The sequence below is a fragment of the Lepidothrix coronata genome, unplaced genomic scaffold, assembly GCF_001604755.1.
Source record: "Lepidothrix coronata isolate B3197 unplaced genomic scaffold, Lepidothrix_coronata-1.0 Scaffold71, whole genome shotgun sequence".
NCBI classification, from domain to species: Eukaryota; Metazoa; Chordata; class Aves; order Passeriformes; family Pipridae; genus Lepidothrix; species Lepidothrix coronata.
The window spans coordinates 2,539,091-2,609,716 of NW_016690251.1; the positions used below are offsets into that span (position 1 = coordinate 2,539,091).

At 45.1% G+C, this 70,626-nt stretch overlaps 3 protein-coding genes and 1 long non-coding RNA gene across 11 annotated transcripts in view; 2 read left to right on the forward strand and 2 right to left on the reverse strand.

Annotated features, from left to right (window-relative positions):
* SLC1A4 (solute carrier family 1 member 4) overlaps positions 1 to 24,756 on the forward strand; it is a 35,744-nt gene extending 10,988 nt beyond the window's left edge. Inside the window, exons 2-8 of the mRNA XM_017818762.1 lie at positions 478 to 520; positions 1,647 to 1,709; positions 6,629 to 6,795; positions 9,575 to 9,808; positions 10,964 to 11,158; positions 12,577 to 12,711; positions 15,262 to 24,756. Coding sequence (XP_017674251.1) covers positions 478 to 520; positions 1,647 to 1,709; positions 6,629 to 6,795; positions 9,575 to 9,808; positions 10,964 to 11,158; positions 12,577 to 12,711; positions 15,262 to 15,496 — 1,072 coding nt within the window. The 3' untranslated portion in view covers positions 15,497 to 24,756. The remainder of the gene's footprint in view (positions 1 to 477; positions 521 to 1,646; positions 1,710 to 6,628; positions 6,796 to 9,574; positions 9,809 to 10,963; positions 11,159 to 12,576; positions 12,712 to 15,261) is intronic.
* Positions 24,757 to 29,973: 5,217 nt separating this feature from the next.
* On the forward strand, positions 29,974 to 38,884 carry CEP68 (centrosomal protein 68). 8 transcript variants are annotated; one of them, XM_017818835.1, is made up of 9 exons: positions 30,328 to 30,862; positions 32,200 to 32,253; positions 33,134 to 33,559; positions 34,073 to 35,518; positions 36,528 to 36,650; positions 36,843 to 36,939; positions 37,777 to 37,932; positions 38,321 to 38,378; positions 38,517 to 38,884. In XM_017818835.1, exons 1-8 carry the CDS (start codon positions 30,860 to 30,862, stop codon positions 38,368 to 38,370), a joined length of 2,355 nt encoding a protein of 784 aa, XP_017674324.1. In that variant the 5' UTR covers positions 30,328 to 30,859; the 3' UTR covers positions 38,371 to 38,378; positions 38,517 to 38,884. The 8 variants fall into 8 exon arrangements, with proteins under 8 accessions (XP_017674329.1, XP_017674331.1, XP_017674324.1 ...); XM_017818841.1 differs by lacking the exon at positions 30,328 to 30,862 and adding an exon at positions 31,597 to 32,119; XM_017818840.1 differs by lacking the exons at positions 30,328 to 30,862; positions 32,200 to 32,253 and adding an exon at positions 29,974 to 30,045.
* A 1,043-nt stretch (positions 38,885 to 39,927) lies between these two features.
* On the reverse strand, positions 39,928 to 53,526 carry RAB1A (RAB1A, member RAS oncogene family). Its single transcript, XM_017818844.1, is given in 9 exon segments — positions 39,928 to 41,773; positions 42,046 to 42,177; positions 43,158 to 43,253; positions 44,598 to 44,693; positions 46,858 to 46,930; positions 53,135 to 53,199; positions 53,201 to 53,236; positions 53,238 to 53,471; positions 53,473 to 53,526. Coding segments are annotated over 9 exon segments (984 nt in total). The 3' UTR covers positions 39,928 to 41,575.
* An 11,717-nt stretch (positions 53,527 to 65,243) lies between these two features.
* The window catches only part of LOC108499295, a 14,584-nt gene continuing 9,201 nt past the window's right edge, over positions 65,244 to 70,626 (reverse strand). Inside the window, exon 2 of the long non-coding RNA XR_001875501.1 lies at positions 65,244 to 66,864. This is a non-coding gene — a long non-coding RNA (uncharacterized LOC108499295). The remainder of the gene's footprint in view (positions 66,865 to 70,626) is intronic.

The window sequence follows — 70,626 nt, forward strand, 5'->3', positions numbered from 1 at the left end:
TGTTAAGGGAAGCTGACCTTGTTGTGTTGAAGGGTTAAGCCATTCTCTTAAGTGGATTTTGCTGATGAGATTGTCCTTCATGTTGATGCTGTGAGCACAGTGTAATCACATGAGTAATGTTAAAAATCTGCCTGACACTGGAGGCCCTAAGCTGTTGCTGCAGCTGGCGTGGCCGAGCCAGTTTCTGTAGCCACTGGCTGATGGGTATCTGATTGCCTCTGGTGGCCCTACCCAAATGGTGAGGTTGGCAGACAAGCAGGGACATTTTTATGTGAGCCAAAGAAGATGGCACTGACACCTCTGGAGACGTAGGAAGATACTCCATGCTGCCAGAGTATCTTCTGTACTACACACCTCACTAGTGCCCATATGCTTGCCTTTGCAAAAGGAATTCTGTTTCTGAGAGCAAAACACCTTGGTGCATTCATTTTAGAATTTCTACAAGAAATACTTACTTTTCTTGTTTGTCTTTTACAGAAACCTGTTTCCTGCAAATCTTGTTGCTGCAGCTTTCCGAACGGTAAGATCTATATGGACTTTGGACATGAGCTATGGTGCACAGGCAGAGAAAGTTACTGCTCTTTTTTTGCAAGAGGGCTAAAAATATGGCGTAGAAAATACCAAAAGTTAATTTACTTATATAACTGGAATTTTTAAAAGCACATGATGTAATCAGACTTAGAACTTCCATGACAAATAGTTTGGTTTTGAAAAATACTTGTCAAACAAAAGCATATTCAAAGCCTGTCTTTTGTACCTTCACCAGAAATATTCTTTAAACTTTAAACTTTGGGTGCTGTGTTGGGCAGCAGTGGCAACTCTGCTTTGTGCCAGGCTGGTTACCACTTTGCAAGAGCTAGCTGGCAAACCCTTGGGTACACAGTTTAGAGCTGGGCTCGGAACTGACAAGGCTAAAGACTTTTAGGCTCCCGTGTGTGTAAGCATTACCTGTTACCTGACGCTTTTATTCAGTATTTTCCATTTTATTTCTTGCTGGATTAATTACTCAGCCTGGCTTCTCTTCCAACAGAGACTGTGTGTGGTAGGATGATAACTGGCACCAGAACACAGTGTGGTTTAAACTGACGGACAGGAGCTGTAGGGCTCCAAAAAGATTTTGATTTAGTTCTCATTGTTCTAATTTTAGATGTCAGAATAGATAGTGTTGAGAATATTGCTATGGGGCAGAGTGATTCTTCATGATACAGGAGTGGAATAATAGCTTTTGCCTTCATGGCGTTCTGTTGGTTTGCTTTCATATCAAAACATTTTGATATGAAAGTTCCATTTTGAGTGAATATATAATACAGTACAAGTCAGTATTCCATGAATAAAAGCAGAAGCAGTACAAAAATAACACCAAGAGAAGGATATTCTGTAATGCCTCAAGTGTTCTGTGTGTTCAGGGATGAAATAAAGCAGTCCTCTTTTCCTCTATGCTGCTGTTGTCATAGGGAATTGCCTTTTCTTTCCCTCTTTTTATAATTAAAGAAAACAAGCCCAAAGAAGTGCCCTACTTTGGAGGTGTCTAGCTTATTTATCAAAGTAAACTGTTGCCCTAGATTTTAGATATTTTACTGACAATTTTAATGCCTGTCTCACTATTTTTTGGGTTTGTTTGGTTATGTTTTTTTTCTTACCTGCAGTATGCGACAGATTATAAGATGCTGCTCAGAAACACTACCTCTGGAAATGTCACGTTGGAAAAGGTAAGGTCACTTCTTAGGTTTTTAAACAAGCCCTTGTCAGCTGTAATATTTGACTACTTCAAAGTTTTTAATCCTTTCCAGCAGTCATTGGAAAGAAACAGGTACTTTTCTTTGCCTGGAACTGAGACACACAAGACAGATCAGTTACCCACAGCCACACAAAAAATCTATGATGGGGGAGGAGAGTTGAGCTCAACTGGTCTGACCCACAACACATTATTTTTTTAGGCCGTGCTTTCTTGGACCTGATCTCACTTGATCCAAATTTTGTTTAGTCACTACCTCATGTTTTTAAATAACTTTTTGTAGACTTGGAATTAAGTAGCAATCCAGCTGGCTGAGTATGTCCCTTAAACCTTTATCTTCATTAAGAGTTTGGAGAGAATGGACTTTTTTCCACTACCCAAAGCTCTTTAAAAAAAGCAGAAAAGAATTTGGTTGAGAATTTTTTTTTGGTTGCCATGCTGCTGAAATTTTGTTTGAAGCTGTAACACGTGGGCCGAAGGTGTAAAAATTACAGACAGAACATTTCAAATAGGCTGTTATTGGAATGGTGTCAAAAAAGAAACTAATTTGTAGGTGTAGATGAGGTAGAGAGTGTTATCTTCCATATGTAGCTTGTAGGACTTCAGAGATGCACTGTATCCCATTGAGTGGCATCTCTCCTGCATCGTGGGTCTATCAAACATGTTTATTATTGGCCAGAGACAACATGTTGCAGGTCCAGCAATAATTACAGGCAGCATGCTGTGAAACAGAGCCAGTGCCCCAGCCTGCAAGGTGTCGCCTTGCTCCAAATGAAGTACCTCATGTGCTTTCATTGGATTTTGGGGAGACAGGTCTGAGAAATTACCTTCAAGGTTATTTTCTCTTCCTCAGGCTCATTCTGACTATCTGAGCTCAGTATCAGATGTTGGGTTGCCATATTTTTAATATGATTTGAATGCCCCTAGGGCAAGAGACTTTTAATGTTTGCATTTGTCATGGCAGGGCTCAGCTGGGGCTCACCCACTAGTTTGTAAAATCATCAAGGAAAAAGCGGTTTATGATCATCCAGAGGGACTCTGGAGCATATCCCCGGGTGCAGGAAGTACTGGCTTCATTACTGTCTCCTCCCCACACATGGTGTGTGAGCAGGTGATGCAGAACAGAGTGTTTACAAGCTCTGCTTTCAGCTGATGGGCTGAACTTTCACCAGCCCTGGAGACAGGGTGACAGGTGACTTGGCTGACGCATGAACTGAGCAGGGGAAAAGTTATCCCGGACACCGCAGGGCGAGAAGGCAGCTCCATCCACCCGGGCTCTGCCCGTGCCCGTTGGGTTGCATTAGCCCAGATCCACACTCGACCCGTCTGACACGGATGCACAGCATCGACTGCGGAATCCCAAAAGAGCATGTTCTCCTTTCGTGCCATCGTGTCCTTGGGCAGCTGCCCCTGCAGCTTCATGCTGCTAAAAAACAAGTTCAGTATGAAAGGCTGTAGCAATGTGCACTTAGCTCTGTGTGTTTGTTATAGAGTTTTTCTACATTTAAGCAGAAGCAAATGAAAGGGCAATAAGACTCTTCTATTGATCTTCAGTGTCAAGTTTGATAGGGGCTCCTTAGCAACCAAGCATGGATTAAGGCTAAACATATCCATTGAACATAGTCTTGGCTGTCAAGTATCTTTTTAATGTTTGTTTGAAGCCATCACTCTTCCTTAAGAGAGAGGAATGCATCTCTTGGCAGTTTAAATTTTGAGACTATTTTTCATTTCTCTTCTTTCTTTTTCCTGTTATCAGTCTCCTCTTTGATGTAATATCAGGAAAAATATTCTGAATTTGTCACTGGTGCCTGTTTTTGCCAACAGTTATGATGTAAAGGTTATTTCTGCTATTGCTTTTCCAAAACCTTTCTTCAGTTGTTGGAGCAAAACCAGACCTGAGCTTCTTTAATTCCAGAAGACGCCCTACTGTCTCTAGGGATGAATGGACCAAATAAAAAGAAAGCATCATCTCAGTTTTGTTAGCTCAGTTTCAGTACTGATCTGACCATAGTATTTGTGGATAGATGAGGATCAAGTTTGGAAAGGAAGAGTATGATTTTTGGAAATCATAGTGATAGAAGTTTGGTTCCAGGGAAGCAAAATGATATTCCTATCTGATTTTTTTTCTTTCATCAGCAGAATATTTGATTGAAGAGAAGAAATGTTTTCCGTCAACTTTCAGTATGCACAGTGTAGACCAAAATTTTCCATTGATTATATTTATTTCCCCCGCTGGTTAATAGGCCTTGTCTTCTCTTGCTGATGAAATGAATAGTGGATATGTAGATGTTTGCTCAGCCACGTCCTTTTTGTTGTTTCACATGCTCATCTCGTGTTTACCCAGCTTTTATGGCTACATCCTCTATGCTGCTTTGGCAGCAAGGCTTCCTGGGGCATGGACTATCTCAGTTCCCCATCTGTAGCACAGAGAGGCTTGGGGGAACTCAGTTCCTCTTCTGGCAGCAGTAAAAATACACAAACCAGTGGTTGCTCTTCTTCCTCACATCACATGGCTGCATTTTCTTTTCAGCCATCTACTACTGGGGCAGTTCAATGTCAGCAGTTGTTTCCTTGATAAGCATTTTGTTTCAAGAGCTAAAAAACAATAAGATCTTCAGAGAGATTCAAGGACCAGAAGAGCTCCATGAATCTTCCTACCAGAATGCAGAATTCCAGGCAAACAATAACGTGTCCCATACTTTGTCCAGGAACAAAGTCCTCATTAAAGCTGTTTTTGTTTGGTGTTCACAATGCTGCTTGGTTTGGCAGCCCCTTTGGGGTGATGCACTTTTCTGTTGGAGTACAAAAAGGCTGTTCAGCATCTGCCAGTATTAGAGGCTGGGATTGAGAGGATCTTCCGCTGAAGATTTACTGCTGGACTTGTTCCATATTGTGCTGCAGGGAGGTGAAATTCCCTGAATGCTGCAGATCGTCCCCTTGATTTGCAGGCAGAAATTTCTTGCAATAAGTTACTGCTCCATGCAAGTGATGCATCTTCTGCCTACAACTGCAGTGATGGGAGATGATGATTGATGTTGTATGTTTAAAAAAAATTGGCTCAGGAGAGAGAAACAGAGAGCAAGACCTGAAAGTGGAAAAGTTTCTGAGAAGCCTAAATGGTAGTGGATTCCTGGGCTTCAGGCTCACACCACTGCATTTCATGAGATGAGAAGCAGATCCCTGGTAGAAGGAGTTTAAAGGGTGGAGATCCTTTGCAAGACATCAGTATTATGTAGTATAGTTAAATTCTTCCCCAGTAACATCCAGATCTCTTTCAGTAGCTTGAAACACTGAATTTCTGTACCATAGCAAAGTCTTATATCATTTTTTTTTTTTCAGAATGAGAACCAAACCAAAAGAATATTCAATGTTTTTAGGATAGTTTTATTTGTGGAAAAAGTTTGTGGCCATTATGGTAAAATTCCATTCCAAGCTGAACTTTTCATATTAGCCTTGTATCAAATGAACCCAGTAGAAGATGTTATATTATAAAATAACATCCCATGTACACAGACAGTTTATCCCCTTAATAAGAGGGTGTCATTTTTTTGGTCTTTTCTAACCACTGAAGAGTTTACGGCTCTCAGATACCCAAAACAGAATATAGCCAAAACTATCCAGACAGAAAAGTGTTACTGTGTGTGAAGCAAAGGGCACCTTTCTTCAGACATCCCTGGAGATGCACTGTGCCTCATGCTTTGTATCTGTCCATGTTTTCAGTTTTTTCAGTTGGAAATCAAATAAATAATGGCAGCTTAGCCTGGAGCAAGCAACTACCATAAAAAATTGCAGATCCCATATCTAAGTATTTTGTATTAGCAAATAAAAATGTCAGCACCTTCACTGTTTGTAAACACTTTTGTTAAGAGCAGTTTAGCCTTCCTGCTTTTGTGTATCATTTATGTTTTACCCCCTTCCCTGCAGTGCTTTGTTTCCACCTGCCATTGAGAGACAGTCCAGTTCAGTGGTATACTTCCAGCAAAAACATCATCTCAAGCAGGCTGATTTTATCAGATTTACAAGAACAGTATCCCAAAATCTGTAGTCAATATTCATTTCAAGCTTTTAGCTCAGAATATGTTTTTCTTTCCTAGTGTTGAGCTAGTGTCCACTTAAACCCGCCAAAAGGCCAAACCTTGTACACAAACCTCATCTGTTATAGAAGTTCTTCCAAATAAAACAACAATTTGACATGTTGAGCCTGTACTGCCAAGTTGGGGAGGGAAAAAAAAGCAGTTTGTCAAAACAATTATATTTTTATGTAGCCACAAGAGCACTCATTCAGTTCATATGATACTACATTGCCAAACAGGCTCCAGCTCTCTTTGAGAAACAAACCATGAAGGACTAGCAGAGCAGAGTAGTTTTTGTCAATAGGTGGATCCTGCTTTTATCCTCTTGCCATGCAGTGACATGATTTCTGAGAGGGGGAACAGGTATCTCTTCTGTTCTCTCTATATCTCCCAGAGCTGACATGGACAGGTTAATGAGTAGGTTGTCACAGTATGTTGCCTTTCTCTGCCCTTTTCCCCGTTTCTTCTCTATAACGTTGGTTGTTTTCTCATGGGTTTCATTGTTGCACTAAAGTCCTGAGTAAACTGGGGATTTTCCTGCTCAGGTCCCTGACAACACACATATCATATTGAAGGGCACGGGAGGGGGTAGTAGCAGGCACTTTCCTTCTCCAGTGAATCCATGCCAGCTCATGGCTAGAGAGTTTTGTATCTGAACTGCATCCAGATCGTTTGATCAAACAGAATAGGTTCTTCTTTCCAAAACAGGTTCTGCTTGTTGACTTCAGATCAATTGGGCAGCAACAAAATGAGGTGACCGTTTTGTTACGTTCTGTGCTGATCTCACATCTAACAAGCCTTCTCTTTTTTTTCTCTGTAGATTCCTGTCGGTACTGAGATTGAAGGGATGAACATCCTGGGACTGGTGCTGTTTGCTCTGGTTTTGGGAGTGGCCCTGAAAAAGCTTGGCCAGGAGGGGGAAGATCTGATTCGCTTCTTTAATTCATTCAATGAGGCGACCATGGTCCTGGTTTCCTGGATTATGTGGTAAGTGTGTGACTGCAGATGCACCTTTCAGTACAATATTATGTTCTGGAAACTTACCATTTATCTGTCTATCTGGCTTTTTCCTACCAGATCCCTCATCACAGCAAAAGTGATTGTCGTGGTATCACTCTATGGGGTCTTTTCTTCTTGCTCATGCCCTGTAATTAGACAATCACTCATAGCTTAAGGTATCAGTCAGAAAAACTTTAGACATTTGTTTATAATGCCTCTGCAGGACTCCTTTTTGATTAATTAGTAGAATTAATTAGCTTTCTATTTCCTGAAGTTGATTGTTTACTTTTTCTCTGGCCTATTAATGAGCAAGTCCATTATTTCACTTAACTTCTCTGGAGTCTAGACATGTTTATGGGCTGAATGTTGCTCTGACCCATCTCACAAAGCTCTTGGCACCAAAAAAGGTCTGTATGTTAGGAATTGGACCTCAGTGAACTTTCTCCCTAGGCAAGAAACCAGCGTTGAAGGAGGCAGGCACCTCTAGAGAGTGGTTCAGGCCCCCTAAGCCAGGGTAGGAGCAGCCTCCTGACAGGGCTTTCTGTCAGATAGGATAAATCTTGGCCTCAGAACAGTGTCATAGCTGTCCTTGTGCAGCTGGATGGATCTAGGCCTCTCCTGTGAAACCAGCAGTGATAATACCTCACATGCAAAGTTAAACATATTCATAAGGATAGCAAATATATTAACACTTCTCACTCCCTTTCCAAAGCTGTTGAGAAAGCTATAAATGTACCTTAGCAGAGGTGGGTTTTTTCCCCTTCATTCTGCATTTGTTGTTCCTACTGTTTTCCTCCCTCTAAGAAGTAGAAAGGTTTTAACAAAACACCTGATTTTACACAGGCAGATCTCTGTGTTAGTTGCTGTCATAAGGGATTGAAAAATTCAGTCTCCAAGCAGCTTAAGTTTTTGGCTCTTGAGTGTAATTCCTTGGACACAATACCGATAAGAGGCAGTTCTTGTATTCAGCTCATTACAGTGCCAGCACTTCAAGCCAATCAGTTGGTATGTAATCCTTTACTTTGTGGATTATGGGGACCACTGCTGACTCTTAGCACTGCAGTTCACTGTAGTCCTTACTTGTTCTCTTTACTTCCTTAAGGCTCTTCAGTTGTCCTGGTATTTATTCAGAATCTGTCAAGCTGCATGTCCTTCCCAAAGGATACCTTGGAATGGGTGAAATCATACTATCAAGAGAAAAAGCACCTTGAGTTTGTACCTAGTCCTGTTCAGCAGGACCGTTTAGCAGCACTTTGGTTTCAACTTTCAGTTCCTTCCTCTCCAGCCTCCCTCTTCCAGGGGAGGAATCCAGTCTCAGCTCTGAATCCAGTATTCATGTTTGCGGAGCTTGTGCAGGACCAGGCTCAGCTGGATCTGGCTAATCAGGGTGCTCAGAAACACAGTTCAAAGGCAGTAGGTGGCACAATGGCAGAGGCTAAGTGGGGAATGTTCAGCAGGCCCCCCTAGAGATTTGGCCAAGGGAGAGGATGCTCACATGGATCTGGGACATCTGCATGGAACAGAGGAGCTGCAGAACCACTGAGGGAGAGGCAGGCTAGGAAGAAGTGGGTGATCTGGCAACCTTAAGGCTTGCCCATCTTTCCAAACCTTTGCATGCTTAACCAAACCTTCTGAAGTTTGTCCTTACTCAACAAATCAGCTTCTCTGAACATGAGCATTGGATTCTTCATTCCTGAGATGTACAGGCAAATCTTTTGTAGTCACATGTGTGCGTGGGGCAGGGTTTTGGGGAACTGGGTGATCTTGTAGTATTTCTAAATCTTAGAAGCAGAAAAAGATGAAGTGTGGACAGCATCAGCAGAGGTACTCAGCCACAAACATCCCAGTAGAACTTGGGGAGGAACTGACCCTGGGCCTGAAGTGATTCACGCAGTCCATTTAGAGCTGTTGTGCTCTTGGTGAAAAGGCAGTTCTGTCTTTCCAGGGCAGTTCCCAGCTGCACTACTGGGACCAGAGGTGTGGCTGTGGCCTGCAGGTGGCCCTTCCCCTGGAGTAGCTCCAAGTGCTCTTGATGAAGAAAACCTTAAACAAATGCTGACGTGGCATGTTTCTGGATAGGAGGCATGGATATGTGTGTGTGCCTGGCTGTTGGCTTGAAGGAAACTCTTCAGGCTTAATCATTTAACTTAGTCCTTTGTAGGCAAATAGCAGAGCTAATTGCTATCTTTGGCACGTGCATCACCAGCCTTTAGCTGAGCTCTCTGGTATGTGCATAGCTTTTTCTTTCCTACACTGAGTATCTTGGCATCCAGTATGTCTGTGATTTTAATGACCTAACTTCATACTTGTGCTGGTAGTTTCTGCATGTGTAAGACCCAACTCTTCCACCCCTTTCTCTGCTCCAGTGACATGATACCGCTCCTTTTTCTTTCTTTCCATCTACCATCCCTTCAGCTTTAGGTCTTTGCTTGCCTTCCACCCTAAAACTCCACACTGGTGTCTTGTCCTGGTAGCTTCTGACAGCATTTCTGCTTCCTGCTCAGCTTCCCTTTGGCACTCTCCTACCTGTATCTTTGAGGGCATAAGTGAACAGAGCTTCTTCAATTTAACTGCTTGCCGTCCACCAAGCAAAAGTGTTAGAGAAGCCTTCCCAATTTGCTTACCCTGAGTGCGTGGTGAATAAGGAACTACCCCTCAGTAGGAGCAGCAAGTTCTTTACAAGAACGTTATCTCTAGGATGAAAAAGGGCATATTTTCCGGGGCTTTTTGTTTGTACTTAATGACGGGCAATATTTCATTTACACAGGTATGTACCTATTGGCATTATGTTCCTCGTTGGGAGCAAGATTGTGGAAATGGAAGATATTGTGCTTCTGGTGACCAGTCTGGGAAAATACATCTTCGCCTCTATTCTGGGCCACTTCATCCATGGAGGAATCATTCTGCCGCTTATTTATTTTGCAGCCACACGTCAAAATCCCTATCGTTTTCTCTTAGGACTTATCACACCCCTTGCCACTGCTTTTGCCACTTGCTCCAGGTGGGTTTATGTGCTTCTTTTGGGATTATAGCCTGGTTATATATGACACCGTAACCTGATAATATCCAGTTTCAGTTTTAGGTGTGAATATTATTCCTGAGATTGCAAAAAAGAGACTTCAGAGAGTAGAGAGTCTCACTGCTGTCAGCAGCCTGCCACACATCACATACTGATAATTAGCTGTTGAAAACAATTCTTCAAAATACTGTGACTGTAGCATGATGCTGAGATGGAAATATTTGGGGAAACTAAAAGGTGAAAGTAATGGCCTTAAAAAGATTCTGCCAGCTGTCCTTTTAATTTTAAGTAAAGTGAGGATCAGTAGTGAGGGACTTTGTCATGAGAAGTTTACTTCTCTAAGTTCAGAAGGACCTGGAACAAGTTTAGACTAATTTTGCAGGAGCAAAGCAGACTCGATTGCTAGTTCAAAGGGATTTAACATTACTGATTTCAAAGATCTGGCCTGATCAGCTTTTATTTGTCATAACCAAACTATTGAGCATGTCATTTACACTTTTCTCAAGAACAAACACCTGATCAAATAACATAACTATATAAAATCATTTCAGATCATCTCCAAAAGTAGATGCATGTCTGTCACAGAAGCTGAACTACTGTTCATAAACCTTCCTATATAGTAGGAGAGGATTTATGAATAAAACAATTTAATTTATAATGCAAGAAGTAAATCCAACAGTGATATTTTCTTTTTAATTTATTTTTCTGTTCATTTGAGAAGGCACTAGTACAATCTGTTGTGTTTATATTGTCATAGAATTATAGGATGGTTTGGGTTGAAGGGACCTTAAATCATCTCCTTACAGCCTCTCCTGCCATACTGGCACCTGCTGGTGTATTTTTGTGGTTTTGAGACTTGTAATGCTTCATACTATATTAAGTCATATTCTTGCTTCTGGGAGATTAGAGTCCTTACCAGCTATTTCTGGATGGAAGCAGATTATTAAATACCTGTGCTCAAGACTCAACAAAGAGAGTGAGTCCCTCATTGCCATTATGACAGAGAGGGACTCTAAAATGGCATTGTTGTCTTGACATCCTGTCTGCAGCATGTTAGCAACATGAAAGCCACGAGGCAGTGACTGGCCATTCAGTGCACCTTGATGTGTTTGATTTCTCCCTGTTCTCTGTTTCCAGCTCAGCCACTCTCCCATCCATGATCAAGTGTGTTGAGGAGAACAATGGGGTCGACAAGAGGATCAGCAGGTTTATCCTTCCTATTGGGGCCACTGTAAACATGGATGGAGCTGCTATTTTTCAGTGCATGGCAACTGTGTTTATTGCTCAGCTGAACAACATCGACCTCAACCCTGGGCAAATCTTCACCATTCTGTAAGTTGCTTCGCTATTGCAACCACATCCTTCTGGTCCCCAGACACACTCAAGCCTGTGGTCCCTCTGTTAATAACTAGCAGTTTGCATTCCACATCTCTGACCTAAAGCTTGCAAACTGCCATGAAACATAATTATAGGGTGATTAAAGGATGGAGTCTTTAAACCTTTACAGGATTTTCCAGAGGCTCGATTTAATAAAAGGTAGAACCTGGGAGGGGTAATTGAATTCTGAAACAGACTTTGAGTGGTTTAAAGCTGTTTCTCACATGAAATTCCTCTCCTTCCTTAAGCATCTCACTCCTCCGTCATCCAGTCACCATTAGGCTGGGTAATTGAGGCATGCTGTTCTACCCAGAAAGCAAACCCTGATTCCCTCTCTGGATCCTCCTGCCAGCTCCTCAGTTCCTTATGCATCTATTTCATACCAAAGACTCTGCTCCTGCTTACCTCTGCCCTTCCTACCATGACATCAATGGCTTTCCTGATCAAACCTGTTGTTGTTGCCCTCCTAATTGCTTTGCTCCATTATCCTCTCCACCACCTCAGTCCTACCTCCTTCTCTAGAACTCTCTCCCCTCCATGCCTGGAATATCCTCCCACATCCTGTATCCCATAAGGTGTTATTATCTTCATTTCCTGCCTCAAAATGCCTTCAGTGAGGATCCTAGAAGGAGTCCTGGCCCCTCACCATGCTGAGCTGTCATAGCTGCATCCAACAGATGCCTCCTAGGGCTGGTTCTTGGAATTTTTTTACCTCCCTGAACTGGTATTATTTCCTTCCTTATTACACTTCCCAGTACATTGTTCGTCTATTTAAGACAGGGCTGGGGCATTATTACTTTTTTGGAGTTGGCCAAATTAGCCTTTCAGGTATTCTTAGTGAATCAGGTGTTAACACAGGCCAGAGGATGATGCAGTGAATAGCCCAAGGAAAGCTCAGTTGCACACAAAAAGGTGTTTTCCAGCTTCTGATTTAGGAGCTGTGTTGGAGTGCAAACGAGACACAGATAAGGGACCGTGCCCTGCATGGCAGTGTTTACTTTTATACATTTGAGGTCAGGAGATGTAAAGTACTCAGCATGTTGGAACTGATACAGGACTCGGGAATGGCTACATTAGTAAGGCAGCAGGGTATAGTTGTACTGGTTGATTGTTTTTTATTCTGAAAAGGCAATTAAGGTGTTAAACCCAGAGCCATTGCCTTGGTAACTGCTGTGGATCCTGCTGAGAGTTCTGCTCTGTACCCATTCCTTTGCATTAGCAGGCAGGAAAGGGTTTGCCTGGGAAGCAAACGATCTGTGCGTCCCATGCTGTAGAGTTTGTTTACAATTCCCATAGCATGGAAACATGTGATGCAAGTGCAGCAGAGGAGAGCTAGGAGCTCCTGCTAACCAGGCATGGGAATTGATTTGCAGCGTGACAGCCACTGCCTCCAGCGTGGGAGCAGCCGGGGTCCCTGCCGGAGGAGTCCTCACCATCGCCATCATCCTGGAGGCCATCGGGCTGCCCACCAACGACCTCTCCTTGATATTGGCCGTGGACTGGATTGTGTAAGTACTTCAGGCCACATGTATCTGCTGTTGCATGACATAGAAACATAGAATCGTTAAAGATGGAAAAGATCTTTAAGATTCTTTAAGTCCAGCCATCAGTGTAGCACCACCACCATGTCCTCAAGTGCCATATCCACACGTTTTTTGAACACTTCCTGGGATGGCGACTCCACCATGGGCAGTCTATTCCAGTGCTTTACAACCCTTTCCATGAAAAAATAATATCTAATCTAAACCTCCCCTGGTGCAACTTGAGACCATTTCCTTTATCACTTGTTACCCTGTGAGAAGAGACTGACGTCCACCTCACTGTGGCCTCCTTGTAGCATGTTCAGCTGGAAACAAGGACCACAGTAGTCAAAGTACAAAATATAACCCTATATGAAATAAAACCAGCATAAAATAAGACCCTACAAGATATGTCTGCCTACAGGACAGGTAGCTCTTGACAGGTAATGGAAAAGGTGGTCCCTTCTCAATTAGAGCAGTTAGAATGCTAAAATCCCTGTTCAGCTTTTTTATTCAGCCTTTATTGAAACTTATTTCTTCTTGGCTTCAGTTCCCTTTAGAGAGATTCTTGAAAGTTTGTTCAGAAGGAACATTGCTGGAAGTTAGTTGGACAGTAGAAGAGAAGGGGAGGAGAAAGGAAGTTGAGTCTGAATAGTGATGGAAAGTTTCCTTGGTGACATGTGGGAAGCAGTCTCCATCAGAAGCTCTTGTCTTGTTTTTTTATAGTTCAAGACTGGTCAAAGCAACAACACAAGTGTCGCAGAGAAGTACTATCCATTGGCAGGGAGAGTTTGTGGCACTCATCGCAGCTGTGGGCAGTGTTGTGACTGGAACATGCTGCTGAGAGCCACAAGTTTACTAGACAGTGTTGTCATCTTTTCTTTCCAAGACCCATTCCCCTCCTTGAAACATGAGGGATTACCTCCATGCACAGCTCTGTTTGGAGAAGCTTATCTCACCACTTAGCACAGTTACGTCCTTTTTAAGGCCTAAATTTACCTTCTGCACCACCTAAATTAGATAAGGAGAGCTTAGAAAATTTGTTTTGCTTTAAGTTTTGGGGACGCAGTCACAAGTGCATGATAACTGTAAATGCCACATGCAATTGATTTCTTGTAGCTTGGATGAACCCTGTGGAAAAGGGTGTCTCCACTTTTCCTCAAACAAGCCTGGCTGGCTGCACTTCTTCAAGTACTGGAGAATCAAACTGGAAGGACTTCTCTGAGCACTCATGAATTACAGCATGCTTAGAGTTTAAATGCTAGTGGAGCAAGCATGATCTGATAATTTAAAAGCATAATCTGCTTTCAAGCCCTCTGGTTGAAGTTGGGTAGTGGTCTGAAATGACTGGTCAGTATGGGTCAAGTGATCTGAATCCCACAGAGGTATTTTTGTTCCAGTTGGTGGGTTATTGGGCAGTTCCTGGTTTAGACTGCCCATAATCCCTCTGCACTGCTTTTTGGAAACACCATCCTCTCTGTATAGATGGTGTGCTCCCACAGCAGATATGGAAATTAGGATGCCTGAGGACCCTCTTGAATTCCAGAGGCTGGAGAAGGTCTGGAGCATAATCCTATTCCTACAGCTTCATTTTGTACTGTAACCTCTTGGGGATCAACCACCTCCAAAGGACACGAGAGAAAGGCAAAGCAGTGGCTAGCCATTTGTATCCTGGCTTCCTAAGGAAGTACAGTGCTATCTGTGTGTTCCACACCTGTACTTTCAAGTGCTTGGAGGCAAGAGTGAAAATCTTGCCCTTCTTTTCACTCTGGGCTGCCCTCAGCCTGTGTTGTGGTGGCTGCCTTTGTTTCAAAATATGTAGTAGCATCCCTCTGTGGTCAACACTGTTCTAGTCAAGGAACTCAGTCTTGTAACAGAAGGGGGAAGGAGGGAGGGAGGAGCCCTGTGTCTTGTTTTGATGCCAACTGTTTAATAACCAGAGAGGACCACAATTACAAGTTGAACCTATGTTAACTTAGGCTGCAGAATGAAACACAAATCTCAAAAGACACATGAAGAAATTTTTCTTCTTTATGACCCATAAACGTCCTCTATTACATCCTGGCACACTAGTTCTGTGCTTTTGGAAGGACCCCGTAAGTAGGTGTTTGGATTAAGGTGCAAGTGGCTGTGGTTAAAAAAGAGAGCTGGGTGCTCTGAGTCACTTTCTGGATAGGCCCAAAATCAGTTCCTGCTCTGAACTTGCATTTGAAAAATGCTGGCCTGGAGAAAGAGAGGAGGAAGGAGATGGGCTGGGGAAAGCAGGATGCCTGAGAAAGAGTAGTACCTTTGCTGCAACCCACTGAGAGACCAGAACTAGTAATTTTGGCTGACCTTAAACCAGCTCTGGTGCACATTTTTAGTTCTGAAAGAGTGATGGTACTTCTGTGGAGAACACCTGTGATAACACTACATCTCCCTTGTCCAGCTCCACTGATGTTAGTGGATCAGCAGGGGTGAATCAACTCCCCTTATTGTGTTGTAACTCTCTTAAACTAAAAGCCTGCTGCTTTGGTTTTTGTTTCTGATCTTAACCAGGGACCGAACCACCACAGTTGTGAATGTGGAAGGGGATGCCCTAGGAGCAGGCATCCTTAATTACCTGAATGAAAAAGACAAGAAAGACAGAGAGCAGGAGCTAAAGGAAGTCACCGTAGAAGCAATTGCCAACAACAAGTCTGAAACGGAAACGTCACCTTTGGTAACCCACAAAAACCGAGTCTCCAACACAAGCAGTACAGCAGACCCTGAATCCAAGGAATCAGTATTGTGAACTCGAGGCTGTTCGTCAAGACCTGTCCTAGAGGTGGCCCCAGGGACTTGTCAGCACACCGGGACATTTGCAGTGTGACCAGGGGCTGGATGGCTCTTGGAAGCGCTCAGTTCCTGTCTGTTTTGAAAATATGCTGGCCTGGGGAAGGGGAGGGAAGGTGGGGTGGGCAGGGAAGGGATGCTGAGAAGGAACACTCGCTTTATACTAGTATTTTGCTAGTTCACATGTGTGTATATGTGTTGTACGTGCACACACATGTACACATGTATGTGAAAACTGCCACTGAGACTTCTGGTTTAACAAGACTTCTGCTAGCAAAGGCTTATACAGGTTGGAGAGGGGGAGGTAGACAAACCCAGTATGTGCTTATTGTAGGGAAAAATTAGAAAGCTTATTTTGCTGCTGTTTGAATGGAGAAGCAGTCTAGAAACTCCAGAGTGGGTGAAAATGTTGCTTAAATTTGTTTTCTGGCCTTACCAACCATTACAGTCATGATATGAAGCAACATTTTTTTCCCACTCCCCTTCCTCTCCTCTTCTCCGATCCCTTAAAAATGTCAAATATGTCTTTATAACTAGCTTTTTTCTTTTTTTTTTTCATATCTGAATTAATAGCTTATAGGGACTTGTTCCATTTCCCCACTGCAGTGCAGCTCATAGCAGCTTTCTGGCCTTTTGGTGAGTAACTCCCAAACTTTGGGACCAAACATAGGAGATCTTCATGCAGATCAAGGATTGGTTTTCTACTTTCCTCTAACCAAGTGTTAAGGAAAAAAATCCAGAGGAAACACAAATTTTGTTAAAGTAATCCCTCAGGGGCTGAAAGAAATGTAGAGTCTGTTCCAGCATAAATATGTCTGAAAGAGGGTTGCCTGTGACAACATCAGTAAATTCAGAAGTCAGCTCTCTTCATAAAAACACAGATGGTCCTCTGCTAGCACACCACGTCCTGCTCATGTTTATTTAACGGGTCAGTCCAAACAAATTAAGTCATATCCCTCTTCCAGCAAAATTGAGCAGGGAAGGAAAAAATTTGAACACACATCATGTGGGAACTGATGACAGGCAAGTCTGAGTCTTGGCCTGAAAGGAGAAGAGATGAGTTTATAACCTCAAGTAGTTCAGTGATCTCTGTGTGCTGGGGCAGCTGCCTACCTGTTCCTGCTTGGAGTTTGGTCCTGCTATAAATGTTCTTCTGGCAGCAGTTTACATTTAGTAATTCTGGGCGGTGCTGGGCCAGGGTAGTGCTTAGTGGCAGATGGCAACCTTTGCTGGGGGCTGTGCCAAATGCTTCTGGATTCCCACTCCACCTTTTTTCCTGTACAATGTTCTTCCTGAATTTGCACCCCAAACCTGAACAAAGTCTGGCAAACTCATTGCAAATATCCTGTTGATTTACCTTGGCATTTTGGATGCCAATAGTTAGCCTGGGCTTGTGGATATTTTCCCTTGGCTACTTTAATAAGAGGTTGCATATGGTCAGTCTCCATACTGTTAATTCAGCAGTATATATTTACACTTAGCTTTGGTATAAAGTAATGCTAAGTCTCCCTTTTTCTTTCTCCTCTCTTGCTTCAGGGGAAGCTATCCTGGAAAGATATCAGCACTAGGAAGAGGCAACTCCAATTTCATAGCAGGAGCTGCCTTCCTTTGCAAAGCATCCTCCCTGGTAAAGGGACACAATGAGTTTTGCAGGATGAGATGTGGCCACCCCTGAGGGGAAGCGCAGTGAGTGCACCATGCCTGGCTGGTTAATCTTGTGCAGCAGAGTTATACAGACAATCCAAGTAGGAAAGGATTAGTCAGCCCGCTGAGAAACTGCAGGTGGAGTCTCTTTTTAACCAGTTTATTTATAACCATGTCCACAAAATTTGGTCAGTCCTTGGCTCGTCTTCAAAATGGAAGGAGATAAACACAATTCTGTAGGGACATCCTTTGCCCAGCCGATCAAACCCCACTGGAACTTTGCATTTCCTCCTATTAGAATCATTCCAACTACTTTCATCTCAGGAAACCAAAAGCACAGTTTTAAGTCTGAGTATCTCTTTGAAAAATCTAAATGCACTGGAACCCCAAATACTTTGATTTTAAAGCAGTATGTGGATGTCTCAAGGAAGCTGAAAATCGTGACTGTTCCCTGTGGGCTGGGTTCTGTAATTGCATTTTATCCCCCAGTAGACATTTAGCTCCTCTGCTCTTGTGAGACTCTCTGGAGTACTGTGTACAGTTCTGGTGCCCCCAGCATAGGAAGGACATGGAACTGTTGGAGCAAGTCCAGAGGAGGGCCACAAAATCCAGAGGAGCACCTCCCCTACGAAGAGAGGCTGAAAAAGTTGGGGCTGTTCAGCCTGGAGAAGGGAAGGTTGTGTGGAGACCTCAGAGCGACCTTCCAGTATGTGAAGAGGACCTACTGGGAAGCCAGAGAGGGACTCTTTGTCAGGAGCTGTAGTGACAGGACAAGGAGTAATGGGTACAAACTGAAAGAGGGGAAATTTAGGTTAGATACTAGAAAGAAATTTTTTACTGCGAGGGTGGTGAGACACTGGAACAGGCTGTGGATGCCCCAGTCTGTGTTCAAAGCCAGGATGGACAAGACCTCGAGCAACCTGGTCTAGTGGGAGGATCCCAGGAAATGGTAGATTAAAGCAAATACCCCAGAGTCTTAGTATTTTCCAAGAGCAATGCAGCAGCTCAAAGTCTTTGCTGAACATCTCTCCCAGTCCCTACTAGTGGATTGCCATGTTTGCTTCGATGGGAATGTCTAGTTCCATGTAAAGCTTGTTAGAGCAGTCAGATTTAAGGAGGTCAAATCATTCTCATAGCAGGAATTTGATGAAGGAAATCTGACACTCCTTCTCCTGCAAACAGGTGCTATAGGATTTATATGAACCATGAATATTCAGCTCTTAACCTGCCAGAAATCTGTAGTCTTAGAAAAGCCCTACTTTAGACTTACAAATTTGCCAGTTCTTTCGTTGTTTGTGCACAAGAAGAGGGATCCATGGAAGCAGGAATGCTGGGTAACTACCGCTTGTCAGAACATCTTTTTTTGGTATTTTTTGTATCATTTGTGTCAGAATTTACATTTCTTATTTTTCTGTGATGTTCTCATTCCTCACGATAGCCATGATGCATCTTCTAGGATTCTCTACCTGGATTTTTTTTCTTACGGTACAAGTGTGAAAGATCCAATATTAAACTCTCTCAGACTGTAAAAAATGGTAACACATTCCATCGACTGCCATTGAAACAATGTGAATCCTGATGGAAAGCCTGATGAGATAAAAGACTTGCCATTTGCTTCAAGTGGTCAAGGTCTTCAGGTAAGGGCACTGGGAGAAAAATCAAAGGGCTGTTGAGGGATGTGCATTTTAGATTCTGTTCTTGACCTGCCATGCAAGGTCTCCATGCAGCCTCTTTCCAGGAGGCTGTGAGCTGGGAAGGTGCTCAGCGGCCATGCAGGTAGTACCTGCTCTGTTCTCACCCAGGCACTCCACAAATCTGGTGCCAGTGTGGTACTAAACTCCAGCGTCTCCTGGCTGGACATATATTTCTGTTCTCCTGACGTGACTGTAAATTGGAAACCTTTAGTCAGTTGCTTTTTCTTTCAAGAGGAAATAAATTTCATGTAGAAAACACAATTTTTCTATTTGATTTTAGTTTTTTGGTTTGGGTTTTGGTTTTTGGTTTTTTTTACGGAAGGTACAAATTCTCTTCTTAGAAAAGGAGGCTGCAAACACCTCATGTCCTATCCTCTAGTACAGGAACTGCTTTTTGAGAGAGAGACGGAAATCACATGGTGTGGTTCTTGGGGTGTCCTGCACAGGGCCAGGAATTGTACTTGATAATCCCGATGGGTCCCTTCCAACTCAGCATATTCTATGATTCTATTAAGTATTGAAGAGAAGATTCTGCAAGCCTCTGGCATATGCAATCCCACTTTGTCTCTGATGCCATTTATTCTTCCACTTTTGCATTCTCTTTTTTCAGTGAAGTTTCTTTGACTGTTTTGAACCATCTTTTATTTCTTCTCCAGGATTTGACTTTTCACTCTGTGCTTCATCCATCACTGCCTGATCTCGTCCCATTTCCTGGAATACCCTATGTTCTTTTTATGTTTCAGTGGCTCAGGAATAAATGGGAGAGTGAACAGAGTTTTGAGGGCTCCAGTTTGCATTCTGCCTTGCTCCTGTCCGTAGCTCAGCAGAGGTTTGTGAGCCTTCGTAATTTAGAGTTGCTCTGAGGCTGCAGAGCAATATCCATCTCTCAGACTGAGAAAGGTGCTTGTTCTGTGCTGCAAGATGTGGCTACAGATGCCTGAAAAGTTGTAGGGAGCAATGGAGGGTGCCAGCACTTGGCTGCCATTGGGATATTTTCAGTAAAGACCCATTATTCCTCGGAACTGAGCTTTTACTGAGTCTTGGTGTTGGTAATTGCACTACAAAATTCAGTAATTGCAATGGACTTTAAACACTTCTGGGGATGTCTCTTGCAATCAGGATGGCTTTTGTGTTGAGAACAGACCAGGGCCAATCCCAGGGCTTCGCCTGCAGGGATGTGACGAACGGGACTGTGTTCTGTGGACATAACAGAGATGTGGAGCCAGCCAAAGTACCAAATCTGTTGGTGAAACAATCTCTGCTTTGTCTTTTCTGGGCAGCCCTGTTACTGTCTGAAGAGGCTGAGCTGGAGGTGGCAAGAGTTTGGGGGGACGCTATGAGGGACAGGAGGGTTTCTTGTGTGCTTGCTCTGTTCCTAAACTCTCCCCTGGGCCTTTGCTGTGGCTGGTGCCAGAGATGAACGTGACCCAGTGTCACCATTCTTAGACTCATTCTTCTGTGGTTCCTCCTTATTTACAGCAAGAATAATGAAAACTTGAGGTGTTTAGCAGTTCCTCTTTCAGCCAAGCCAGAGGCCCTGGCATCTCTGTGACTGACCACCCTACCATATGTTGTAGGCTGTGTCCTCGAGAGCTTGCAAAAGGGACAACACCACCACCTCTTTCTGCAAAGATTTGCAGTATTGGTCAACAGTCTGGGCTAAATCCTCACTGTGGTTCTCTGCTAACACAGCGAGTTTCTGCAGCCACTGGAAAGCCACTGGAAATCATCATTTTTAATCCTGACCTCCCCACAGGCAGTGAGCAGTGAGCCTCAGGTATGAAGTCAAAAGACCAAAAGACAAACTCTCACCAAAGGAAAATTGTCACATCTTCATTGATTTTAGCAGGGCCTTGGCAGTTCATAATCACTCACAGACCTGCCTGTATTGACTGATCCTGATGAACAGCACAGAATGAGCAGGTCACATAAATTCTATACCTGTGCCTCCTTTTCTGTGAATTAGCTTTACAGGTGTACCTGTATCTCACAGGCAGTAGTGTGGAAGATAGTGAGTTGCAGTGTTTGGAAAGCACTCCTAAGACACAGAGCACTAAATCTCAAATAATGATGAACTTTCAAAAATCTGAAAGGAATCAAATAATGAAAGTATGCAGAGTTGCAGTGTGCTAGAGGATAAATGACTGTGATGGAAAGGAGATCTGTGTATGCATTTGCTGGGCTAACTCAGGGGAAGTGGGGAGCTGATGTCAGTGTGAGCTGCAGTTCAAAAAGTGGATGTGACTTAGTCAAGGACAACACAGTGTCCTGTTCTATCTGCCTCCTTCCATCTCCTCCTGACGTGCCATGAAAGCTTAGGCTCAGGTAAATTAACAGACATCACCATGGATTCAACATCTAAATTGGGAGTCTTGACAGCTTAGTTTCTGTCTTGTTTCAGTGAAAGAAAGCTTTTCAACTAAAAGAACAGGTTGTCTTGTCAATATGGGTGACAAAGGTGGAGAAAAAGAAGGAAGAGCTTGGGGGTTGCAGGGGGACCATCAGAGAAGACAGGGTAAGCAGGAGGATAAAGAAGTTAAGACCTGAAGGAAGCGTGTTTCTCTTGGCATTTTGATATAGATAGCAGCAAAAAGACTGCGGGCATTTGCCTGCCATGTAGGAGAGAATGCAAATCCCTGCCTGCTGCCTGGCCAGGATTTGCAGGGAGAGGCATGAGTGCTGATGTTTCTGAAATGCCTCGTCACTGAGCAACAGGGAAGCATGCAGTGAGCCAGCGTGGAGCTCTGATAAGCTGCTACTGGCTGCTAGCCATGACCAGAGGAATAGCAGCACAGTTCTGGATCAGGGATTGACCCACATTCCTCTTTGCAGGATAGCTGGGACAAATGCTCCTCAGAGAAATGCCTGGTGACCATTATTCTCCGAGGACAAAGACAAACTTGTTATCTGTGTGAGCATATTGATGAAAGCCATGTTCACTTGCTGTTTCAGCTTCTGGCAGGAGGGAAAAGGGTTTGACAAATGATCTGAAACTTTTTCCAGACATTGGGCAACACATAAAGACAGTTGCTTCTGAATATTTTAACTCTGACAATAAGTGATCAAGAGCCTTATTTGGCTCCTGTAGCTCTTCGTTGTCACATCTGAGCACTGTCTTGGGAAGTTAATGTTAACATGGAATTCATTCTCTGCATGGGCTCTTTACAGGCATTTATGACCAGCAGGCACCAGTTCACAGCTGCACAAGTGAATGCATGCAGAAAAAGGTGAAAGAATGCTCATCTTGAGTCACGTGAAGAGTCACCAAGCAGGCTAGGAGCAGATCCCGAATCCTGAAGCCAGCTTCATTGTTAGCTAATAACTATCATCTCCCTAAAAAAGTAACATCTGGGGTTTTATATATATTTTTGATTTAGTATGGAGTTTTGAAGAGAAAAGGAAAAAGAAAACCTCTTTCATTCAAGAATTGACAGTATGGTTACTTACCAAATTCTATCTCAGTGTCAGCAGATATATCATTCTTAACAACTATGAAATCTCATTTGGATTTAACCTGATCTCAGTGGCAGCAGGAGGTGAGGACTGTGGACATTTCAGCAGGCCAGCTCATCTTATATAAAGTCCTGATCAAGAACATTCATACTTGTCTCTCAAGGCCACAGATGCTGTTTGCAAGGCAGGCAGGGCAACCAGCAAGAACCAGCATGAGGAAATTAATTTTGAGCCAACTCTGTTGTAATGCAAAGTTAACAGTGTGGTTTTAAGCCACAGAGACCAAGAAATTCGGTATTAGATGTTCCTTAGGATAGCTTTCACTTGCTCCTTCTGGTAACAGCGCTGAGAAAGTAATACCCTTCTTTGACAAGCGTGTATTTAGTAATTGGAACTAAACTGCATGTGGCATGTCAGTGCAACTTCATTGCAGTTACACACTGCAGAAAGAAATTTCTAAGGGAAATCTTCTCTCAAGGAAACTGTTTACACATGCCTGAATCCCCCTGGATTACATTCCCACAGAAAGAATTGTGCTTAACCATAAAAAGTACAGCAAATATTAAGTGGTTTGGATGGGAGCTTTGTTAAGAACCAGAAGGAATGCCACAAAAAGGACAGGCCAGGAACTTTGCTGATGTACACTGATGTAATTTCCTGAGCTTTCAGTGGCTTGTGGACTTCTGATGGAGATGGTACTTCCTTAGCAGCATAGGGGTTTGGGTTTGGTCTGGGCCTTTTAAGATGATCATATTTGGTAAAGCAGCAGTAAAGGAATGTTTTTAAAACTTGTTGGATATAATTAGAGGCATTTTACATGCTCACGGTTTTCTTATGATGTGGTACCTCCAAAAAGAAAAAAAGTGTTTTCTAGATGGTTGGTGTTGATGCAAAAGGAAAACTTCCTCAACTTTTGTTCAGTTTGCTTTCTCTGTATTCCTCCTGCAGAGTCTTTTGTGCTGCTTGGAGTCTGCCCAGATCCCAGCAGGCTCCTAGAGTACATAGATCAAACTGAAAGATATTCTGGTCCCATGTGAGGACAAAGACTGTTTCACATCATTTTATGAGAGGGCAAAGATGTAGTTTCAGCTTCAGAGGAGCATCTGGACTGAACAAACCCCTACTTCATTAAGGCAATACATTGATGACATTTTACACTTAATAAGTCAAATAATTGTGACCAAGGTAGCCCAGCCCTGACTGCCTCCCTGCTCTGCCCCACAACAGATGCTCTGTTGACATCTCTTGCCTGAAGACCAGTGTGGAGGTGATATGTTTGCCATCCATGAGTATTCCATTCTTTCTCTGTTACTTTCCTGGCTGCACTTATGTCAGGTCATCCACAAAGCATGTGCTGTAGGGGATGGAGACCACGTGTAGCGCTACAAATAGCTGAGTGTACCTCTGCTCATGGGGGATGAGCTGCTGCTTCTGAACTGCTGCTTGGTTATAGCAAACTGAGACTGACTCACTCACGTTTGGTGAGGGTGAAGATTTTGATTAGGTTTTGATTAATCCCTCTAGATTCAAGGATAGCAGGACCACCCCTGCCTACGTGGAGTCCCCTTCTGCAGCAGAGGTATGCAATCTGCCTTATTATCCTTAAAGGTGCCTTGTCCTGGTTCCCTTCAGGACAAATTCCAAGTTGCTGTTTGGCTTTCAAATATAACTATGCACCAAAGCTGAAAGACTCCATTATCCCTGGAGACAGGAGGGAGAACATGATGTCCTGGTGTGAGACGAGGAGAGTGGGTTTCTTTTCTTTATCCTGTAAGCTCTCTGACAGCAATCCTGAGGTGTGTATGTGTGTGTGTGCTTTTATTTCTACAAGAACACAAGTTCTCTAATTAGGAGGGAGGATTCTTGTATTTTTATATGCTAAACCATTTGATTAATTACTTTAGTAAAAAGACAGAGGAACTCTGAAATCCACTGCCATCTGCTCCAGTACAGTCCAGTATCACTGATACAAACGTATCTGCCTTCGGGTTAAAACCTAGTGCTTAAGAGCAACCACTCCATTGAGGAAGTGCTTGTGCCATGTGGGTGTGTTGATCCTTGTCAACATCTGTAACTGTTCCTCTTTTAAAGCTGTGGGTTTCATCTGTGTGACTCTGTATCAGCCTTCTGTTACCAAGAACAGACGTATGTGCACATATGCAAAGACCATATTGCTGTGTCTGGGGGTGTGTGACGCTGGGGCAGATATTAAAGATGTTTATTATGTAGTTTATACTTTTTGGAGTAAAACCCCCCTGCCTGCCTGGGGAGCAAACAGTCCCGTGGCTCAGGCTGGGATGGTTTGTTGTATTAGGAGGGTGATGCAATGGGATACTGTCTCTCTTTTTTCCGTTCTCTCATGGAAATGTATATTTGTTCTCTCTTTGTGTAGCTTCTCAATCTGAAATAAAAATCGCCCCAAACGGAATTCATGTTTCCATCTTTGTTTGGAGAAGACCTGGCCTTTTAGTTTGGATCAGCCTTGCACAGGCAGCAGGACATCCTGCTGGACCAGGCTCTGTCGCCGAAGCAAAGACTCCTTTGGAAATGCCCCTGAATGAGAATTGTGCAACTCGGTATTTGGTTCCATTTCCCAGACCATGCCCTTTGTTGGAATGCTGGTGTCACTGATTGTCACCATTTAACCCTTTCCCAGCCATTGTTAGTGCTTGCTAGGCATTATTTTGGATAAATAGATAAAGTTTCCTATGATATTTCAACAAAAAGATAAAAATTGGAATATTTTCTAATTGAAGTTTAATGATTTTATTCTGTTTTTCTTCACCTACAAATCTGGCCACCTGCTTTCCAATTTCTTAATTTCATTTCTTTTTTTTTTTTTTTTTTTTTTAAGAGGAAGAGAGTTCTTGGAAAATGCTCCACACTTCTTCCTTCTAAGGATTTCTAGGCAGGCAACACTCATTCCTCTAGTTCACATAAAGAAAAGCGTTTAAAAGTAAATTTATTAGAAAAGTCGCTGCTATTGTTGTAACTTAATATTTGCAGAAGAAATCCAATTATGGCCAAGGAGCAGATTAGTCCTTTTCTTAAATCCTCATTTTCTTTGATTAAGATAGATATAATTATAGGAAAGTGCTTTGTGAGTTAGTTAAATGGAAGACAATACAAATTTGTTCTGCTGCTAAATGAATGGTTTGAGTTGAACAGGTTGTGTGGTACAGCTGCACTGACTGGTCACCTTTAAAATATGTACATCTTTTGAAAGTCAGATCTCTGCTATGTCCCCATTATAAGCATTAAAGGGAGTATCACTGAATCCTTGTAGGAGATCTTACAGAAGGGAAATATGGCATTTATTTATGTTTTAAGCTGATTTTACCTGCCTGCACTTGTTCCCTCAGAGATTTCATTCACACAAGCAACAGGACGTGGTTGTTCAGCCTTGGCCACGATCACTTGTGTGCAACACAGACCACAAGGGATGATGGCTGTCACCAAACCTCCCAGTTTTGGGACAGTTCTTTAATAATCTTAAAGTTTATAGTTGTTTATAGTTGTTTATAGTTGTTTATAGTTGTTTTCTGATGGTCCTCTGCTGCCTGACTGCCAGGAGGGGGAATGGGAGATGTGAAATGCTGCCATCCTCTTGTTGTCAGAGAGGAGGCTCTCCCTCAAATGAGTTGTGTGTGCTGTGGTCTTAGCAGTGGCTCAAATTTTTAGTCTCAAATTTTTCGGTGGGAATGATGTTTGTTATAAATTCAAGCTATTCTTATCCTCCCTGCTCTGCTATTTCTTCTTACGCTTACATACACAGATTTTCATGTGTACCAACCCCAATATTTTGCAAATCTCTATGCTGGTGACTGGTTCCTGCAGATCCCAGCTCTGGTTTTGAAGAGCCTCTTGGTTCTGCTCAGGACAACACACAAATGACAAAGGCCCGAGACATCCCGGCAAATTAGAATGAAAAAGAAATCGCTCACACTCCCCACCAAAAGCAGCAGTAAAATCTCACGTTTAATAAGTAAAATTCCAATTATTCATTGCCCATTATAATTCACACTGATGAAAAGCTGCCACGACCTGTTGACCATCTGGCTATTCTTTCTCTCACAGCAAGGTGTCACCTTCCTCCAGGAGGAAAGGTGGAGGATCTGGACCACACCAACTCCATCCCATCCAGGCCCCTCTGCACCACGGCACCCAGCCCTGAGCTGCAGCTGCGTGAGTGTTTCAAAGGGCCTGGATAGAGGGAAGGAGGTGCTTTTGAGGAATACAAACCCCTGAAACACCTGCCTTTGTAGTTGCTAGCTCTTGCTGGTGGTCTGGCCAGGCTGTTCACGGTGTGATGGGTACATCGTGTGGCCAAAAAGGAGAAGTGCAACTTCTGTTTGACCTTTCTTTTGGGCTAAATCCTGCCTCTCGGTCCAGCTAAGCAACCAAGTGGTAAATAACTCGAATTGCCCAGCTGCTACCACTGGGGTTCATTGCTCTACATTTCTAAGTTGACACTGAAATACATGTCACTCCAGTTTTCCCCCTGTTCTTCATTAATCCTGCCTTACACGTCATATTTTTAGGGGCTTCTCCAAAATCATGAAGAAAAAGCAGCAGCTACCTTTTTTAGGAAATATTCAGTAATAGTGCAATAGTTGCCATGATGATCTAGAAGACTGATGGAAAGTTTGTAGGCTTTTGTTAAGTCTTCTTATGGCTTTAAAAAGAAGCTAAAGCAACATGGCTGAGCTTGAACCTGCTTATTTAGACATTACTAGAGCAGCTGTCCAGCTGAATGACTGGAATCCACAGGGGCCTGCTGTAGGTCCAGGACCATAAGTAGCTGATTAGTGACACAAATGTTGGAACAGAGAAAATCTGCAGGTCCCACCTGGAGAAGGTCTGGGAAAATGGAAAAGGGTAGGGCTGAAATCCATAGCAACGTCAGAAAAATTGAGAGTGAGTCTGGGAAACAGAGGCTGGAAAGAATTAGTCAAGATAAGAGTGATTAACTGCACTAACACTTGTGGGAAATGGTAGGTTAAGGAGCAGGAAGCCGTGGGCAGTCAGAAGCAGGAGTCCATGCCCCGTGCTGTGAATAAGGCAGATACTGTACCAGGGTGTGTAAGTGTGGACTACCACACCAGTTCTGCTTAATCATAGCCAAGCCCATGCTGGAGTTTTGGACCAGTGTTAAACTTCAAAGAAATGTGGCCCAAAGAGTGAAAATCAAGAGGAGAACAAGAATAGTCCAAATGCAGAAATCCTGAAAAGAAAAAGGTTGTTAACCACAAGAAGAGAAGGACAAACACCTGCAAACACCTTTCAGAGAGGGGTTAGCAAACAGATTCCTGAGCAGTTTGTAAAAAGATGAATTAATATTGCTCTGAATGCTCTGGGAACAAGTAGGTTGGGTCCAAGCCCTGAATTTGCTGACATCTCATCCATCCCAGACATTTGCATTGCGAGACTGAAACTTGATGCTGAAGATAGTGCAGATGCCCTGCAAGAACATATGGTGCACCTCCAGGCTTCAGGTTTCGTGGCAGAGTGTTGGCTGTCTGGCTTGTAGCTTGAAACCATTCAAGGCAGAAAGAAATAACAAATCAATGTGCCAAAAGCTCTGGATAACAGCAGGTCACCAGTTATGGGCATATTAAAACTCTGGATACATGCAGCTGGTGTTCATGATGGATCCAGTTCCGTACAAAAACCATGGATATTCCCACCAAGAAGGTAGCTTCTCATGTACCAGAAATACACTGCTTTCAAATCTGATCATCATAAGCAAGTCTAGTTCACGTCATAGGTATGGGGATTACTGCTGAATTCTTTCATCCACAGATGCAGAGAAATCATTTGTCTGCAAAAACCGAAGTCTGAAAGAATCCCGAGGTCCCAAATCAGCAAGAAAATATCCAAGCTAGTCTTTGCCAGCCTTGAGTGAATTTGGGTGGGAGTTTGACTGACCCTGTATTATAGATCAAATAAGCCAGTTTCTCTTCAGCAGGGTTCCTAAAAAAGAGGGCCAGATGCCAGCAGAATAAAGTCGGTATTATTTCCCTGAATTTTTTTAATCATCTCTCCTTTAGACCATCAGTTGATTCCCCCCCTTGTTTATTGACACCCACTCAGCGTGAGCCCAAGGAGAGAGAGGGGAAAGATTTTGCGGCTCCTTTGGCTGTTCCCGTAGACATCCTGGCACTTGTTTGATCGGGGGCGGAACAGGACACGAACCTTTCCTGCCGGGGCCGAGACCGCAGCCGGGTGCTATTCAGCTCCCAGAACAATGTCTGGCAGCTTGCGAGTAATTTAAACCCGGCTAAAAACAGCCGAGCCTGGGGATGAATCATGACCCATCCGTGTGTGCTTCCGCCTTCCCACTCGCCTGCATCAGCACGGCCCCTACTGGCTCCCTGGAGAATAAGCAATAAACAGCATTTTAAAGGGCTTTTCCTTCACAAGGGCTTTGCCTGTGTGAATTCCAACAAAAAGCTAGCTCTCCAAAGTCTTGCGTCCGAGGCAGAGGGATGTGCAGCCCACCCGGAAGACCTGCTGCAACGTTGATCAAAGAGACCCCAAATACAGAAATACTGCACAGGAACAGAGGTGATCTGGGCTTTTTTTTTGGCTGTGAGTTCTCCTGAGAGCATTATACTGCAGCATTACAGCTCTGCTTCAGGAAGCAACCCTGAAAAAGGTATTCCCACTGTGTTTCTCAAGGGAGAAAAAGCAAGAACCTCCGGGATGTAAATGGGGCTGGCTCCGTTGAGTTCAACAGGCCACAGCCACTGGGAATCTGGACTATAACACAGGGGTGGCAGAGCTGGAGCATGCTGCAGAACCAAGGAGTGTGACTCTTTGGTCCTTCCTGGCCTAAAGCTGGGAACAATGTTGTCCAAAAAGCGCTTTATCAGTTAACTGACATGTAGGGAATTTCAGCGTTATCTAGGAAATAGATAAGCTATTCCTAGATATCTAGGAAAGCTCCAGAGCAGGTGACAAAAAACAAAATCCAGAATCAGCCTACGGACAGCAACAATGGGAAAGATTAGTATTTTCTCTGGGATACGGGAACATGTCTGCTCCATCCACCAAAGAAGGGTCTGGCCAGGTACAACCCCCAGAGCAGCCTGCTTTAGTGTGGCACCAGGATCTTCCCAGAAAGCCGCCCCAAGGGCAGGGCATGGTCGGCATCCCACAGGGATCATCCTTGAGACAGACCCCCTTGGGGGGGATGTCCTCCGCTACCCCAGTGGGTGGTCCTGCACCGGCACCTCCTCCTGGAACAGTGCTTGGAGAATGCCGGGATTCATTCGCCCGTGGCTCGCGCAGTGCCAATTTTAGCGGTTTCCCACCCCTGGAGCAGCGCGGAAACGCCTGGGAAGGTCAATATATGGGATACGAGTAAACACCCCGGAGTTGAGACAAGCACCTCAAGGGCGACCCGGGAGACGCTCCTCAGGTCCCCGGTGACAAGGGGATCGCGAGCGAGGCCGGGATTGAGATGGGGCTGGGACGTGGCCGGGGCAGGGGGCGTGGCCTGGTCGACGGGGGCGTGGTCTTGTCGACGGGGGCGTGGCCTCCTCGTGTCGGCCTCGCCCCTCCCGCGAGCGGGGTCAGCACCGGCCGAGGGGCGGGGTCGCCCCGCGCGCTCCGCTCCCATTGGCCGCCGGGGCCGCGGGGGCGCTCGCGCCTACACCACCCGGCGCTCCTATTGGCTGCGCGCGCGGAGGGGGCGGGGCGAGGCCGTCGCTCGGTGAGTGAGGGACGGGGCGCGGCCTGGGGGGCGTCCCGGGGGTGATCCCGGGGGTCCCGGGAGACTTTCCCTTGGGAATCCCGGCACCCGGCAGCGCGGGGCACCCCGGAGTGCGCCGCCTCCTTGGTGTCGTTGCCGCGATTTCTTATCTTTTTGGTTAATTGCCGGGTTTTTTTGCAGCCGCGGGAAGGCTTCTCGGGCAGAGAGGAAAGGAGCGGAAAATCCCAAACCGCGGATCCCGCGGGATCTGAGAGGCCAGAGCGGTGTGGGTTTGTCTCAGAAAACAGCCCCCAAAATGCTCCCCCGCCAAAGCGGAGCTGGCGGGAGGCGGAAATTCCATCAGCATCCGCTGCGCTCGCCGAATTCCATGAGCCAAGCGAGACCCGCGGGCGGTGGGAGCCGCTCCATGGGATAGAGCCCTCGTTGTCCGCCGGGAATTTTGTGGCGCCCTGGGGCCGGCGGGGCCCTCCTGACGGCGTGAAAAAACTCAGGGATTGCCTTTCAGGAGAGATCCCTGCGGACCTCCCCTGTTGGAATGAATGAAACAGCGACTTGTCTTCATCTCTTCTCTAAAAACCCGCCCGCGGGTCCTGTTTCTGTGTCGCTGCCGAGACAATTGAGGGTTCGGGTGTAGCTGGGGTTTTCTGGCTGTTTTCCCGTGCGTTTGAGGCCAGTGGAAAGTCTCCACCGCGCCCAAAGCTGTGGTCGTGCATCCCTCTTCAGTCCTGCCCGAGGATTTGGGATTGCTTCTTCCTGCCCTGAGGGTTGATCTTGGTGCGCCGCTGCCGCTGAATTTTTGTGGGTTTGTTGGAAAATGGTGAGGAACTTTGTTTTCTAGTTGTTTGTGTAGTTGAGAGTTGCACGTCGTGGCAGTAGCATTTAACAGCACGTTGCTGTTAAATGTGACTTTTTGCCTGATTGTTCTGTGTGTGGGATGTGTGTGACATCCCCATCTCCTATGCATCCAGGTGTGGTTCTGTATCCAGCTCCCCCTGAAGTTAATTGAAATCGTCTGCCTGAATTAGAGACTTTTGAAAATGCAGTGAGATCCCTGGTGTCCCTTTAAATACCCTTACAAATCCTGAAATAAGCAGATTTACTCTCACCCCTGTGTACTGGCAGGTTTCCTGGTTTCTCTTTAGCTTCCAATTAGCTTCTGGAGATTTAATGGACCTGTGAACCAGCACTTGCTCTTTTTTTTAAAGACCAGTGGCATCACAGAAATGTAAATCACTGCATGCTGTCTCCACAAGATAATAAATGATCTTAAGTTCAGAATATTCAACCTTTTCCTCCTCCACACGGTTATGAAAATAACAGATGGGTCGTGACCTGTAAGTTTTATTTTATGTTGCTTAAGACTTGCTTTTCAGATTCAAGATCAAGCTTCTATGTGGTTTTTTTATAGTTGTTAAAACAATTTGGCTGACACCTGACTCGAGCCACTAAATCTGATGGAGATAAAGATGTCCAACATCACTTTGAACTCAACGTGGCTTCCTCTTAAAGAATCTTTATTTTAAAAATAAAGAGGTACTGAGGTCGATGGTTAATTACTGCGTGTGCACTTTGAAACTTTACAAGCTGCTTTGATGCCTTTTTAGGCTTTTCTTTCTTTTATATATATATATATATATATTTTTAAATCACTACCCGCCACAGGGGTAGGTTTATTGATTACATTTATTTCAGTGAGCCCACATTTTTGTTTGGATATACAACCTTTCTGGGGGCAGAAAGAGAGTGATGCTGTCGATTAGGGATAACACGACGTGCGTGGGGTTGTGTTTGGTAGCAGTTAAGCAATGGAGTGGGGGATTCCAGGTGTGGGGCTGAGGGAGAGGGCTGGCAGAGCCCAGGCTCGTCCTCCCCGCAGCTGCTGCCGTGCTGAATTTAGCTACCGGCCCTTGGGAAGGGGGCAGGCAGCTGCAGAGCTGTCTGTGTGGGGATTTGGTTTCCCCTGGAGACCCGGCGCGTCGTCCCGCCGCTCTTTGTTCCCGTGCACGGGCTCTGCCCGTGGGAAAACCCCGCTGGTCAGAGGAGTGGATCATAAAACTTGTGACAAAAGAGCTGAGTATCAGCTTGTCTCCCACTTCCAAGTATTGTTTGGGAATTCTTTCTTTCCTCCTCTTTTTTTTTTTTTTTTTTTTACAGTTCTCTGTAGTTTGCTGTTGCTGCTCCCTTGGTCTTTTGGTTGGCACTGGCTGGGTGAGTCCCAGCAAAACCACTCTGCCGGCGTTGTCCTACTGGTTTGGGCTGGAATTGGTGGAAGAGGCCGTATTAGGTCTCCTTGATTTGGTTTATAGGTTGTCCTGCAGCAGCTCCTCACTCAAGCCCAGCGTGGGGAGCTGGAGGGGGGAGTGGAGCATCTCCATGTGTGGAGCATCCAGAGCTCAGGCTTTGAGTGGAACACCTCAGGTTAAAAGGTTTTGCAGCAAGGTGCACTGGGCTTGGCTGTACAGCACGTGGGAAAATGTCATCAGCCAAGAAAGTAGTTCCATTAATTAATTTCACAAAGAATTAATTTCATGAATTGAGGTAGAAGCTGCAGGTTTGAGTTTTACAGCCTCCTGCCTCCCACTCTGACATTTTATATCTACTTGCTTCTGGGTGGCTTCCATTTCAAGGTTTTGAATCTTTTGTGTCTTTAAAAAACCCTCAACTCTCCACCCCAACAGCCCCCAGGGCTCAGCCACGCTTGTAGGTGCTTTATGTCCTAGTTAAGGATGTCTCATTTGGGCCCAGTGACCTCATGGTGCACAAACTGTTGGTGAAATTGGCCATTAATTCAGGACTCTGGTTGCACTCTGCCAGAACAAACCCAAGTTAGTTCTCAGTGTGGCCAGGGCTTTAGTTAGATTTTCCCTGTGTGTGTCACATCCTTGAAACCAGATAACGCTGCTGAGATGTGAGGGTTTGCTCTTTCCTCTGTCCCATTTGACACACCAAGATGCTCCTTTATGAATTTTAGGGTCTGACCCAGATCATGCTTGAGCTCTTTGTTATTAGGGGCAAACCCAATTTCTTTACTTGCTGTGGAGATGAGGGGGGATGATGAGTTGCCCTTACTGTGTGCTGTGTGTTCCAGAGAGCCCGAGGCTCGGTGTCCTCTTGCAGAAGAAGTTCTATCCTAATGGCCGTGGATGTGGGAAAATCCCTTTCTGAAGCCTCTCTGAGCGGGAATGCCGAGGACGATGGTAGTTGGGACTGCACGGAGGTGGAGGTGGGCAGCCCGGAGCTGACGGACAGCCTGCACCGACTCTCAGGGGCAGAGGAAGCCAAGCCCAGCCTGCAAGGGATGGATGTGACAATGAGCAGACACGGTCACTTGGCCACTGGTGTCACTCAGGGAGACTCCAGCTGCCACCCAGCAGTGTCTTCAGCATCTGCACCTGGATTTTTCAGAGCAAGAGCAAACCTTTCAGAGAAAGAGACGCTGATTTGTCGAGGTGCTGCTGGTGATGATGTGCCTCCTCGTGTCAGCCACTGGTCCCTCTCCTCAGAAGAGCAGCAGGTGAGAGGGTTGTGTGTGCAGGTGTTGCTGCACCACCGGGAGGTCCCAGGCGAGGTGGGGACTTATTTGCCAGGACTGTCCTAGCAAGGGCTTTCCATCTCTTCCTGCCGGAGTGTGCCCACCCCTGCCCGGGCTAGGATGTGTGGTGGGAAAAGGCTGGGGCTCCAACACCCAAGTTGTTGCTTCCATTCCCATATTGCCACCGCAGAGCTGGAAAGTCGCTCAGGACAGTGCTCCTTAAATAAATGCCTCTTGCTGCCAAATGACTCCTGCAGCTTCCCAAGCCCTCGAGATGCCTTTCCTTAAGATCAAGCCCCACTCTGGGCTCTGAGCAGCTGCAGGCTGTCCCACAGACAGCACAGAGCTCCACTTCCAGCCTCAGCTCATGGCAGGTCCAGGGCTGGGCTTTTATCTCCATATCCTGGATATGTGTGGATGTCTTTGTCTGGTTGCTTTGCTTCATTTTATGCATATCTCTCTCTCTCTTTCCTTTTCCACCCTGTCCTTGAGCAGGTGAAGCCATCGGGCTGTTGGGATCCGGCATCCAGCCCTCCCAGCCGGTGCAGCTCTGCAGAGGAGAACATCCTTCCTGACAGCTGCCACGACGCCCCTGTTGGCCATCGGAGACAAAGTCTGGGAGCCCAATCCTCATCTCCCTCCACCCCAGAGCTCCTGCAGCCCCAAACCCCCCCCACCCCGGGGAGCGCCCTGCGGAGTCGTTCCATGTTGAGCCTCTCTGCTTTGTCTTCAGGAAAGAGCGGCCTCTCCGAGGAGCCATCGGGAAGCTTGCCAGCCAGCATGGATGTCCCTTCTCCGGCAGCCACCATGGCCACCATGGCCACCAGGGACCTGTGGTGCCGACAGGGAGCAGCAGAAGGCAGGGCCCTGCAGGTGCCTTTCCTCGATTGCCGCACCACTGTGGAGCGCATCCGGGAGGTCTCCTCCTACCAGTCCGATTACTGGGCCTGTGCCATCCCGGATTCCTTACCCCCGTCTCCAGACCGTTGCTCGCCCCACTGGAACCCCAACAAAGAATATGAGGACTTGCTGGATTATGCTTATCCGCTGAAGCCGAGGTACAAGCTGGGAAGGATGCCAGAGCCTGTCCTCCATGACTCAGGAGTAGGCCTGGACAGCTTTTCTGCTTCTCCTGAGGGCACGCTAAGGTCCACCAGCATCTATGGCCCCCGAGGTGGGCAGGCTCAGGGAAGCAGAGAAAATGGACATTGGGAATTGGTGGCCTCTGCAGAGAGATTCTCCACCCCAGGGCCTGGAGAAAGCGGCTGCTCAGGAGCCAGATTGTTCTATGAACCTTCACCTATTGCCAAAGCATCCTTTGCAAGAAGTACTTCCTCTCGTCCTTCCAGAGGTTTTGCTAAGGATGTAAGGATGGAGTCAGGTGGGCCAGGTTCACCTGGGCACGCTGCTGTGGATGGGAGGAGCTGGTGTTCCAGAGGGAGCCCTTTCCCAAACCTCACAGGGCAGGCGAAAAGCACTGCTAGGTTTTTACCTATCACAGGTATGCTCCCCCTGAGAAAGGAGTGGGAAGGGGATGAAGAATTTCTTTCCCTACCTCCAAGACTGCAGGAGCTGGAAAGGCTGGCTCATTTTCTGTCCAGTCTTTCCTTAACTGTAAGGACGCCCAGGCATGACCACCATAACCTGCCACGTCACAGGCAGCCCCTTTCATCTGGGCTGGCTCCTTTTGGAGAAGCGAGTGGCAGGGACAAAAGAGGGAACACTGAGAGTTATGCTGGGCGGTGGCAGCCCTGCAGCTCTCGAAAGCCCAGCTGGGAAAACACAGAGTCGTGTGGCTGGATCCATAGGGATCCCCTCCGGGGGCTTCATCTACCGACCGGTCTCAGGGACACGTTGGATGGGATGTACCAAAATGAACCACGGGTCAAGGGACATCCAATGAAGAGCCAGCAGAGCGAGTCCCTCGTCCAGTGTGTCAAGGTAGGCTGAGACCAGAAATAAAGTTTATTGTTGGAGGATCTCACATAAAACGTGCCTGGTCTTTATGGCACAATTAATTAAGGCTTCCTGTGCTGCATGATGTTGTGCTGCCTGGCAGCTGGTACTAATTTATGCAGGGGGGATCACCGGAGCAGATAATTCCTTCTGATGGAGCAAGAGCCTGTCTTGCTTTTCCTGGGGCTCAGTATCACAGGGCCAGGCTCGGTGGAGATGTGACTCTCAGCTTCCCCCCATCCTGCAGTGCTGCTGTACCAGGGAAGAGGCAGGAGCTGCAGCAACTGAGGAGTTTCCTAATTATTTTGAGAATTTTTATAATTTGAGTAAATGATGTCTCATGGCCATCCTGCCACCAGTGCTCTGCTCCCTGGCAAGCAGGCATTGCTCCCCACCTTCCTCTCCATCTTCTTCCCCACCCCAGTGCTGGGATGAATTTGGAAGTGATGCTGGGCTGTTTGCAGGAGAGTAATGATTATCACTCACGTAGCTGCAAACTCATCCTCTCCTCTTGCATGGGAATAACTCTGCTGATTTATAAAGGTCTTTTCTGTATCTGCCACCCCAGATTGCCAGGGAAAAGCAGCTCAGCTTTATGGCAACTCCCTGATGAGCAGGAGCAGGACTTGAGTCTGGTTTCAGTGCCAGCAGAGGCCCCTGGGTTTCATGCAGCATCTTACAAAAATAATCCCGTACCAAGATGCTTTAAAAATAAATGAAAGCACTTAATTGAACGAGACAAACCCCTGGGGAAAAGCAACTGCAAATTAACTGCACAGCTCCAGTGAGGAGGATGAGGATGAGGGTGTCTCTTGGGCTGCGAGGTGGCAGAGGCCAACCTCTTCCTTCCGCCTGGGTGCTACCAGCTTCCAGCACCTCTCCATGCAGGCATTTCATGGTGACCCTCAATTCTTGCCACACAGTGGCGTAGGGGGGGACTTTTCTCCGTTGCAGCAATAGATCTGTGACCCCTTTTTTGTGCTTTGTTGAGTAGATGTTTTGCTGCCAGCTGGAGGAGCTGATCTGTTGGCTGTACGACGTGGCCGATGTCACCGGCAGCTGGGTGCCCCCCTCGCCGGATGCTGGGAGCGTGACAGCATCGCTGCACCGCTACCTGGTGGGTGTTGGCTTTGCTTCCCCCTCTCCAGTGGGAAGCAAGGCACCTCTGGAATGGTCTAGGGTGCATTGGGTTTGCAAAGACAAATTTGGGAGCGCCAGGAACCTGCTCAGGGGAAACTGCTCCCTGGGCGACCTGTGTCTATTCCAAAAACCCTTTTAAGCGATGCTGCTCCTCTCCTTTCCTTGCCAGGAGTTCAGGAAGGATGTGGCCAACCACCGGAGCCTGACGGAGAGCGTGCTGGAGAGGGGAGAAGCTCTCCTGGACTGCATGGCATCAAATTCCCCGGGTGAGGAGGGAGTGCTTGAGTGGGGCTGGTCATGAACGCAGCTGGTGATGCTTGTATAGCATCTGCCCTCCAAAATTCCTGGCCCCACATGTCTGGGGATGGGTCAGCAGTGGGAAGGAACAGGGTTTTACACCTCTGTTGCTGCCCGGAGACCTGGAGGTGAGGTGAGGTGGAGGTTTGAAGCCATTACTCCCGAGTGCTTGGGCTGCACCATGCCTTGACCCTGGCCTTGGGCCCTGCCATCCATCAAGGGTGATGGATGTTCCTGCCTCTTAGGGGTCCTCTAGGTTATCCCAGAGGCAGCATGGCCAGCTCCCACTGGGCTGTGGATGGAGCTGGGAAGAGATGCTGTTTTCCAGGGCAGGAGAGGATGATTTTAACACGCCATTTTCACTCGGTGCATCCTGTGCTGGTGTCAGCAGCCAGTCTGGGGGCACAGCCCAGCCTGGCTGGTGCCGTGGTGTGTGTGGAGCAGTTTCTCTGGTAACTTGGTGCATCCTGCACAAGGGCTGCAAAGGGTGGGCTGTACCTGCAGTCACCAAAGGGTTTTAGAGGCCGAGTGCTGTGTTATGGATGGGCTTTCTTACCCAGTCCCAAAGGTTTCCCTTATTTAATGAAGATAATGCATCTTCATTAATCTGGAGCTTCCTAAGTCGCTTCCCACCCCCTCCAAACTCTGCATCACAATGCTGACAGGGTGAACATCAGATTATTGATTTCTAACACTCCATTTCCTTCAAAAGCTCTGCCTGGGTGAGCAGAACTCTCTCTTTCTGCTCTTACAGACATTGAATTACCACATTACTACCACCTCCATTCATGTTTTTTGTTTTCCAGCTCTGAAAGACACGCTGGGTTTGATTGCAAAGCAGTCAGAAGAGCTGGAAAGCCATGCAGAGCACCTGTACAAGTCCATTCTTGCTGCTGTGGGTCCTGTGCAGGGCAAGGACGAGGTGGAGGACGAGGGAGATGCAGCACAAAGCTGCCCTGTGGGTAAGCAGGGGGGCAAACCAGCCTTTCTGCAGTGGGGGAAGAGGGAGGGAAGCGTAGGGAGAGAAACACTTAAATTAGCAAACACTGCATGTCAGGGTCTATTGTTATTTCTTTGAATGTGATGTTTGGAAAGCAAGGGAGGTCTCAAAATGGATGCCCCATCACCTTTAAATGGGCAGCTCCTCGGAGGGACCCAGCAGGGAAGGTTGGGGGACAGCAGCAGCAGCAGCAGAGGGAAGATGAGGAAGGGGTATTTTTTGGCTTTATGTTTTCTCAGAAACATTGTGGTTGCCATATAATGGTGGGAAAGGGAAGCAAGCGAATTCGGGTGTAAAATAGGGGCTACAAAACTTGTTTGCTGATTTCTTGACTGTCTTCCTTCAAATAGAACTGGAGAGACAAGTGTTTCAGGAGCGTCAGCCTCTCACAACAGGATAATATCTTAAGTAGTGTTTGTTTTCTGTTTTTTTTTAATTGATACCTATACCCAACTGTACCCTATACACTGTGGGAGTAGCCAAAGAAGGTTTTTCTCTGTTAAACTGCAGCCAAAGTACAGTAACAAACACCCCATTTTATTTCAGATGATGCTGCCTCTGTCAGACCTGGACTTCGTTAGCCCGTCTTGGGAGGGCTGAGAAGAACTGCAGCAAGCACCAAACCACCTCCATCACCACTTGCTGCAGAGATGCCAAAATGTGTTCAGTGAGCCCACCAGGGCTTGAGAAAGGTGTGTTGTACAGCAGGCACTCTGCTGCTGAGACGTCTGGAGTCGTGTAAGGAATGTACAGCTGGCCTTTTTCTGGTTTGTTTTTTTAACATAGCTTTCCTTTCTTTATTGAAGTGGCCTGTTCCATGTGTTAGCAGAATGTCAGGAACAGAGTTTTTTAACTGAGTAATCCATAGTGTTGCCATGCAGCTCCCTGCCAAGTAAAGCCGTGTGATTTTAATAGCCCAGTTCTCATGTTTTGTTTATGCTCGTCAAAAATAGGTGCCAGAAGCCAAGAAATAGCAACTCCTTCTGGTTCTTGGGAGCAAACTGAAGGTCTATTTATATTTACCACTCCCCGCTGAAGCAGAGCCTATTTAACTTTCAATTTTCTTATGCATAAACACAAGCCAAAATAGCGAATCTCAATAAAATAATAAACAGGCCGGGGGGAACCAGGTTCTGTATAATCTGGTGTCACCTGCTGTGGGCTGTAGCGGTGTTGGTGCTGTGCTGGTTTCCCCTCTTACAGCTACTGCAGTTAACCACTGCTCACAGAACAGCATCCAGGTTTTCCACACCCTTTCTGTAATAGAAAGGGCATCTCTGAAGCAGCACAACGAGGTAAGTGGCCAAACAAAGTTACAGCATGCTGGTACCCGGCTTTAATTAACCTTTACACTAAATGGTGAGCGGGGTTTTCTTGTGCAGAAAGCATCACTTTCTCCCATTCCTGTGAACACAACACAAGTAGAAGGTAAAAGCACAGGTAAACTGAAGCACCTACAACAAATAATTCATTGGAGTTTTTGGAGGGTTTTTGGATACTCTCCCATCTTCTGTGTCCTAAGCCTCACAGGCAATTTTTTTTTGACCCATTATGTCAAAAGTATTTAGTATTTCAGCTCACAGGTAAGAGACTACAGTGCCCTTTTCCAGGACTCTTAGGCCTGCTCTGCCCTCACACCTCAGCCTGAAAACCACAAGCTTCAGCAGCACCAGCAAAGTCATGACTGAGGGGGGAACAAATAACCACCAAACACCTGGTGTAGCCCAAGTTGGTTTTGCAATGCTTTTATTACTGTATATATTAACATTGGTTTGGATAGTATGTAGCAGGCATCTCGACATAGAAGTTCATTTGTGCACTCTCTGAAGGGAAGATGTTTTACCCTCAACACAACCTCCTTCTGCTTCGCTTCCTGATCTGGGCAGCACTCGCTGCTGCTCCTGCTCTCGAGGAGCAGCCACTCACATTTATAATGAATTATACCAACAAGCACATCTCTACTAGAAAGCACATCACTTTATTGTGAAGGTCTCAAGTGGAAGAGTTCAACTTAACCATGACAATACTTTATGTATTACAATTGCCTGTTGATTTATGCAACTATGTTGAAGAAAGCTGTTAGCCAAAGTCACCCCCCCCCAAAAAAAAAAAAAATCAGAGGATATTTGCACCAGTTTTAGTTTATACCTCACAACATACCTAGGCTATATTTTTACTATCACAGGGTGTATTTACTACTAGGGGAATGTTACATGGTCTTTCAAACATGAGACTATTTACAGAATAGGCTGAACATTTGAGTTTAGATAAAGCTGAACAATTTTACATGTATAGGAAGTGTTATAGGCTAGCTTTCCTGTGGCTTTTAGCTAGACATCAGGCACTAATGATTTGATTAGCTCTGTACAAAGAATCACACACCATCCAAAACCTCTTGACTGCTGGTTAGTTCCAAATTATTTGAGATAGCGCCTACTTTGAGCGACAGTCTGGTGGGGGGCCCTGCTGCCCCCATGTCATCCTCCTGGTGCCTCGCTGCAGAACAGAATAGAAGCTAAGCTGTTGCACTAAGTCAGAAGAGTATTGATTAAAAGAGGATGGAATTAACAGTATATAGAAAAGACATAATATACTGGTAGAAAGTTATACCTCCTCCAGGTTACGCTGAAATCACTCGTGTTAGGGAAATACTGTTCTCTCCCCTACTACGCAAAGCTGTCGGGAATCCCCTAAGTGGAGTCCTTGAGAAATAAATTAAGTTCCGAGACTAAGTTAGGGAACTGTTGTACATTCAGAGTGCATGATGCCTCCATGAACATTGGCTGGGTGTTTCTAGTACAGCACACGTGCCTTAAGCACCACGACAGCTCAGGCTTTGGGGCCGCAGCCACTGGTTTGAGTTGCAGGGAAGGTCTCTGGTCTATCAGGAGGTCTGAGAGCCATGGCTGCACACACAGATATGTTTTGTGCACAATGCAAGCCTGATTTCCCCCTTAGCCATACAAATTAAGACAATATTTATCACCATACAGTTTGATATTACTTCCAATAAGTACAATATTTATTAAACATTTCTTCAGTTTTGTTACATATTGTGCAACAAATTACAATATTCTGCAGCCACAAATTATATGCAGAGTATGAAGAAACTATTAATCAGATAGTGTGATCTCTCCATTTATAATTCTACAAGAAGGAACTAGCAAATCAGATCTTACATATATCTTACTAAATTTTATGCATGGAAAGTGACAGACACTGTTGTGCTGTTTGATACAAAATGGCTAAACTTCATCTTCAGAAGACTAAACCTGACATCTAAACATGCCAATAGAAACATCAAAACAAAAATACATCCTAACCAACCACAGGAAACAGTCTGGTATCAGGAAAAGCAACAAGGATTACACGTTTATAAACCAGCACACAAAGGTTTAAAACAGTTCTGAAAATGAAGTTAGCTGTCTTGAGTCAAGGGAATAAAAAAAGTCAGTATTGACCATTTACAATCTCTGACCTTTGTGGAGACGGTAAGAATCTGTTGTAGTGCAGCTACATACAGTACAATTCAGGCAATTTTTTTTTTTTCACTTGGGTTCAGATTGCAAATTCATTGTTGTGAGACAAAAGGGGGGAGGCAAGTTTTAGCAGCAACCTCCACTAGACTGCTTGACTGGAGTGCTCTGAATTTTAACATTGGACTTCTCTGCACCACCAGCTGTCGCTCCCGGGCCCATTCGTTTTTTAATCTCAGCAGCCATGGTCATGAAAGACTGTTCTACATTTGTGGCATTCTTTGCACTGGTTTCCAAAAAGGGAATTCCAAGAGAATCTGCAAATTCCTGCAAATTGAGAAACAGTGAACAGTAAGCTCATACACAGGTTCATAGCTCACCTCCTTTCCTGGTGCACTGCTGGATAAGTCACAAGTTCCTGGATTCCACCCCACCCCCCATCTCCAGTCTGACCTGCAGGGCAGGGGGTCATTAAACTGCCCCCATTTGTGTCACCCTGACATCCATGTACCACAGCACTTCCCTGCTCTAGCAGCTCTGTGCATTATGAACCAAAGCAGGTGCTCACCAAGCCAACACAGCTGTTTGTATCCACATACCTTTGCTGTTGTATAGTCTACTACTTTCTTTGTGGTCAGATCACATTTGTTCCCCACCAACAACTTGTTGACGTTTTCACTGGCATAACGGTCTATCTCCTGCAGCCACTGCTTTACATTATTGAAAGACTCCTGTGAGATAAGAGAACTGTAAGCAAGGCCCTGGGAGAGGGAAGTTCAGCACTTTGGTAATGACCAGGAAAGAACAGGAAGCAGTGCCCTGACCAATGTGATTCACAACCACGGGAGAGAACTCTCTAATGCTGCCATCCCTGATGGTCTCAGGACAGCCCAGTCACCACATGGTCTACACAGCTCCTGCTGCAAGCCCTACACAATCAGCCCTTCTTGCACTCCTCCCCCCCTATTATTTTCCCAGTTCCGTATCTTGAATATTCAAGAGCTTCTACCATCTGGGACTCTTCTTCCTCTTCCTGTAGCAGAGACACAGCACACAGCTGAAACCAGAAGAATCCCACAAATTTACAAAGCACCAGGTATCAGGTGCAAACCACCTTGCTGTAGATATGCTGGAACAACCTTTGACTGCAGAAATGCTGGATCAATATTCCAGTTAGCAATTGAACACAATTGTTCTTTTTCTATTAATGAAGAAACCCTACACTTCCCAAGTGCCCTTCCAACAGGACAACTGCACCAGTAATCTTCAGAGATCCTTTCAAGGAAAACACTGGCTCAGTTGTGTCCTACACACATGCTGACAATTTTCTGTTCCAAATGCCCATTTTTACTGTAGACCGAAGTTCAAGTACATTCAGAAATCTTTCAACAACTTCCATCAGTAACTCAGACTTCCTGCTACCAAAGGCAGGGTGAGAAGTATTCACACAGAACAATCAGTTACCTGCTCAGCAAGTTTGAGGTTAAGCCTAAAGTACAATTGTTTTAGAGCCGCAAATCCCACTGCTCCTTTTATTTCTGTGTTCAGCCCCAAACCCTGCATAGGAATGTATACACTTGGCTTGATAAACTTCAGTGCAGCCTGGAGAACTGTGCCACTGTCTCCTTAAGACGTGCTCAGTTGTTAAATTCCTGGGTTTATTTACTTATCAGCCTGGAGAAACTCTCCAGGCACAGGTTTTAACACTTACCTGATCTGTAACATCATACACAACTATGATGCCATGAGCTCCTCTATAGTAACTGGAAGTGATAGTCCGAAACCTCTCCTGTCCCGCCGTGTCCCACTACAAGACAAGTAACAGGGTCAGTCACCGCAGTGTGGCTGTGCCAGAGTCACACAGCAGCTTCCAGCAACACAGCTCAGAGGATCAGCCACCCAACTACAACCATATCCAAGTCACAGCTGCAGAAGTGGCTCTGAAACTGTGTGCATCAAACAGGACTTGAGGAGATCAAGTATTTTAGCTGAGAATTGCACCTGGGTAGCCACTTTTCTCAAGTGCTCATTTCCTTGGTTTCAGCCAAGGGTGGCCAGGAGATCTCTCTGAGGAGAACATGAAGCGGTTTTAACCCATGGAGAAGCCATGGTTCAGTGCTCAGAAGAACAAACACAAACCAGGGCTTGGTTAGAAAGAAGGTCGGAGCTGCAGGTCTCCAACATGACCACTCCCTGACACGTCCTTGGCACAGGAGCTCCAGCAAAAGTATTTAAAGGCAACAACTCAAACCAAACCCAGTTCTCTTCTCCTGCTGTGAGACTTAAGGAAGGATATTAGGTGCTTGACCTCTTCCCCCACCCAGGACAGGAACAGCACTTGCCCAAACAGCTCCCTGGAGCCGTGTCAAGAATAGGGCTGGCTGCATGTTAGAAACAGTCAGACTCAGACTAATTCAACAGTGACAGCATTCCTAGTGGGCCGCTCTATACTCAGGACAGTTACACTGGAGTCTGGAGGCTTAGGCTTCTGGCTGTAAGCTGGACTCCTGCTTCACAACATGGAATCCCTGAGTCATTGCTGTCGAGTCCTGAGAGCCTCTGCTTGAGCTGGAAGCAGTGGCTGACAAGGATTGTGTGACCTTGCACAGATATTGGGTTTCATTACACCAGTCACCCTTTTAGAGTGCTTCAAGATTAAAGAACTGCCAAGTCTCTTCCCCTGTTTATTCCAAGTGAAGGCCAAAAGCAGCACCGCCCAGTGCTAAGGCAGACAGACCAGTTACAAGGCTTCGTGTCAGTTTTTCCACTCAGGTCAACAAAAGCAATTTCCAGCACTAGACAGTGCAGTCTGCTAGTAACAGCTGCTGTGGAATTCAGGTATCTTGGACAACTCTGTGGTATTCCTGCACTTACACAAATCCTTGCTAAAAACTGCAGAACTACACCAATTTTGATAAAAGAGCACTCCAGCACAGAATCTCCTCTTTCAGGGAAACATAATAAGCATCCTTCTTTAAGGACAGGGCATGGGAAGTCCTGGAATCGTGTGAAAACTGCCTTGCCTCTTGTAACGGGGAAGCTATCACTTACATTTTAATGATTAAAGTACAAAGATAACTGCCAACAGTTATGAATATAATTCTGTGCTCAAACAGTTTAAAGTACCCAGGAGTTGAGAAATACTACTTACTATCTGAAGCTTGATTGTTTTCCCATCTAGTTCTATAGTTCTGATTTTGAAGTCCACACCAATCGTGCTGATGTAACTTTCTGTGTACGTGTCATCCTAGGAGAGAGAGTGAACAGAAGTCAAGCCAGCTGCACCTCTTCTGCAGCCACCTACTTCATTATGTACCAGGCAGACAAGGGTACTTAATTTCCTTGGAAAACCAGCCTGATCTCTCATGGCAAAGTCCAGGAGGCAACTATGCATTTCCACAGAGTATCTACTTTTCAAAAATTCTGCAAAAGCTTTTCAAACGCACCACAAACAACCAGACCTGTGTTTCAAAAAATAGTCAAAAAAGCTTTTTTTCTGGAAATCCTGCAGTGTTAAGTCCTTGTGACTCGTAGTGTAAAAACCAGTCTTTGCTCAAGTTGGCAGACTGAAGAGCTACTTAGAATAACCACTGTGGTTAATAAAATGCATCAGATTTTTATTTTCCTTTGATGTTTTTTTCATCTGTGTTACACAGCAGCCACCTACAAGTCAGGGGCTTTGCTTCAGTCACACTCCACACATGAATTTCAGATCCTCTGCTGCTGCAGCTGGTTGCTAAGGCAGGTTAGAGTTACAGCTGAGGTACTTGTGCTGAGTCCTCTGCTCTGCAGCCTGTGTCAATACAGGAAGGAAAACTGTTGAACAGTTTGCAGGGACCTGGCTGCAGTCTCCAGCAGGCCTTAAGGCACACAGGAAGGGCTGGATCAGCCTTTGCTACCTTCTAGTGATTGTCAGCTTGTCAGAATGAAGGAAGTTTGTATTCCTAAAGTACCTGTAGGAGAGAACTTCATGCACAATATACCACAAAAGGCTTTTATGCAACCAGTAGGTATCACAAACACAAGGGATTTCTTTGGGCTGTGAATGGAAGACATCTTGGGTAATACATCCAAGTAAGAATGAAATATTAAGCCTTTAAGAATGACATGACATTTATTTCCTTAACATTTCAATACTCAGAAGGGTATGTTTGAAAAGCCTGAAATTTAACCTACAGCAGCAAGAACACAGGTAAGTGAATGCTGTGGTAATTCCTTATGTCAGGGTAAAACAGCTTAGTTGGAAAGTCACATTTTTCCAAAGGAAAGAGCTACTTAGTTGAAGAAACACCAGATAACTGAGCACAAACTTAAGCTGGCTATCAAAAAGGAAAAGTTGGATTATTTGCATGAGGCCAGGATTAATTCAGCAGTATCTGTGAGAGAAGCTGGCTAGACTGCTCTGGGAATACTGCTCCAGCCGTGGTGTCACTTCCAATCCACTGCCTCCATGCTGTGAGCAGAGCAGGGGACATCCTTCTCCTGTTCACACTGGTTTTAGTGCCTCCCTCCCCTAACACTGCACCACCAGCAGCTGTGACAGCTGTGACTGAGACTATTTGCACACCCCAGACCACCTTTTCACACTAATAACATGACACAACAGGCTCTTCCCAGAGGTGCCCAGAGCAATTGTTCAGGCTGCGAGAACAATGCCATCACCCTGTGGTAGCACCACACTTTAGTTTCTAAGTTAATGTCCCTTATTCTCCCTTCTTTCCTCTCTTCCCACAGCAACATAAAGCTGCACTTTGACACGGGCACAGATAAGAAGTTCAATGGACTTCAGCTTTTTCTACTAAGAGCTGTCAAACCCATTTTAAATTTTCTTGTTGACAGGAAAACTTGAGCTTCTTGCATCAAAGTTCAGCCAGAGCAGCCCATCAGCAATTTTAACATTCACTAAAGGAAGCACAAGGCCTCGTTATTCCTAGATTATTATTTCAATTGCTTCTCTGACTAAACAACTGGTAGATCTTTTCAATGCAGATATCAAATTTTATCTGGCAGAAAATGTTCTTATCAAGTAGTAACTGAACAAGGTCTTGCCCTGACACATTTGTACCCCTCATGCCTGAAGGCTCACACCCCAGAATTCAAGTATATCCTTCCACCTTCAGTGTTCTACCACTACTGTAATGATGGAAGTTAAATTAAGATATCTTGTTCTCTAGCAACAGGAAAATTAGAATTAAACTTAACTGGACACGGTCTTGATATTATTTCTTTCCAATTTACTCAAATACATCAGCTAGAAACAAATTCAGAAGATAGGAGGGCTTTGCAATACTATACTTTATTCCTTGGTATGCCAGACCTGACAGACATCAGCCTCGCTACCAGAACTACTTGAAAGGAGAGTTCTTGCTAAGCAGCTTTTTTACATAAAGTTTTCAAGCATGAGCACTTACTGCAAACCTAAGTAGAAGGCAAGATTTCCCAACACCGGAGTCTCCAATCAGAAGTAGCTTGAATAAATAGTCACTGCAGAAGGAAAAAAAAAAAAATTAGGTCACTTAATGAAAAACACTGTCAAGAACCAAGTTCCTTACGCCAGGGTATTATGGTGTTTGAGAAGGGTAAATTAATTCACTGCTAGGAAATTCACCTACAACTCCAAGCTCCTCTATCCAGTTTAGGCACTTACAATTTACTTGGTAAGGGAAGTGTGAAGTAGATGCTCTGAACACAGCATTTTTATGTGGAACTGTGCTTTCCTAGGAAGTTACTCTGGGGATATTAGTCGGACAATCAGCAAGACTAACACAGTCCTACTCCAGCCCTTTGTGGTCTAGCACAGATGAAAATCATGCTCTGCAATTAAGTGCAAGCCTCACTGCTTGGGTGAGTAACTCAAATAACATGCAGGTGGCAGCCTGCTGCCCACCAGAGCCATTATCTTTGCATCTTTAGAGTCAGAGGCTTTACAACATAGCTGCCCAAAGCCAACCATTTCTTTCCTCAGCTTAAGTTACCCATATTTAAGTTTCAACAGAATGCAACAGCACAGCATGCAATTTAAATATACAAACTATGAACACCAAGTGCCATAGTTACAGTGCCTGTTAAAGCAAAATTAACATCCACCTTCCACTACAGACTATTTATTAGCAGAGACCAATACTCCACCTGCCTTTCAGGAATTACAGCTAAAGTTATTGCCAGATGAGGATACATCTCTGGGGGACGTCAGGTGTGATATTAGTAATTCTCAAGACACACTGGAAGAGTTGACAATTCTTTTCTTGCCTAATGTTGAGTCTTCCCAACATTAAAGAACAAGTACAGTGTCATCAGTGACCAACCTAGATGACTTCTAAGAGTAGTGAAGATTTCATTGTTGGCAAAATATAAGTTTCTGTGTTAGTCCCAAGACTAACGGGGAAATTTCATAGTAGAGAACAAGCAGCAGAGACAACACAAATAACACAAGTTATTTTGCTTTTTAAGTACTACACTAGCTCAGTTTACAACTTTCCAGCCCTGTAGTGGCCAGTTTTAAGTCCTCTTCTCATTTAACCACAAGAGTTTAACAGGCATACTTTTATGCCCACTTAACCAAGCTGAGTAAAGATTAAGTTTACGTAAATGCCTGAAATCAACTGTCCCCCACCTACTATTCTTCAGCATCGCCACTGACTCTGGCTGGCAGGAATCCAGCCAGGAAACTGCATCCATCCCCAGCTGATAACAGCCAAGCAGATGGTCAGCTGCTCAGCTTTTCACCACTCCTCTGCTTCAGTGCCCAAGTGACTCTCACCCTGGCTGGCCCCAGGCTGCAGGAACACACCCACCTGAAACCTCCAGTTTCCAAGCACTCCTCTCAGGGCTAGAGAGAAGTCAGGAGTGGTAAATGTAACAACTAATAAGCTGATCCTCAGAAACTCAACCTTACAATCTAAACCTAAAAGCACTCAAGGTATTAAAAAAGAATAATCAAAGGATACCTACCAGCTTACAGTCACAGAAGTCACCACTCCACCTGTCAAGTCATGTACTAATACAAGGCAAGATGGTTTTAGGAGAATGACAATATTAACTGAAACTGTTCAGGGGGCATAAGTCACATTGCATCACAACCCACATATCTCAACAGATTCAAGATGGCTGAAACACTGATCAGAAAACTTCTTAACCCCACTAATTGTTTAGTTCCCCAAGAGTAGCAGAAACTCTCTGTAACCCGGAGACCAAGGTGAGGTACAAGAGCTGCAAGACCTGAACCACTGTTACACGTGTGCCTTCTCCCCCACCCCGATGCCTCAGGAAGCTTGGGTTCTTCAGTTTCCTACATATCCAGAATTTTCAGCAATCCTGAAGTTACATTATTACTTAAAGCAAGCACTAATACACTTGAAAGTATTACAGCTTGCAGCACATTATAATCCCCTTAAGAATATCAACATGTGAATATTAGCACTACATTGTTTTTACTAAAATTAGTGGAAAAAAAGTAATCCTTCCTGGTATAGGTCTTCCTTCAGCTATGAGTCTGAGATCCACCTAAAAGCCTCCCCTTGCTTCCAAGAGTAATTCAGGTTCCCCCAGACATCAAGTAACTTGTCTTCCTCTGTTACTCTTAGCACTATGAGCAGCTCCCAACCAGACCTACCCTGCCATTAAATCTGTTACTGCTCAGAAGCAAACAAGAATAACAGCTTACACACAGAACTATTGTTAAGTAAATACAACAGGAACTCAGAAGCCTTAAATACTGGGTTTGACATCTTTGCTATTCAGATCTCCCCTCACTTAGGGCTTCAGTATTTTCAGAGGCAAGCGATAACCACAGGCTCACGTGGTGGCCTTAAGCCATTTGCCTCACCCCCACCAAAACCAGGGCCAGCAACAGGCTGGAAACAGCCTTTCCTGGGTTAGCTCCGTCTCTGACCATAGAAACTGGTGTTGTGTCACAAAAACCTACTTTTGCCAGAGATAAGCAAGGCTGATGCTTAGACCTGTATCAATTTGGAAATAATTTAAGTAGAACCCTGCAATTTAAGTTTTTAATTTTCTAAGACACTCCATATTGCAATAATATAGTGCCTTCCTTTCCAAATACAGTTTGGAAGCTGTACCTTTTAAAACACAGCAGGTGCCCACATAGGGGTTTGAGAACCAAACGTGCAGCCTGTTACACACAGCCTGATGCTTGAGACAGCTCCTGGGTACAGCAATGGTTTAAAGCAAATAAAACTAAATATTTCTAGACTGAACTACACCAATAGAGTATCTGTGTAAATGGCTTCAACTGCAGCAATGGGTCCAACAAGACACACCGGTTAATTCTGGTATTTACTCCCAAAGAGCCACACAACCATTTCTGAAGCCACTGAATTTTGCTCCTTAAACCTGAACACTTAAACTCATGAGCTCCTCCAGTTTAGAGAGCCTTCTCTGCACTACTTAGGAGACAGTGGGAATTCAGGTTAATCATTCAATTATTTCTCACCATTTACATAAGCAAGTCATACTTGGGACCCTCAGAGAAATCCCACTGGAAGAGCACATAAGGCAAGGCAGGTTCAGTCAGTAGGAGTGAGGCTTTCAAATCCTCTCCACCAGGAAGGGGATATAGTCACTTCCTCTTGCCCAAGAGATAAAGGACAAGTATGTGAAGTTTAACTGCCTCTTGCAAAAGAAAAAAAAAACCCAGGCACCTCCAAACCAGCCCTGTGGATGTTTTCAGCAGTGCAGCATCCTCCTCCTCTTATGTGCATGTCCTGTGTCAGCAGTTCAGCAGAAAACCAGGAAATCAAGTTTTTAGGACAGGCCTGGTCAAAGCTGTGTGGAACAAGGGACCTGTGGGGCTCTAAGATACTGTTGTTTATACAGGGAGGCACGTGGGGATTTTCTAAATGCCAGGAAGGTTTTATGCCAAAGCAGACAAGTCCAGGTAGTCATCTGTCTCCAAGAAGGAACTGCTGGAATCAGCTTTAATCACTGATGTCAGCTGCAAGTTTACAGTGAACAGGTACTCAGGCAGCCTCAATCTCAGGTCTTTGTTCTACCACCCTAGAAATTTTACTGAAGAGGAGCATGACTGTCACTTTGATTACACACCGCTTGTGTAAGTAAACAGAACCCAGAAGACATAATGCCACTTTGCATTGCAGACTGATGTTTAGAAAGGTTAGAACACAAACAATTTCAGATGATTCCAGCAGCCTAGGAGCTGCTACTCAGTTGTCATCTACTAACCACCATCACACAAGACCGAAACCCCCTCACAGGTATTCTCTAGCACTCCTGAAGAATGAAAAAAAACAACTCCGGACTTACTCCAAAACCCACTTAATTTCCTCATCTCTGCTTGAGAGTATCTAGAACAAGATTCAGACACTATAGAACATGGATCAAGATTAATTCCTGGTAAGACTTGGGTAGTGCACCCACCAAAGTGTTTGTGCTAGTTAGCCAACTACATGCAAGTGGAAGAAGGGGTAGGAAATGCTGAACCTGACATGATCTAGTCACAGCAGAATCAATATTGACATTTTGCTCATTTAAACACCAGCGGGGAGGGAGGAACACAGAAGGAATACATCCCAGTGCTCACTGGGCAGGTGTTTTCAGAATTTAGCTTCCAAACACTAATATCTCATCCACTCCTCTTCAGCTCCAAATAGTCCACTAGGCTGTCCCACAGCCCTGAAGTTCCAAGGAAGCTCTCAGAACCACACACGCCTCCCCCTTCAAGCCCTCGCACGAGCAGATTCTAATCCTGAACTTTAGCAGGAAAATTGAAGGAAACAGGTCTTTAGTGAGAGATTTTAACCATCACACTGACTTCTGACAGAGTTCTGGAACGCCCAGAAGAGAGGATCTGGGGCCGCAGCCTGATCTGAAGCTCTGATAAGGAAGTGAGAATGTGTTACAAGGCACTTCTAAGAGGAAAGCGGACATATCTGCTACAGGGAACTAGAAAGAATAATGTCATAATACCTTAAATCTTATTCCTGGGTTAACACGGACCCAAGTACACCCCTTACAGTGACAGGTATTTTCTGTCCATCTTACCACACCCTTCCCATCTCCTCCCCTCATCCTGCAGGCCAAACCCTATCAGGAAGTGGCAATTTAACACTACAAGTTAATCTTAAACTACAGCTTTTCCTCTTTGTTTCACTTTCAAGAACACAGCTCGTTCTGTGAGGAACAAGGAACGAGCGCTCTTCACTGAGAACAAGCCTCCCTCAGAACGTTTTCCCCCTCTTCACAGCAGCTTTCAGTGCCTCATTGCAGGGAATGACTCTCTGCATTATCCTAGAGAGCTGAGAGACTTCAGGAAAGGCAAAAAAAAACCCCAAACAAAACACGCCTGGAAAAAGCCCCCTTTGACCCATTTCGGTTAGTGGCCTAACACTTTGCAGGTGTTAAAACTCAGAGCCTCACAGATAAATTTGAGTTTAACTGTTGAGGACCACAGAGGCACCAGCAGATTGCTGGCCTTTCATCCCCTGCCCACCTCCAGCTACTTGTCCTGGTGTTTTCCTAAGCTACACATGCAAGTTTGGGATGTAATCTTGCCAAGATGTAACTTGAGTTCCTGGCTGTACCCCTTGGGTTTCACCAACTCCCTCACACCAGCTGATGAGCACTTGTTTGCCCCTCAGGTGATTTTAAGAGGTAACATTTGTGCAAACAGCCAGAGGATCCACGGACATGCGAGAGTCAGGAGTCTATGTTGTGTGGAAAAGCTGTGAGGACAGAGGTTGTGAGAGTGTCTGCCAGGAGCAGAGTCCATGGGTATCCAGACCAGCAACGTCACACCACACGTGTGTTTCAGTACCAGAACCACCAGAGTAACATCAGAGGGCACAGTGGCTTCAACACCCCCAAACTGGAGTGCCAGCAAAGCCAGAAGCCTAAACACACCCCAAAGGTTAAAGGGTTGGCAGTGCAGCAGCTGATTTCTGAAGTGCTTTTTAAACTTAACTCCAAGTCACTCCTCTCATTCGTTCAAAAAAAACCCACGAGCAAAACAGGGTTTATTGTCCCCCACAGCCCGGTGGGAAGGACACAGCTCTCAGGAGCTACTAGAGAGCTCAGACACCTGAGCAGAGAGCTCAGACACCCCGACTCCCGAGCGGGGAAAGGCCACACTCACACAACGACCCTCCCAAAAAACAAAAAACCCTGTGTCATCCCCAGGCTTGCCAGGCAAGTGCTATTCCAGCTCCAGTCAGAGCCCCGAGAGCGCTCCATTATCGAGTCGCAGCGTTGCAAAATCTACATAGGCAAGAAGTGTTTTGCAAGAGCCATGTGACACACACATGACTCGCAGCTCCGGCGAAGGGTGGACCCCTGGCCGCCGATCCGCCGCGGGCCGGGGCCATCGCCTTTCCCCAGGCGCCGGTGCCCCCCCGGGCACTTGTTGGATCCAAGGCCCCGCTGTGCTTCCCGAGCTCCGGGAAAATCGCCGTGGGCTGCGCCCCATGGCGCTCCCGGGGCGCTGGGGCGGCGATGCCGGTTCGCAGCGGGGACACCAGTGACCCCTCACGGCCCCCCCGGTCCCACCCTTGGGCCGCCCCCCCTTCTCCTCTCCCGCCGCCCGGCCCCGGGCGCGGCCCCGCGGACACCGGGAGGGGGGGGATCGAGCCATCGGAACCACGGGCTCGGCCCGGCCCCCCCCGCGCCGCGCGGCGCCCCCAGCGCGGCCCCGGGGCCTCCGCGCCCCGCACTCACTATTCGGGGTTCATGCTGGACATGTCCGTGGGGCCCGCGGCCCGAGGGACGGCGAGCGCGCTGTGAGAGGGGGGGCGGTGCGGCGGCACCTCCCGCCGCCGAGGGCAGGCGCTCCGCGGTGCGCTGGTCCGAGGGAGCCGCGATCGCCCGGCGCTCGGCTCGGCTCGTCCGCCCGCGCCCGCTCCGCGGCCTCCGCGCTGCGCCTCAGCCCAAAATGGCCGCCGGAGCCCGACCAGGAAACGGGGCGGCCGCTCGCCGAGCAGCGCTTACATGGCCGGGGGGCGGTCGCGGGGCGCCACGGGAAACCGAGTCCGAGCCGCCGCCGCCGGCCCGCAGAAACCACCCCTTGTGGACTCACTCTCCCGGCTGCCCCCGCGGCGGCGGCGGCGCATGCGCACCGGCCGGCCTTTCTTCCCTAGGCCCCGTCGGCTTGGCGCGGCGGGTGGTGCCACTGATTGGCCGCAGGGCGCCGGCCGGGGTGACGTCAGCGGGCAGACGTGGCAGCTCGGGCGAGTCAGCGCGCGGGAGGGGCGGGGGCGGGGCCTTCGCGCGCGGGGGGCGGGGCCTCGCGGGGCCGCGCCCGAGAGTTATCCCGGGGCAGAGTCCGGGGCGCATCCCTGGTCCCGTGGCGGGCTCCATCCTTCCATCCCTCCCGGGATCCATCCGTTTCTCCATGTCTTCCTCCATCCCTTCCTCCATCCCTCCGTCCCTCTGGGCCCGGTACCCCCCAGCGCGGCCCGGTGGTTCCCTTTCCTCCGGTGGTTACCTTATTTCTCCCGGTGGTTCCCTTCCCTCCACGCCAGGCGGTGACCAGGCGATTCCGACCCCCACCCGGGTCTGACCCCCACGCCCCGATGGGGTTCCCATTGTCCCACCAAGGCCCCGGGGCCAGGGGGTGGTGGGAGGGACAGGGCAGGGACATCGCACGTCGGGAATGTTCCTTGGGAATGCGGACAGGCCGGCGGGTGGAGGGAGGAAGGGGAGAACCCGCTCTGCTGCTTGTTTTACCACTTATCTCCGTGTCTGGTGGGGGTAGAACTGGAGACCTTGCACTAAAACTGGGAAGCGCAGGGGTGGCAGCGCAGCAGCACCTGGAGCAGCACAGGGGCTTCTCCAGCCTCTGTCAGGCCTCTGTTCTCCACGGGCATTAGTGAGTGGCAATGCTTTTTTACACTGCCATTGCATCTTTTATCAAAGGCTTTTTTTCAGCGTTAGTTAGCTCGCATTTCACAGCATTCTTTGGGAACAGTAAATATTTCCGTGCTCTTTTTGCTGCTGGGCATGGAGGGACTGTCCTATGCTTGGGATCTCAGAGCAAACAACCTGTTACAGCTGAAAGAATTTGCAATACAGGAGTGTGGTTTTCTGGTCAACCACTTATAGCAAATTCTCACTCAACATCAGATTGTATTGCTGGCACTTTAGTTGTTGATGTTCCCAGGTTTATTCCTAGGCCCCAGCTGATTCCACAGCATCACAGAGGGCACAGGACTGCAACACTGCACATCATTCCAGACTCACACACAGGGCACTGCTAAACCTTACAAGTCTTAACAGCTCCTTGTAATGAGCTCAGGAATTTAAATCCCCACTGAACACATATTATCTGACATTATTTCATTACAAAGGGCATAGTATAATACACTGACCAAAGTTTATCTTCCAACAGGCTCAAAGGACAGGAGGAACAATCTCCAAGTGTATTGCAAGATCACTGAAACATCCTGTGCAGGGAAGTGTGTGTAGGACTCAGTTTACAAGCTGGGAAGCTTTAGATGCTGTGTGTTCACAATCCTGACTTCCAGGAGTGTAAGTACAGCCAGGGACTATCAAAATAACCAGTGTGAATGGGAGCCTTTCCCTTGGACAGCAACAGAGTAGAGGTGAAGCCCCAGAGGAACTGAAATTGCAGACTTGTCCTTTTTCTCCCCACAGTAAGACCAAGAGAAGTCACTGATGCTCCTCACATCTTTGTGGTTTTAGTTACGTTCAGTTCCTCACAAAAAGTCAATAAACTGTGCTGGGTGTAATTGGCAATGCTGAACATTGGTTACCAAGGGTTTGTGTTTCCTTTGCTTTCTCTCCTTGCTTGTTAGGTAACATAATCTACAGATGAATCTACCACATACCTTGCTGTACTTGCTGCTTCTGTGGTGGCCATCGCCAAAGTTTCCACTTCCCTTTCTCTATTACTTTGTGCACTTGTGAAACAATACCCATTTTGTTTGATGTTTGCCATCAGAAATCCAGTGAATCCTTTGAGACTCTCTCCTCTCTGTACAGCACAACTCTCAAGGCACTCTATGGAAGGTGACCAGATGTGCAGGAATATCCCAGATGACAAACTTCATTTAGCAGGCAGCACTTAATTCTCTGTTGAGTACAAAAATTGATTTTGCAGGGATATTTTTAACATTTGTGCTTTTACTTTTCTCTTTCTCAGTGAAACAAAAAGCTCCAACCACCCCAATTCCTTATTCTGTTGTCAGGAATAATGCTCACAGGCCACAATACATAAGAGGCTCTGCCACATATGGCACTGCCTAAATGTACCCAGCAAAGTCAGAGTAGACACAGGGACAAACCAACACCAGCTAACTATGAACCCACAAATTAGATTTACTTCTGAAGTAGGGCACAGGTTAATAAGAGTTTGGGATGCTGTTTCATCTCAGAGAAATGTGTCTGTGTCTGAGACGAGCATATTTAATCTGTGTGACTGCACTGGCAGGGTGGCAGTCATAGCAACCAACCCCTGGCTAAGGGGTAAGTATGAAAAGCAAGTCTCCCCCCAGCTCTGTGGGGAGGTGCAGGGAGGTTTTTATGCTGCCCATGCTCAGGCTGAGGTCACCTGCTGCCCTGATGTCACCTGCAGCTGGGTGCATGCACGTGTTTAACTGGATGAACAGGCTCAGCTGGAGACCCCTGCCTGCTATCTAGCTGGGATCTCAGCAATGGTTTATAACCTGTGTATCACATTCTGTCCTGTCTCTCCTCCTGCCTTCAGGGGTTATTCACAGTTTGTCTTGTACACCATGAACTGTTGGATGGTCAGAGAGGCCTTGCTCTTCTCTCACTATCAGGAGCGTAATGCAAGGGGCAATATCAGATGCCACTTAGGGAAACATTGTTTGTGTACCCTCAGGGCTGAGTTCTGCCTGTGAAAATAGAGGTTGATTTTATCCTGTTAGCTGCAGAATTTCCTTCAGCTTGGGCTACAGTGCTCTACCAGAGCAGCCAAGGGAAAGCCATGAGCACATGACATGTAACCATCTTCCCCAGTCCCATCCACCCTGGGGCAGTGTCCTGACCCACTAACTCATGTTTCTGAGGTTGAACTCTGCTTGGTTCCTGGTCCCACTCAGGTAATCTGCCCTCCCCTGCTCCCGTCTCTCTCCTCCCCGGGCCACAAAAGGCGTGTGCCAGAGAAGGTTTTGGGAAATGAGGGGACAGGAGAGCAGAGGACGGGAGGGAGGGCGAAAGCAAGCTGCAGTGGCTACAGTCAGGTGTCAGAGGGGAAAGGAAGGAGGAGAAACAGCACAGATGATGGGGGGAGGAATGTTACAGCTCAGGTTTTGCAGTGCAGTACAGAGCCCCCATGCCTGCTCTGCCAGTGGGACTGGGGTGGTGTCCCCTCTGTGGATTGCAGTCTGCAGAAAGCAGGATTCATTCTACCTTCCTCTTCTGCCCTTACTTTATATGAGATGGTCCATATTTCTTAGCTATATAACCATGTCACACAGTCACAGGGTGAAGGAAGGTTTCAGGTCTGCTCTCTACCACTCTACCACAGTTTTACCCTGAAAATGTCTTTTTTTCCCCTGTGTAACAGTTCTTGAACCAAAGGTAGGAGGAATCAGGCTTCCGACCCAGAACTGCCTCCCCATAAAGCTGTCACCTTAGCACAGCAGCGTTCAGATACCATTTGCCCCCTGCTGGGTCCTTTTCCCTAGACTATGTATAAAATCAGAAAAAAAGAAATAATATAGGTATTTATTTGCCCTCTTGCCTTCTTCTGCCCTTCACTTCCCCTCCCCCTTCTCAGTGTCTGATCCATGGAGTGGGAAGCTCACAGGCTGATAGATGCACAACAGTCTAGCCAAGAAGGTCAGGCACCAGGAAGGCACAACATTGCAATTGGCTGTTTTGATACTGGGAGTGCTGGGGAACAAACACTGATTTTAGCTTATCAATAGCAGTGTGTTTCTCTCGTCTTGCTCACAGTCCTCCCATGTATATAATCTCTCTGCAGGGCTTGTCAGCTACTGGTGTTTTTTAGACAATATAACCAATCCATTTTGGATGTGTTGGCAGCACACCTAAAGTGGTGTCAGCAAATTCTTCCTATTCATTCTTGATTTAGGAAGTAAAGGGCAAGGGAGAAGTAAGTTGCTGATGGATCTGTGGTACTGTTGGAAGGGAAAGAACAAATGAACCCATACTCAGGTGTAGTCTAATGTCAGAAAAATAGTAATGGAGAGGAAAACGGTATTTTGGAACCATTTAAAAGTGCTGGTCCACTACCACTCACTGCTTCTTACAGAAGTGCAGCGAAATTTATTGTCTGTGAATCACCAGGAAACAGCTGATGTGCAGCTCTACCTCTTGGTTTTGCTGGACATCTGGCCTGTGCTGTCACATCCTACAGTGAGGGGAATGGAGCCAGAGCTTTCACATTGGTTCCAATCACAGGCAGAAGACCAGAGGTGCAGGCAGGGTGAGGTATCAAGAGCACTCAGGGGATGTGAAGCAATAGCAGGATGCTCGGAGAGCAGATGTCCAACACCAGTGAGCTAAATCTCTTTTGGGAAACTCCTAGAAGGAGGTCTAGCACCTTGTTCTGCCTCCTTTCTTCAGGCCCAGTTTGCTTCAGTACTACTGTGAGCACACGGAAGTTTTTCTGGCAACCGTCACCCAAATCTGAAGTAGAAAATTATGTTGAGCAAGACATAAAACACTGTAATAAGCTGATTACCTATTAACTTTGGTATCTTTCCTTTTTCTGACTTTACACTGTTGCCATGGTTCAGATCATGATTTCGCTATATTTTGCAAAACTGACAATACCACATTTTGTATTGTGTGAGTAGCTATGGAGAAAGCAGAGAGTTGTGGGAGTTGCGGCTTCTGGGACACGAGCCTCATGGAAGCAGGGTAACATTGCCAGCTTAGGACAGCAACTGAATGCACCTGCTAAAATCATGGAAAAAAAAAGAAGGTTGGAAGAGACTCCAAGAGATGATCCAGTCAGTTCCTCTGCTTCAGCTGCATCAATTTTCGTGTCAATAATGGCGTTCTCGAAAACGTCCAGATATGACAACTCCACCGTTCCCACAGACCATTTATGACAGCATCCGCAAGAAAGGTAAAAAAAGCTCACCACTAAAATGATTCCAAGGATAAATTAAGCATCTCAGGCTTTTACTTAAGTTTGCTGGTGAACTCAGTACACTTTACTTCATCTGTTATCTTCTGGGCATCTTTTCAGTCATAATCTTCAGTGCCACGAGAGATAGAGGGGACAGAACCCGAGCTCATATGCTGAGTTCCTGTGTGTCTCTGTGCCAGCTGAGGATCCAACCTGTTTGTTTTTATAATGGCCACTCAAACTCTCACCACAACATGGGGTTGGACTTTGAGGTTGCCCTCTCCTGATGTCCTGCTCGCAGCACTCATTTCCTTCTAGCAAATGAACCCTTCCTTACTGCAGCAGAGCTTGGTAGAATGCCCCATAGACACTGGGGCAGAGTCCTGCTGGAAAGCACACCTGAAAAGGGCCCAGAAACATCAGCTTTGCTCAAGAGGGGATCAGAGTACTCCCTGCAGGGCCTGCCCAGGGCTATCTCCTACCTCTGACTCATGCATTTTGCAACAGGGGAGATAGCAGGGTAGTGCTCCATGGAATTTGGCCGCTCTGCTCTTTGCTTAGGTATCTGCTTGCTTAAGAGTTTGATTCATCATACCAATTATCATATAAATGCTCTGGCACTCATTCATGCAGCTGGGCTGGCATCTCCCTGCTTGGCACCGGATGTTATTTAACACTGACATTGATTTAATTCTGAAGGTTGCTTTATTGGGTTTTGTAGGTGGCTTTGATGCCAGAGTTCTGGAAGAGAGTTTCACCCTGGTAAGCTGAAAAGCTTGTATCTTCTTCATGTGGCAAAAGGATACAATTTCTAATGAAAAACGGCAAATCAAATCAGTGGCTGTACTTTCTTTTAGCTTTCCTTCCATTGTCACACCCTTTTTCTTCCACACCAGCTTTTGTGCCACCAGCCTCTCTTATGACCTCTTCCATCTTCAAAAACTTTCTTCTCAATTTTTCTTTGTTCACGATCCTCCTCTGTTTGCTCATCCTGTTTACACACCTGCCTGGCACATACTTTGTGTATTGCACACTTACGGGGGGCCTGAAACGTGATTCAACAACAGAATGTCCCTCTTGTTTCATGGCCTGACATCGACAATAACATTTTACACTTGTCGTGATCCAAATTTTGAATGTCTTTCTCAACTGTTCTTTGTGCTTTTTTGTCTTTCTTGGCCCTTGGCATTTTGTTCTCACCCTGTTCATTCCCTAGAACCTCCATTTAACTTGGTTTGGGGCATTCATTAGCAGGCTTGTTAAACTGCTTGCACATGCATGTCCAATTAAGTGTCAGGAGAGAGAGTCTCAGACCTATATAATGACATTTGGGTCTGCAATTGCACATTAAACTATCTTCTGGGATTATCTGTTTCCATGGTGGCTACAAATGCAGAGAGAAAGGAGGAGTCACCTCCCACACTACCCAGGAACAAACAGATATCTTCAGGAGGAAAGAACAAGCAACTTTTGCCAAGCTCCACAGGCACTTTCCTCTCCCCACAGGATTAATCTGGAGTCCTGCCAAGGCAATGGTTAGACACTGTTTGAGAAATAACTGTTACAGCTCAAAGATGCAGCACTAACCAGACCCTCAAAACACGGCACATACTGTTCAGGGCTTCGGCCTCCACAGCCTTGCAAGCACAGAACACTTTCTGACGACTCTCAAAAGTCCTTCTTACAACTCTGCACTTGTCCATACTTTCTTCTCAGTTTCCTGCTATATTTCATGCCTAAAAATGGCAACAGAGGAAAGAAAAAAGGCAGGCAACAAGGCCATTTAGTCTACCCAAAGCTCTAAATGAAGCCTCTATTTGATGTTGTATCTTTCTGTAAACAGGTACATTTCAACTCAAGAGTTTTACTTTGTTAAGTATTATGGGATTTGGGGAGATTTGAAAATAAGCTTCCATAATTGGTTTATCCTATCAGTAATGTTGATAACTGCATACCTTCCTTGGCTGGCAGGCTAAACTTTGAGTAGTCATAGACTAAATTAAATTAACAATGAACAGAAAACCAGATGGGATTAATCTTTTATTATTGTTATTCAGCATGAATCCTTAAGTGTAACAAAAGCTCAAGGTAAAAAGCTCAGTCTGTGGTTCAGTTATGACAGTCAAATGCCTTGATCTTTACCCTAACACAGGCCAGACAGAACTGTCCAGGATTAGGCATCATCCCTATTATTTCAAATAGAAGCTCATCATTTGTATCATATGAGGTTACACCACTACAGTCCTGCAAGGAGAATGGTACACATCAGTTTAACAAGTCTTTGAAGAAGCAAAGAACTGTCTTTGAATGGTGGAATACTGTGATTTTTGATAGCAGATTTTAAGAAAAAATAAAATTAAAAAAGGCTTCATTCCGCTTAAAACATTAATCAGTGAATTCAAGAGATAAAACTCTTCATAGTGGTAAAGCCAATAATGAGAAGCAAGCATTCAGTGGGTTCTTTAGTCCACAAATGGTAAGGAACCCAGCCCTTGCTTTACTGGAACAGGGATACCTCCAGGCTTCAACAAACAGGCAACACGACCTATTTTACACAACTTACCACCTGCAAATTTTGAAGACCCATCTGTGAGTGAAAATGAGTCCCAACATGAAACTCTGTCTGGATTGTATGAAGCCAAAATTAGGAAATTACACTCAGGATTCAGCTAAGTCTGGAAAATTTTCCATGCAATTCGAAGTCTTAATGAGCTGAGTGAACTTGTTTTCCTTCCCATAGTTTCTTGTTCTTTTCCTTCTCTATCTTTCTCTCCTTTTTTCTCTTCTCTTTTTGCATTTTTAATTTATTTTTTAAAGATTGCACTGTGTCTGCACTGACTTGGTACACCTATCCATACTATTTAGACACATACAACCTAAATAAAGCAAGAAACTCCTAAATTCCATAGAGCTGTTTCATTTTCAAGCTAAGAGGCAGCAACATTTAATTACCAGCAGGCTAATCCTGCAATCATCACTCCCTGGAACCACTCCACACAAGGGAAGGGTGTTAAATTGATTCTAAGTAGCACTGTGTAGTGACTGACAAACGTAAAAAACAAACAAACAAGAAAGCAAAGGAGTTCAGACACAGGACACATTCTGAAATGTGGTAGAAAAGCATGAATTAAGACTAAAATATCCACAATGGCAGGTAATTTAGATCTAGATTGATTTTCAGGTACACCAAAATGTTTCTCCCAGATCTCAAAGACTATTTACCACCTATTAGTCACCTATGGATTTTCTTGTAAGAGGTATCCTTCCATGTCTGGGAGGGTCGTTGCACTAATTCATCAATATGATCCTCTTCATGTGGCCAACCACAGTATGATATGGCACTGATGAAGCAGCTCCAGTTTCTTTCTAAAAGCAAGCAAAAGGAGAGAACAAATATATAATTTCAGGAGCTATAAATTCACCACTAAGAAATTAAAAAACCTATTTACATTACGTTGGCTATTGTGAGAAACAATTACAAATAATATTATTTGAGATACGGTACTCAAATTATTTGCCTGTTTTATCTTAAGAAAAGAAAACTATTCAAGGATCTAATAATTCATAGTTAAATGCAATTCATAGTTAAATGCAGTCTCTCCCTACATGCAGCATGCATTGCCTGTGTTCATTAACTAATGAGATTCCCTTTGTACCATGCAAAAAAAAGGTGACATTTTGAATACATGAGATTAACTATTCAAATTTGGCTGTTATTTAACATAATATTGCCCCATGTAATATGCGTTCCATAGTTGGGTTTTTGTGTTTAAATACAAAATCTGCTAAAATACGTGGTTCAAGAGGCATAGTAACATCATACCTAAATCAAGAGCATCAGAAAGTTGTGTGGGGCAGAAGGCCACAGAGGCTTATTATGTGTGATGGGGTTTGAAGAAAAAAAAATAATCAGGACAACTACATTTGCTTTCCTATTTGGCGTCCGTGGGATATCCCCATGGAAGAGATACAGCACACAAGGGAACAAAGGTGGCAGCTTCCTCAGTGATGATTTTTCATTGCTTTTTTTGTTCTAGTACTGTAGTTCAGAAAGAACAATGGACTACTGTGCTTTTCATCACCACATAATTAACAATATCAGAGATCCCAGCCCTCCTCATAATTCAAAACAGTCTGCCTCATCTTTCCTAGAGTGTGTCAAATTTAACACTTGGTGAATTGAACGAGCACCCAACTCTGAGCATCTATTTTGAAAGGCACTCAGTTCTACAGAACTATGAGGTCAGACATTCTTCCCCATTCCCACTCTGAGTAGTTGTTCAAAACTGTGCAAAATAACCATCCGCCCTATTTTAGTGGTTACATTTTATGCTCCATGTCATAAACCTCAAAGATTACTGAGGAGGATGCAGCCTATCTAAAACTAAGAGGACACGGGGAAACTGTGCAGTGACAACATGTACTGTTGCAATGTGCGTTGCGGACACGGGAGCAGAGAAAACTGATGGCCTCTGGAACCACTTGCTGTTCAGGGATACGACAAAACCTGCCACGGATCTTCCTTATGAAAGCTGAAGCAATGCATCTTCATTTTCTTTTGGTGGGCAGTCACTGCACGTGACAAAGAGAGCTACATGAAATGAACCGTGGGTACAGCACTTAGTCCAGCCAAAGCTTTTTCAGTCCTGATAAAGCCATTAAACTGAGTCAGAAACGACTCATTATTCTTCTCCATAACGTTTCTCCAAAGCAACTGGCTGCAGAGAACCAAGATACTGGCCTATGACAGGAAGACAGGGGAGAGTATTCCAAGAAAGTTCCAACTATACCTTTATGTTTATGGCCACTTTACCAAATTCAAACACTTTTCTCCTGCTCACTGGGCTATATCCCGAAGGACAGTCTGGCATCCAGTGAGGGACAGACCCTGAAAGAAATAGAACGGGGCACATGCAGTCTAATAGATAATGTCTATTAAATGTTTCAGGCAAGCTTTATCTTAATACCCGCCACTTGCTTAATAACTGAGAGTGATAACGGGGAATGACAGGATAAAAATGCTGCACTTTGCCCTTCATTGTATCTAGACATGTATGAAAGTCACCCAGGACTTTGGACTCCTTCCCACAGCTGAGCCAAAAGCTCATTTTTATTAATTTTATTAATTTTATTAGTTTTAAACACAAAAAGCATTCAAGGCAGAGCTGACCTGTAGGGGATGATCCTCTGTTTTTACAACTAGAATCCTGTTGGCCTTTCCATCCCAATGCATGACCCGCCCACACATATACAGCCCACTTGACAACAACGTTCTTAACAATCTATTTGCATTTTTAATCAGTTTATTGTAATAGTTAATAGTTGATTATTAATAGTAGGTAATTATTGTAGTTAAGCTTTCTTTTTTTTTTTTAAAAAAAAAGCTATTGATATAAAAAAGGAGACAGGACCAGTATCGCCAGTATCAGTGAAGTTTCATGTTCACTAAAAGAATAATAATGGCTGACACAATCTGCTCGTCCCTCCCAACATCACCACAACCAGCTCAGATAAAGACGTCCCCTTCCATTAGAGCAGCACTTGTGTGGGCACCATAATGCTTACAGAAATGTTAATTTAGCAGCAATTTGCCTTCTAAAGCAAGCAAAAGCCGTGTATAAAAACTGGGGCCCGTAATGCCTTGGTTTCACTTTTGTTTCATAGTTGCTACACTGTAACTCTGAAGCTTCAAGATGAAAAGGCTCCATCTTGCTGCTATATAGAAGTCTCTGTAGACAGGCTTACAAAATAGGTCTCCCAGGAATATATTCTGATTAGGAAGGGAAGAAAAATGAGGTATAGAAGGGCTACTCATTTAACCTGATAGGCACAAATATGCCACTCAGGAGGAACCTACTCATTTTAACCAGCAATTTAAATACCAGTGATTTTAAAAGTACGGCTGTTCAACTCCGAAAAAAAAATAAATCTTTAAGTTATATAATAGCAAAAAGTGACCAAACAAAAAGGAGATGTTTGAACTTGGACTTCTGAACATGTATAAATGAGATGTATGAAGGGGAATAAGGACAAGTACGAAACATCCAAATTTTGTGGGTGTTCAGGATGTTCTGAGGGACTTCCTTGTGGGCTGCAATCACATGCCACCCCTTCAACACTGCAGAAGGAGGTCACGTGCTGAACAGACTTAAACTTGTCTAGGTCAAGTTTGAGATAAATGGTCTTCTGCATGTAAAGACCCACTCCTGTATCAGTCTACATCAGCAGCTGGGGGAGAAAGGAAGGAAAGGGGAACTTTCAGTGGTTTGATTTGATCTATTGCATGTAAAAAATAAAAAAAAAAGCCCTTTTGTTTTCTAAAGAATGCTGTTCTACAAATAGATAGTGATGGATTGTAAATTACTGGATGTAAAGAGAAAATTTTTATATACGTATATTGTGCTGGCAATTTTTGTTGCATGAAACAAACAAACAAAAAAAGCATCCTTTTACTGATTTTAATACAGAATATTATCATATTCTGGCAGAACAAAGTACATCATCTGAGAAACTGTCTCACAATGTGTGATGTCTGGTATCTCAGCTAATATTAGCTTTATGGACCAAGTAATAATATTATGTTAATAACTGCTGATTGCTATTAGTGTACCAGACTGTTCCAATACCATGGTGATGAACATGCTGTTGGTGTCTGGAACAGATGGACAGAACACAAGAGATCATTGCCTTGATTTTAAGACAAATGGGATTACCTGTTTCATTAATAATGCCACACGAAAGCACAGACAAAACCACAATTTTATTTTCATCTCCAGTAACTGCAGGAAGAAAAAGACACACATTGGGCGTACCAACAATTTACCCTAACTTTCAGAGAGAGCAATCCTTTTAATCACCTGTAAAGCCAATGCAGCTGCTTTACGCTGTTAAGAGTGGAAACAAAATTCCCCACCTCACTGTCAGCAACGTAACTCCTTTGTAGATCTTTGCAAAGGTGATACTTCAGGCTGGATGTGAGGCAATTGCCCAACACTACCGATTCCCTGTCTGCTGATTTAAGCACCCCTTACAGAGAAGTCATTGCAACAGCTTTCTGTCTTTTCTTGAGAACTGAAAGCACCATGAGTGCCACTTCACATCAACTTTTTGATATGACAAAGAAATAGGGAGAAAAGTACACTTCAATTCCGTGTTGTTTCTTAAGCCCTACCACCAGGTAGACACTTTATTCTGCCCTCTCTTGTTCTTTCACAGAAATGAGGAAGAAAGACCAACAGACAGAAGAAGATAGAAATATTTTCACTTTAGGTTTTCCAGTTCTGTTTAGAATTAAGCCCATGATACTGGGAAAAAAAATGGACTTGGGGCAATCTCATAGGCAGTACAATAGATGATGCTGTATAGTATTGACAAACTGGTTTTGAGTGACTGAAAAAGCAGTTAAGTGGGGAAGAGAGCTCTGATAGGGCTCTGGGCCCATAACAATAAGGAATCCTTTCCTATCTCACCAAAAGAGGAAACTGGAATCATACTGCTTTGATATAAGAGCTGCCAATTTCCCACTGATACCAGAAGCCAGTCATGTTTGGAAAGGAAATGACCTACTGCTGCATGGCAAAGCTGGCAGGTGCAGACAGCATGTGAAAAAATTTCCCAATCGCTGATCTGCCAAGGTCACAAAACAGAAAGTACAAATGGTTTTAAGGACAATCATTAAGTTTCTGCCAGGTCATCTGCAGATTCTGACAGCACTTTATTCAACTTGGCATCCAAAAATAAGGCCACCAACATAGGTGAGGTGTCACTGCAGCGATATATTCCCTTCTCACAAGACACACAAACAAAACTCTATAAATTACCCTGTCAACCAACGCTAGCAGACACCAAAGCACCACAGTCATTCAAACAAACGCAGTGGCAATGCATCGTCTTTAAATTTAATCATCTGTCAATGCGGCCAGGAGCGTTCAGAAAGTTCCTGCTTGCCCTGCAGCGCTGCCTGGCCCGCAGACAGCTCCCGATGTCACACTGCAGCAGAGCTGGGTGACAGGAGCTGCCGAGCGCCGCTGCCAACGCGACAACAGCGAGCACGAACCGGCTCACCGAGGGGCCGTGTCTCGGACTGGAAGGAGGAACAATCATGCGAAGTGCTGGAAGTCTGAGGAAACGAGATTTAGCAGCCTCTGCTGAACGTGTCAAGCAAGGTCAGAGCTGGACGCGGCTGCTCACCAGGGTGTGCTGGCGGTGAAGCAGTAAAGCCTCAGAACTGAAACGGGAAAACTTTTCTGCCGTGCTTTCGCTCTTCATTCCCTGTTTACCTGCAAGCAACACCCATCTGTCCAAGGAATCTTGTCACACCGCTACAAACGTAAAGAGGTTTTGAGCAGGTCCCCGTTCACATCTGAAACACAAACCTTGAGAAAATAACAGGAAATAGCAGAGCAAAGACGGTTTCCAAGAAGCACAGAGCCAAGTCAGCACTTTGTTCTTAGTGGGTAAATTAAAAAACCTTCTCTGCTGCTCTGTGGAGCAGAGTGGAATACAGCAGAATTACTTACATTGCTGCAGAACTTTGCATTTGCAAATATTGACTGCATTTTCATTTGTTTCCAGTCACAAAAACAGGTTGGAGAAGGTTGTTATAATGGTATTAATTTGAAAGCTAAGCAATGATAGCTGCACATACAAGACAGCATCCTGTCCTCCTCCTGAGGGATGAGTTCTTCCCTCCATCCTGAAACGGGTATCAAAGATTGAGGGAATGAATTTTCTTCTAAATTGCCTGTTTCTCCTTATTTGCTGAGAGAAGCTGACTGGAATTTTAGGGTGTGATTCATTTTACTTTATCAATTACTTCTCTTCAATAAGAAAGTGAAGTTGTGTAATAAAAAAAAGCAAAGCTGTGTACAACACCATCGTGGGACTCCCTCTTTACTGTCTCGATAATGCAGTTTATTCATTTTCATTAGGAAAGCCCCAGACTTTCCATGCTTTGACACTACATTTTTAGCCCGGGTTCTAGAAATTAAACAATATGCTTTTTGTTAATTTTACTATCCCCATATCTAGCAGAGGTACTGATAAATGACTAGCAGAAAAATTGGTCTGGAATGAAGAGGTCATGATTCAGGGCATGAGATCAGTGAGTAAAAATCTCCATATACAAGGCTTTGCCATCTTCAAGGGTGAAAAAATGTAGGCGGGAGGAAAGGAAAAAGAAATTAAATGAAAGACTGTCCTGGTCATGAGCTTCACCTTTAAGATTTTCTTAGATATTTGCCAATGAAATCGGTGAAATGCTCTTGAGCAACAGTTATTTTTCAGCTGATAATATTAAAAATACTACCCAAGGAACACTGAAAGTGGTACTGGAAAATGTGACCCAAGATGCTCTGACTTACACTGAGTATGTTAAGAGGAAGATCATGGCTGCTATGGGTATGATCTGTGCTCTGGGGCACCAGGGTCACACTCTACACAGCCTTTGTGGTTAAATCTTGTTTTCCATGATACAGACACTTCCAATACATAGTGTCAAAGGAAGACTATTCAGGCTAGAATGAACATGTAGTAATACTTCTCACAAGCAGTCTCCCAGTCTCCAGCTTTCTTAAACATTTGCCCCTTCTGCAGCCAGGAACACATACCCATGTCTGCCGCCAAGGTTGCACAAACAGACCTCTTCCTCTCCCAGAGTCAAGAGAACCATCTTACTTGCATACTGGGCTAAGTACAAAGATCACCCCAAACTATTCATTTAGATTCACTTAGTAGTTAGTACATAAATTGTTGATATTAACAGAAAGAAGGCACTTAACCTTCATGATATCTGAAGGAAGCACTGGCTTGGAAGACAGCTCTTGTTTTCCATACATACCCAGCAACTCACAGATGGCTCACAAGGCTCAGTTCTAACCTGCTGGCAAATACAATGTTCAGTGCAGGAAAATGGTCTGAGTAGCCTGAACCCCCACCACTACAGCTTTTCTTGGCCCTGCAGTTGATTCAGGTGTTGGCTAAGGTTATGCAAGCACAGATCTGGACAGTCAGGTTACCTGTGCTAGTTTACACCACCACCAGCACTGCTCAGGCAGGAGTCATTCAAATACCCAGGTCACTCCACCTGGGTCAGAGTGTTGTGAAAGTCATTTGGCAGGTTTGACACCACCCTGAATTCCTTACGGAGGGGAATCCTAACCTCACTAACTCGGGATTGTTCGGTATTATAAACTGCGCCTCTTGAAAGAAGGCTCATGGCCTGCAAGCTCGTTGCTTGTTAAAATTGGAAAAATAAGGCTTGGAAGGCAGGAATTAAATAAGGAAGTCTGCTATCTCATAGAGTAATATAAGAAATAAAATAAAAATGGGGAATAGGAGTTAACTTCCTCAGATTTAAAAGGAACTTATCCCAGGATAAGAGCTGTGCTGTTAGACAACATTTCCTAGGATCTAGTCTACATACAGTTCTTGTAGAAGATTTATTACTTTCTAGAAGCACAAGTTACAGTTTGTTTAACTGAAATATTATTCTGTTACAAGCCCTACTGAATGGTACATTCTTCCACTGAGGCAAAGAAGTCTTTTTATCACACCTATCTATACAGATTCTTCCACCCTAGCCATCTCAACAGTTATTTTGTATTTGGGGGAAAAACGTTTGCACTTGGATAAGCACTTAGATAAAGCACTTTGTTTTGTGCAGTCAAAATGTATATTTTTTTTACATGCAATGATATAATCTACATGAAACCAACCTTTCCTTCTTACAAAGTCTGACACGAGGTATACACTGTGTATAATCTCTCTATAGAATACATTTTTAGCTGGTGCTAGTAAACATGAGGTAGTTTATTTAAACCTATGCCTGGAGCTAAATGAAGTTTTCAGAGACAGAGGGGACAAGTGCACAGCTGTTTATTCCGAACAGTTCTTCTGATAGTTTCCTCTTTTATTTTCCATTTATCTGTTTGTTTTTTTTTTCCCTAGGCCACTACCAGATATTTCAGCTACAGGTTCTCAAATAGTCAAAGGAGGATTATTTTTCAAGTCAACCAAAGCATTAGCAAAACAATGGAGTTCTGACCTACTGAGGTGAAGATCAAAGATGAAGATGATGATATCAACTACAGAAAATTGCTCTGGTTCACAAAATGTACCTATTAAACTTGACCTACATGTTCAGGTAGGTTGCTTTGTGGATCTGTTACTGGATTTTGTTTTCTCATTCATCCCCACTGTAGCTCCCTCCTAGAAAAATACACATAATTTTGGAATGACTAACAGGTTAAGCAAAATTAACCATATCAGTAATACTGGTGTAAGAAACAGTTAAAAAAAACTCATCTACATACAGATTTAGACCAAGACTTGAAATGCTAACTATGCATATTTTCACCTAATAAATAACCAAGTTTCAAATAAAATGCCAACAAACCCACAACAGGAGTACAGTGTTGTGAATCTATACCTCAGCTCTCTATGGAACAGGTCTGCAACATGAAAACAGGCTTTAGTGCTGCTCCCATTTACCCTTTCTGTGCCCCAGTCTGAGGCGATCTTGCCAGTGCTGGAATCACCAAATCTGAAGGAAGTGCCTTCTCCAACTGTTCTGATTTCCTAAGGAAGAAAGGCCTTTGTCATCATATTTAGTGTATGAGTGCCTATTCCGCTGTCTTCACTTCCTCTTCCAGTAACTTTTGAATCCAGTATCTGGTTTTCAAATGAATTTGGAAGTGAATCACAGGTTTCAAGACACAAAATTGTCCCAGATTTAGTGGAAGCAGTCAGCCAGCTGGGAAGAAGACGAGATCCAGATGGTGCCTCCAGCCATCAGAAAGGATATAGAAAAAGCCCCATTCTTACCAGGCATCTGACAATCCATATAGGACAAAGACCATACAGGCCAGGGGAAAAACTTGCATGAGGCACAAATCCATTGGAAACCAGGCTTCACTGATTCCATTGCTCGTGGATTTCTTGCTCATTTCTCTTAGGCTTTCCTACCACACACAGGGCTAGGGTTCCCTAAATATCTTCTCATGCCATTCACAGTCCAAGCTGTATTCCCAGTACATTTTCTTCTTAAAAACTCCAGTGTATACTTGATGAGGACTTTTTTCCACACTCATAATAGATCTTCTTAGTGCCCCAAACCACTCCACAG

What these genes read in the sequence shown, in the direction of transcription:
- CEP68 (XM_017818835.1), top strand. An exon ending in TTTTGGTTGGCACTGGCTGG is followed by an intron (nt 32,254 to 33,133) that starts GTGAGTCCCAGC and finishes TGTGTGTTCCAG; the next exon opens with AGAGCCCGAGGCTCGGTGTC. An exon ending in CATCGCTGCACCGCTACCTG is followed by an intron (nt 36,651 to 36,842) that starts GTGGGTGTTGGC and finishes TTTCCTTGCCAG; the next exon opens with GAGTTCAGGAAGGATGTGGC.